The sequence below is a fragment of the Lolium perenne genome, chromosome 5 (genome assembly GCF_019359855.2).
Source record: "Lolium perenne isolate Kyuss_39 chromosome 5, Kyuss_2.0, whole genome shotgun sequence".
Classification (NCBI taxonomy): domain Eukaryota; kingdom Viridiplantae; phylum Streptophyta; class Magnoliopsida; order Poales; family Poaceae; genus Lolium; species Lolium perenne.
In genome coordinates, this window is record NC_067248.2 from 218,111,566 (window position 1) to 218,183,654 (window position 72,089).

Below are 72,089 nucleotides of genomic sequence, written 5' to 3' on the forward strand. Positions count from 1 at the left end.
TCTCAACATTGATCACATAACAGAATAGATAAATGCATACTCTACACTTTTGTTGGATGATGAACGCATTGCGTAGGATTACACGAACCCTCAATGCCGGAGTTAACAAGCTCCACAATTTGTTCATATTTAAGTAACCTTATAGTGTAAGATAGATCAAAAGACTAAACCAAGTACTAACATAGCATGCACACTGTCACCTTCATGCATATGTAGGAGGAATAGATCACATCAATATTATCATAGCAATAGTTAACTTCGCAATCTACAAGAGATCATGATCATAGCATAAACCAAGTACTAACACGGTGCACACACTGTCACCTTTACACACGTGCAGGAGGAATAGAACTACTTTAATAACTTTGCTAGAGTAGCACATAGATAAATTATGATACAAACTCATATGAATCTCAATCATGTAAAGCAGCTCATGAGATTATTGTATTGAGGTACATGGGAGAGAGATGAACCACATAGCTACCGGTACAGCCCCGAGCCTCGATGGATAACTACTCCCTCCTCATGGGAGCAGCAGCGGTGATGAAGATGGCGGTGGAGATGGCAGCGGTGTCGATGGAGAAGCCTTCCGGGGGCACTTCCCCGTTCCGGCGGCGTGCCGGAACAGAGACTCCTGTCCCCCAGATCTTGGCTTCGCGATGGCGGCGGCTCTGGAAGGTTTCTGTGGGTTTCGTCGAACGCATCAGGGTTTTCGCGACGGAGGCTTTATATAGGCGAAGAGGCGGCGCAGGAGGGCTTCTGGGGGGCCCACACCATAGGGCGGCGCGGCCCCCTGCCGCGCCAGGGTGTGGTGTGGGGCCCCCAGGGCTCCCCTCTGGCGGCTCTCGGGTGTTCTGGATGGTTCCGGGAAAAATAGGAACCTGGGAGTTGATTTCGTCCGATTCCGAGAATATTTCGTTACTAGGATTTCTGAAACCAAAAACAGCAGAAAACAGGAACTGGCACTTCGGCATCTTGTTAATAGGTTAGTTCCAGAAAATGCACGAATATGACATAAAGTGTGCATAAAACATGTAGATAACATCAATAATGTGGCATGGAACATAAGAAATTATCGATACGTCGGAGACGTATCAGCAGCTCAGAAAAATATGCCAATTTACGTGCGTGATCCTCAGATATGTACGCAACTTTCATTCAATTTGGGCATTTTCATTTGAGCAAGTCTGGTGCCATTTTAAAATTCGTCAATACGAACTGTTCTGTTTTGACAGATTCTGCCTTTTATTTCGCATTGCCTCTTTTGCTATGTTGGATGAATTTCTTTGATCCATTAATGTCCAGTAGCTTTATGCAATGTCCAGAAGTGTTAAGAATGATTGTGTCACCTCTGAACATGTTAATTTTTGTTGTGCACTAACCCTCTAATGAGTTGTTTCGAGTTTGGTGTGGAGGAAGTTTTCAAGGATCAAGAGAGGAGTATGATGCAACATGATCAAGGAGAGTGAAAGCTCTAAGCTTGGGGATGCCCCGGTGGTTCACCCCTGCATATTCTAAGAAGACTCAAGCGTCTAAGCTTGGGGATGCCCAAGGCATCCCCTTCTTCATCGACAACATTATCAGGTTCCTCCCCTGAAACTATATTTTTATTCCATCACATCTCATGTGCTTTGCTTGGAGCGTCGGTTTGTTTTTGTTTTTGTTTTGTTTGAATAAAATGGATCCTAGCATTCACTTTGTGGGAGAGAGACACGCTCCGCTGTAGCATATGGACAAGTATGTCCTTAGTTTCTACTCATAGTATTCATGGCGAAGTTTCTTCTTCGTTATATTGTTATATGGTTGGAATTGGAAAATGATACATGTAGTAATTGCTATAAATGTCTTGGGTAATGTGATACTTGGCAATTGTTGTGCTCATGTTTAAGCTCTTGCATCATATACTTTGCACCCATTAATGAATAAATACATAGAGCATGCTAAAATTTGGTTTGCATATTTGGTCTCTCTAAGGTCTAGATAATTTCTAGTATTGAGTTTTGAACAACAAGGAAGACGATGTAGATTCTTATAATGTTTACAATATGTCTTTTATGTGAGTTTTGCTGCACCGGTTCATCCTTGTGTTTGTTTCAAATAACCTTGCTAGCCTAAACCTTGTATCGAGAGGGAATACTTCTCATGCATCCAAAATACTTGAGCCAACCACCATGCCATTTGTGTCCACCATACCTACCTACTACATGGTATTTCTCGCCATTCCAAAGTAAATTGCTTGAGTGCTACCTTTAAAATTCCATTCTTCACCTTTGCAATATATAGCTCATGGGACAAATAGCTTAAAAACTATTGTGATATTGAATATGTACTTATGCACTTTATCTCTTATTAAGTTGCTTGTTGTGCGATAACCATGTTTCTGGGGACGCCATCAACTATTCTTTGTTGAATATCATGTGAGTTGCTATGCATGTCCGTCTTGTTTGAAGTAAGAGCGATCTACCACCTTATGGTTAAGCATGCATATTGTTAGAGAAGAACATTGGGCCGCTAACTAAAGCCATGATCCATGGTGGAAGTTTCAGTTTTGGACATATATCCTCAATCTCATATGAGAATAATAATTGTTGCCACATGCTTATGCATAAAAGAGGAGTCCATTATCTGTTGTCTATGTTGTCCCGGTATGGATGTCTAAGTTGAGAATAATCAATAGCGAGAAATCCAATGCGAGCTTTCTCCTTAGACCTTTGTACAGGCGGCATAGAGGTACCCCTTTGTGACACTTGGTTAAAACATGTGCATTGTGATGATCCGGTAGTCCAAGCTAATTAGGACAAGGTGCGGGCACTATTAGTATACTATGCATGAGGCTTGCAACTTGTAAGATATAATTTACATGATACATATGCTTTATTACTACCGTTGACAAAATTGTTTCATGTTTTCAAAATCAAAGCTCTAGCACAAATATAGCAATCGATGCTTTTCCTCTATGGAGGACCATTCTTTTACTTTCATTGTTGAGTCAGTTCACCTATTTCTCTCCACCTCAAGAAGCAAACACTTGTGTGAACTGTGCATTGATTCCTACATACTTGCATATTGCACTTATTATATTACTCTATGTTGACAATATCCATGAGATATACATGTTACAAGTTGAAAGCAACCGCTGAAACTTAATCTTCCTTTGTGTTGCTTCAACACCTTTACTTTGAATTTTTGCTTTATGAGTTAACTCTTATGCAAGACTTATTGATGCTTGTCTTGAAGTACTATTCATGAAAAGTCTTTGCTTTATGATTCACTTGTTTACTCATGTCATTACCATTGTTTTGATCGCTGCATTCACTACATATGCTTTACAAATAGTATGATCAAGGTTATGATGGCATGTCACTCCAGAAATTATCTTTGTTATCGTTTTACCTGCTCGGGACGAGCAGAACTAAGCTTGGGGATGCTGATACGTCTCCAACGTATCGATAATTTCTTATGTTCCATGCCACATTATTGATGTTATCTACATGTTTTATGCACACTTTATGTCATATTCGTGCATTTTCTGGAACTAACCTATTAACAAGATGCCGAAGTGCCGATTCTTTGTTTCTGCTGTTTTTGGTTTCAGAAATCCTAGTAACGAAATATTCTCGGAATTGGACGAAATCAACGCCCAGGGTCCTATTTTGCCACGAAGCTTCCAGAAGACCGAAGAGGAGACGAAGTGGGGCCACAAGGTGGCCACACCCTAGGGCGGCGCGCCCCCCCCCCCCTTGGCCGCGCGGCCCTGTGGTGTGGGCCCCTCGTGCCGCCTCCTGACCTGCCCTTCCGCCTACTTAAAGCCTCCCTCGCGAAACCCCCAGTACCGAGAGCCACGATACGGAAAACCTTACTGAGACGCCGCCGCCGCCAATCCCATCTCGGGGGATTCTGGAGATCTCCTCCGGCACCCTACCGGAGAGGGGATTCATCTCCCGGAGGACTCTACACCGCCATGGTCGCCTCCGGAGTGATGAGTGAGTAGTTCACCCCTGGACTATGGGTCCATAGCAGTAGCTAGATGGTTGTCTTCTCCTCATTGTGCTTCATTGTTGGATCTTGTGAGCTGCCTAACATGATCAAGATCATCTATCTGTAATTCTATATGTTGCGTTTGTTGGGATCCGATGAATAGAGAATACTTGTTATGTTGATTATCAATCTATTACCTATGTGTTGTTTATGATCTTGCATGCTCTCCGTTATTAGTAGAGGCTCTGGCCAAGTTGATGCTAGTAACTCCAAGAGGGAGTATTTATGCTCGATAGTGGGTTCATGTCTCCGTGAATCTGGGACAGTGACAGAAAGTTCTAAGATTATGGATGTGCTGTTGCCACTAGGGATAAAACATTGATGCTATGTCTAAGGATGTAGTTATTGATTACATTACGCGCAATACTTAATGCAATTGTCTGTTGTTAGCAACTTAATACTGGAGGGGGTTCGGATGATAACCTGAAGGTGGACTTTTTAGGCATAGATGCATGCTGGATAGCGGTCTATGTATTTTGTCGTAATGCCCAATTAAATCTCACAATACTCATCATAATATGTATGTGCATGGTCATGCCCTCTCTATTTGTCAATTGCCCAACTGTAATTTGTTCACCCAACATGCTGTTTATCTTATGGGAGAGACACCTCTAGTGAACTGGACCCGGTCCAATTCTCTTTCTTGAAATACAATCTACTGCAATCTTGTTCTCTTGTTTTTCTGCAAACAATCATCATCCACACTATACATCTAATCCTTTGTTACAGCAAGCCGGTGAGATTGACAACCTCACTGTTTCGTTGGGGCAAAGTACTTTGGTTGTGTTGTGCAGGTTCCACGTTGGCGCCGGAATCTCTGGTGTTGCGCCGCACTACATCCCGCCGCCATCAACCTTCAACGTGCTTCTTGGCTCCTACTGGTTCGATAAACCTTGGTTTCATACTGAGGGAAAACTTGCCGCTGTACGCATCACACCTTCCTCTTGGGGTTCCCAACGGACGCGTGTTGTACGCGTATCAACCGGCCGCTAACTGGATTTTCCGATAGGTAACCAAGTCCTGGTTTAAACATAGTGTAGGCCAGGCTTATAGAGAAACTTAGCGGTCTTGAATCAGTTGAAAGCAGGACACCACATACATAAATAATCATAGATAACATGAGAGTAATGCTCATGGCAGTGCTAAAAATTTACATGTTTACCACGGTAGATCGAGTCTGAAAGCCAAAGCATACAGATGGTATATTTGCATATTGCAAAAATATATAAAACCATACATTACTGAAAATTGTTTATATAATAGCAAAGGAATAAGGAAGGTACATATAACAATTAATAATCTCCTTTTTAAAAAAGAAGAAGAAACAATGTATAGTGTGATTACTTAGCGACCTGATTGCATAGCATTAATAGCTTTCTTCTCAATGCTGAAATATTCAGCACTCCCAATCGCCGAGTTCGCCATGGGCTCGGAAAGCAAGCCTTCCATCTCTTCAGGGTCCTGTTGCATCCATGGATGCTGCATCACCTTCATTAGTCCGTCAAGCTTATCTGTAACCTCCTTCATCGAGGGTCTATTATCACCACACATATCCAAGCACTGCTTTGCTAGTTCTGCGATCTCTTCAAGAATCTCCATGTTGTCTTCACCCTTGACCTGGTCATCCAATATGCCAGCTAGTCTATTCTCCTTCATTGCGGACATAAACATCATTGCTAAACTCTTCTCTTTCTCTGGGGCATCAAGATTGAACGGAATTTTCCCCGTGAGCAGCTCCACAAGAACAACCCCAAAGCTGTACACGTCGCTCTTATCTGTCAAATAACATGTTTGCATGTACTCCGGGTCGAGGTACCCACATGTCCCTTGTACAAGTGTGACAAACTGTGACTCATCAGTTGGTGCCAGGATTGAGGCGCCAAAGTCAGAGACCTTAGCACTATGGTTGCTATCGAGGAGGATGTTGGGGGACTTGACGTCTCCATGTATAATCGGCGTTGAAGCCGAAGAGTGGAGGTAGGTGAGAGCGTCGGCGGACTCGATGGCGATCCTCAAGCGAGTAGCCAACGAGATAGACCGGCCATGGTTGCCGTGGATGAGATGGAAGAGCGTACCGTTTGGGACGAACTCGTACACCAGCATGGGGACTTCCACTTCGAGGCAACACCCGAGGAGCTTCACGATGTTTCTGTGGTTGATCTGGGATAGGATTACCATCTCTTTACCAAACTCTTTCTTGTGTTGCTCGTCGATCGTCATGCATTTCTTGACTGCCACCTCCACGTTGCCCCTGAGAAGTCCCTTGTAAACGGTTCCATGGCCTCCGTGGCCCAGGACTTGTTTTTCGCTGAAGTTGTTTGTCCCCAGCTGCAGTTCTTCCTCAGTGAATATTTTGAATGCATTGCCCTCTTTTGACTTCATCTCGTTAAATAGTATCAGGCCACCGTGCTGACGAAAGTAGCTCTGTTTCATTTTCCGTAGCTTCCTTCTCTCTTGGATCAAGCATGCACAAGCTACAACAATCACAAGGACAACAAAACCAATACTTGCACCTGCGGCGAGGATTTGTTCAATTGAATGAAATTTCCATTAGTAGCAACCACATAAAAGTACTGTTTTTTTTCTTTCCAGAAGGATCACAGTATATCTTCTATTAAAAAAAAAGACTACTGATGAGTAAGAGAAAAATACCAATTACTCCCGCTGATGACTCATGTATATCGTTTTGAATATCGACATAGACTATACTCTTCGAAAATATCGACGTAGTCTCCCAATGCAAATATTTGACAGATGTTTTTTTTTGAATTAACATATTTTGTTTCACAAATTTATGCATTCTAAATTGTATGTTTCATATTAAATCAAATAATGCAAATTTTAAATTTGCAAACGTATATTTATAATAAATTTAATAATATCAATCTTATGTTGTTGGTGTCAATACAATTTTCATAGTGGTGGTCAAACTTAAAACGTACTGTTTGTCTGGTAAAACAACGAACACATTTGTGATCACAGGAGGTACATATTCAGCCAACCAGGCAAACCACGACTTACTTTTACCGAAAACAAACTTCGTATTTACTTTCCGTGTGGTATCCAATAAATTTTCTACAAGTGAAGTCACTTTAGTGCTCACTGAACAGAGGAACTTACTACTGTCTTAAAAAAAATTACTGTCTTAACAGAGGAACTTACCAACGACAGGCATGGGCTGAAAACGGGAACGCTTTTGAATTGGCACGCAAACGCCATTAGTCATATAATATCCTTTGCGGCATGAGCAGCTGAAATTCCCCGGCGTGTTCTGGCAGATCTCATGGCCGCAGGGATTGTCATTCGCGTGGCACTCATCGATATCTGAAACAAAACAATAGTTTTCAGAGTTGCTAAACTGTGCACACAAATGATTCGTGACAGATGTATGTAAAATGTACAAGGTAGCAAAAGGGGAGGAACCTTGGCATCCACCCATGATGTAAGGGTTGCCTTTGTATCCGTGGGAGCAATTGCAGCGGTAACCTTTCTCTTTGCCGTGGGTGATATCAACGCATTCGCTATCCTTGCTGATACATGCATAGGAACTCATGTTCTTCCGAGCTACCTCGCAAGACCACGGCTGTATTTGCCAGTTCAAGGCTATTGGAACTTTACCCTGGTATGTATCATAAAACACTGTCGAATTGGCATAGCTGGTGTTGAAACTGAAAGCAGCCTTTTCCATTACTACCATGTAGTTGCAAGGACTGTCTTGCCATATGTTTGTGGTGTTGTATTCTTCGTTGAAATAGACACGATAATACGAAATGTCTTTCGGGACATCGGCTTGGCAGCACCCGGCACCAGAGCATATGCCATTCTCTAGGGTGACGTCGGTGCATGTTGTAGAGCAACCTATTACATACTGCACGTGAACAAATGTATATATGAGATATCTTACACCAAACCAGGATAAAGTAAATGAATAGGGTAGATATATTTCCTAATGATTCATTGGTCTCTTGTATGTACTTACACTCCAACCGTTATTACCAAACTGTAACTATATACAAAAACCTAACGTTTATTTAAGGTATAAGCGTTTCTCCGTGGGAATTCCAATTTTTGTTAGTGACATAAGGCAGTTCAATGCCAAAATAGGCAATATGTTTTAAATTTTGAATGTCTAAATATGTCTAAAGCTTCAAAAAAGTCATTAGGGTTTTGGGTTTGTGGAAAGCAAACTGAAATTTTAAACGTGCATGAATGTACGTGATGAATTTAAATGATTTTTTACAATATTATTTTGTATTGTAAATGGTTCCATTATATATAAAGTACTTGTTTTAACTTTTAGGTATTTTTTGCCTTTTTTAAAAATATGTATTGAGCCATTTTGGGGACTAAACTAAAACCTGAAAATAGAAAATTGTTTTAACAAAAATAAATAAGAGCCAACAGCCCAACTAGTCCGACCCAGACAACCGAGATGGCCTAGCACCTCCTCTCTCTCTCTCTCTCTCTCCCTCCCTCAGTCCCTCTCTCAGTCCCTCTCTCAGTCCTCTCTCTCTCTCTCTCTCTCTCTCTCTCTCTCTATCTATCTCTCTCTCTCCAACTCAGTGGCCGATGAACCCCATCCGTCAGGGGTTATTCCTAACCACCCGTCCATTCAGCGCGCCCATGAACCAACACCCATGTTGCCCACTCCCCTCGTTGCTCCCAATTCTCCTCAACCCCTCCTTTATAACTTTGTGGCCTTATATACTCTCCTAACCCCTTGCTCGAAACTACACCGCAGGGCTACAAAAATTTCTCATCGGATCGTCGCGCCACCGTCATCGATTTCCTACCCTGCCCTTTCTTTCTTTCTTTCTTTCTTTATTCCTCCCTTGTACTTGCACACATCCTTGCACATTCAATTTGCATATGCCGCAGCCAAACATCATCCGCGATGATTTCCATAAATTGTCGTCGTCTAGATATCCTCCAGTCACCCACCACCGTCGCTAGAAGCCTTGCCAATCCTTTGCACGATGTCTTTGACTTCCCAGAGCCAAGACACACTCGTACCCTACTTCTCCAACCCTAGGAGCCCCTACTACAATGAAATTGTCACTTCCCGAGTTGTCTGACAACAAAGTCATCATCGTCGGCGACCCTTCTCCCCCTTTTCTTGTCACCCATTGGATCTGGTCTGGACCACCATGATTAGATCACTTAATCCCGCCAGTTGGATCATGCCATGTGTCAGATTTAAATCTAAATGTGTTCAGAATGTGTTTAAATAGACATAAACCTATAAATCCATAACTCGAGTGTGTAAGTCCAAAAATCATAAATTTTATGTCGAGACCTTGAAACAAGAGAAACACATTAGAATCAGAAAATTTAAGTTTTGATAAAGTTTTATTTACTCAATTGGAATGCATTTTTTTGGAGTATATTTGGCATAATTTTAAATCTACATTTCCAAATTGAATGAAACCTTTTGCATTACTTTTGTAATTATCATTAGAGTATAGAGAAGTCTATGAAATACCATATCAAAGATTCTAACTGTCAATTGATAATATATGTATTTATGCCATTTGAAAGCCTTATACAATAATGTTTAAACCCTAGTTAGTGTTTTCTTTTGCACCAAAGCGTTCATAATTATATCTTGGATGCTGAAAGCTTTTAGTCAGACATTTTCAATATAAAAATAAAACCTTGTTCATTCAAGCCATGTTTGGCATACAACGCATGTGTGTTGTTTGTGTTTGGCTTTTATTGCTATATTGTTTTAATGTGTAGATTCCCCATAGTGTACCACTGTTGTTGTGAGGATTGTGATACGAGAAACCTCAACCAAGGCAAGTTCACTTTGGTCATGATCCCAAATATTTTCATATGAATTTAGATGTCTCGTAGAATGCATGTGTATGTCTATTTATATTATTAAGCCATGCTATGAAACCCAGGTAGGATAACCATATGAATTCTTGACTTGTTCTTCTTTGTCACCCACGGTTGCTTGATGATTGCTTAGCTATGCATATAGATGGGGTGGGGATTAATGTTAGCTTATGTGAGAATGGAAAATTTTGTTTTTATATTACAAAACAACCTAAATTAATGAACCAACTGAGTGGAATGGAAATGACATTTTTTTCATAATGAGTGGCAATGTCGGGACCATCTCTATTTGTCCATTTTATGGTCGCACTAGCATGTATACGGGGATATCTCTATGGTTTGCTACTGCAAGAACACATACTTTCCCCCTATAGGGTATGGTTGACTCGCGAACTTTTTGGTTAGAGTATTGCACTTATGGGATGTACAAACTACACATACAAGACATAAAATAAACTAGACAGCCATACCTCTCGAGAAATAAAAAAAATATTTTCATTATGTACATATGTTGGGAAGAAAGCATTGCAAAAAATATTTTTTCTCGCAAACATATGAAAAAATTGGTTTAAAATTTATTTCACTAAAAATCTGGCTTCATGAAAAAAAAAAAACACATCTAGCCCTTCTACACCAGGGAAGTCTCTAAGATAAATGCCCTTTCGAATGAACTCGTTGGGGAAGAACTAACCCCAACCAAGACACTTTAAAATAAAAAAGGTAGACATTGCCTCTATAGGCTATCTCGGAGCAATTCCACCACAACATTACACCAATATCGTTGATACGATGCTCTGTTGATAATTCACGAGTCGACATAGGACTACATGTTTGTACTAGTATGTATGTGTCTCTGTCTCTCTATGTGCGCGTCTGTGTACATTAGTACGATCATCTATTTACTTTGTGATGACATATCTACTATTGTTTTTGTGATGAATCATCTTATGATTTGATATTATGTTACTTTAAGTATTATGTATAGACCTAGCTAGTTTGTGATGAGGGGACAATAGTGGAACCATATGCACCAGATGGAGTGACATGGGGTGATATTAGCCTAGCAGCATAAAATGTAAATGCACTTTTACCCATTAGTACTTTGTTGAATCACGACATTAATTATACGAAAGGGAGTTGTCTATTTCCTCAATGCTCTGAGTATAATTAATTCCCAAGTTCATGTCACCGTAGTTAATACAATTCTTTGTGGTCCTCCAATTAATTCATAGGTGTATTACATGGTCTTGGAAAACATAAGTGGAGTATTAGTCATATAATTTCATGGCTATTGAGTTATATAGATTTGTGAGTATGCCGACTATATAGCTTGTTCTACAATGATGACATATGCTACTAGTGAACGTTGAACCCTAGCCATACGACAAGCATGAGTAAACGCCTAAAAATAATTTTAGATGCATTTTAATTTTATGTTCTTTGTTGATCTAAATACAAAAATACCTTTATTACCATCTTCACTAATACCCAAACTAAACCAATCATACTATTGACAACTATGCTAGATGTTGAGGGCACAAGTACAAAATTTGTATCTTGTATTTGTGATAGTTTTCTTGGGAGTGGGATATCCTAGCTTCCAGTATTAACTTTTGTGGATTGTTAACCTTAGGTCACTCACTTAAGGGTAAACTTATATTGTCCTAACAACCTTTGCACTTGGTGACCAAAAATAATATCTACAAAAAAAACAGATTTATGATACATTAGTTATTGCATGAAGAGGTACTCATAAGTGACCTCTAGGGTGCCATTTTTTTTGTCGCCAAACGTCATTTTTCTAAGCCAATAAGATTTGCTAGTGCATGGATGGATTTGCAAAATACCACTGTTACAATATATATCAAAAAATCTTTCCACATAAACATTGACCTATTTTTTATGGATAATTGGTACTTAGTGAGATGGAATGATTATGATATGATTATAACTATCTTGTTTCTTTGTATTGTGTTGTTAGTACATCTATTGCATTAGATGTCATGACATCATGTGAGTGTTTTTCTGGTAACTCACAGTTAATTTGTGGAGTGATAGGTCTTTGGGGGTTTGAACCGAACGTGTAATAGCCATCTTTGTCGGTGCACTACCACTAGGCTCTAAAGTATTTAAAGTACATAGAGAAATTTCTCTATTTGTATTTGCATGGAATTTGGTTAGTCGTTTGTCACCTACAAAAATTGTGTCTATTTTTCATTTTTTATTAGTTCGTTGATCAATCAAAAAAATCAAACTACAATTTTTAATGTTTAGTTGCACTTTTCTACAATTTGATATTTTTGTGGAAGTGAAAATTTTAATTTTTGTGCCTTCAACAAAATGAAATGTGGTTAGTCACTTCATACCACCTTTCCCCCTCCCCCACACCATACATGTGGGATTTTTCTCACATCTGAGTCAAGTCAAGGAAGAAATCTTATTTTCTAAAACAAAAAATTATTCATGCCGTAGTATAGATCGAAAGTTGCACGCATGGTAATGAATATCTATTTCGGTTTTTTGTTACTTTAAAAAAAGTCTTGAACTTTCATATGATGGGGTAGGCCACTTAGGTGCCAATTTAGTCAACAGAGGGGAAAAAGCTATTTAAATGGTGCAAAATAATAATATTTCCTTTTAAAAACATCCTAACATGCTACGGAAGAAGCCTGGTGACCGGGTGTATACGTGAGCACGCATCCATTGGTTGACATATGTCACATCTAGCAATCCCCTGTTACCATCATTGTTGAGTTAGCAAACCACATCAGCACTAACAACAATTTCAAAGCACGTAGGACCCACCTTTTTGAATTCAAATAGTGGGCCAGATGCACTTTCAAATCACGTAGGACCCACGCCAAGTACGCTTAGCGATGGATAAGACAACGTCAAGGCAACAGATCCAATTGACAAGAACCGGATCTCAACGCACATCGTGTGACATCTACATGGTGCTCACGTATACACCTAGTCGCCAAATCCCCTCTCTAACATGCTAATGGTGGGAAAATCATGGCAATGATCAATATATATATAACATATGTGTTCATAAGGTTTTTCTTGTATATGCTTTGTTGGATGGAAAGAACACTGTTTCATTTGTGTTATTCTCATTTTTATAGTTTATCTGCTAAAAATGATGAACCTTTAATTTTGCTATATATGTTGTAGACTTGATTCTCATTGTATTAACCATAAATAGGTAAATAACCATTAATTATACTCCATTTTGAATCTTCATAAATATTGCTAGCTGAATAAATATCATTATTTTCTCATACAAGTACGTTTTCTATCTAAATATTGCATGTTTATTTTATTTTTTCTGATTTCGTGGCATATAGAGGGAAATAGGGATAGAAAACAAGTGGTTTGTACTGTCATAGCCAAACATCACACCTAGCTCCACAAACATTCACAAATAGAAAATCAAGTTAAACAATGACTCCCTGCATAATTTAGTTATTATCCAGGAGCAACACATTTGTATTAAGCTAATTTAGATAATAGTGATTTATCTGTAGATCAAACGTCACAATCTATCTATTATATTATATTATATACTAAAAGCATAATCTAACGGTGCAAAATAGAAACACCACGTTAATCCACATGATTAAAATTATTTTGAATTGTTAGATATGTAATATGCACCTAAGATTCAGTGAACGATTACTTCATAATATTGTGGAGTGTGTCACATATAAGGGCTTTCTAAAAAAAACTTGATGATTGAATTTTGTTTTTCATCTTTAGACATGGAAATTGAAATAAACGTAATAAAGATATATTACAGTATAAACAAGTTCATTGTTTTTTGTGGTGTTTCCCACATCATCTTTATGCACGAAATATTTAAAATTAACATATATGACATTTAATTAGTAAAGGAATGCATCGTCTCTTAACGTAACCAGACTTGCATGTTATAATAATCCAAATTAGTTGTGTTCGTATATTAGAAAAAAAAAACTACCAAATAGTAGCAGCGGTAACACGTGTATACTGGACTGCTTAATCAAGTAACCAGATGTAGATACATACGGGCATCAACCGTCTGAGTCTTATGGTCTCCATGGTTCAACCTCACAACCCCAGTCGCTGGCGCGGCTACCACCACGGTAGTTTCTTGGGGCGTGAGGGTCACGAACGCCAGTAGACACCCCAGAAGGAGGATGTAAAACTAGACTATATGGACTTGATTGACAAGATTACCAAGCGACTGCCAGTCGAACGCTTGGTCTACTTAAAACAGCGGACAAGTACCAAGCCAAGACGATGGCTGAAAATTTGAAAGAAGGAACATCTGCTTACTTGGGCTTCATAGTTATATAACACATGAATTTGTACGGTGACTAATCTAGGACTTGTAGACTAATGAGACAATTATCTATGAACATGAGGCAAATACTGACAAAAGCATACATGCTTGATTTGTTTAGGGGGGGACGAAGCATTAATTAGGGGGAGTCTGACCCTGCTCGCCCCTCCCGGTCTCCGGCCCTGGTGAAGCTAAATCCAACACTGATCAGTGATCAACCAATGGAAAGAAAATGGAAAGTTTGTCGATCAATATCTACTCTTAACCCTTTTTACTATTTTTTATAAATTATCGTATTTTTTTAATTCTGATGAATTTCATATATCGACTATAGATTTTAATTTTTTTTTAGTACTACATTGAGTCAGAAATTAAAAAGTTCTTTTAGAATAAACTTTTGAAAAAAATATTGACAGTCCATGAGTTTGTGGTTCTCATATGATTTGATCGAACACATTATATGTTAGTTCATATAAATTAATATCATTAACTATCACATCCTATGAATATCCATTAATTTGGAAACCCATTTCATGGTCAATTTGAACATACCAAAGGTGATGCTATTTCCTCTTAGAAACTTAACACCATGCCCTCGCATTTGCGAGGGCTACTGTGCTAGTTCTACTAACAATATTTAATGAATACTGTTTGTGGAAATTTGAATAAATCAAGAGGATGATTTCTAGTTGGAGGAAACAAAATAAATTGTGCCCTATGTTTTAGATTTAGATGTAATTAATGTATTTAATCCAATTATGAACTTAAAATCTTGCCTAGAGTTCGTTTCTTTCTGTTGATGGTGCCTCAAAATAAAATGGTCAGAGACAACTAGGGACAACTCGTTGCAGTCATGTTCTATTTGGTTCTGTTTTGGGTCAAACTTGTGGAGGATGCATAACTTTGAATATTTATCAAAAAATATTGGTTGCATGGGATGTATATTAAGTTACTGTTGGTACAGTAATTGATATTGTCATATAAGGATTGTGGAATAACATGACAAGAAAGCGGACACATGATTATGACCAACAAGAGGATCTGGAAGTCCTCACAAACAGACATAAATAGAATATACTACCTCCATCACAAAACTTAAGGCTTATATATTTGAAAAGTCAAATCAAGTAAAGTTTGACCAAACTTTTAAAATAATCTATCAACAAATATAATACTTTGTAGATACCATACGAAAATATATTTCATTATATATTTAACGATATTAATTTTGTATTTTGCATGTTAATGTTTTTTGGTAAAATTAGTCAAACTTGACATAGTTTGATTTTCTAAAAATAATATAAGCCTTAATCTTTGGAATGAAGGTAGTATAACTAAACAATTAATTTGAGAGAAGGAAAATCAAGGGTTGATCTGTTGAGGGTGAGAGAAGATCTAGGGGTTGGTGGGTAGAAGTACATAACGTTTCTTTCAAGTCGAAGGTCAGCACAACCTTGATGTCTCTATTGAGAACAACTCGTGAAAAGTTAATGTCTAGCTTGTTTCTTTTTTGTTAGGGTCGATGCTGTGGTAAAGGGGCTACTCCCTCTATATCGGTTTATAGGTCTTGTGCGTATCTCTAGATTATCAATTTAACCAATTAATATAAATTATATAATAAAAAATTTATCATTAGAAAGTATAACATATTCTAGGTTTGTAATGATAATTTTTTTTAGTAATATACCAAATTTACGATTTAAGGATAAGTGTAAAGGTAGTAGTTCTCTGTAACAACGGACATTAATTGAACTTAAGAAACTTGATGTGGTTTCATGTAAATTAATAAAGTGAACGGATTTCCTTACGGATTTGCACCCGCATCAGTTCAGTATTACTTCCGGTCTAAAATATAAGCGTTTTTAGAAGGGTAATTTAGCTTTGTAAAAAAAGCTTATATATTTTAGAATAAAGGTAGAACATAATACTAGAAAAAATGGCGAAATACTTACAGAAGAGCTTATTTTTTGAAACAAGGCAAAAGATTTGCCATTTTCCATTGATTAAGGAGAAGTTTAGAAAGGTCTTACAAACCAACTCGGCATAAGCCAAGCCCGAGAACCAAAGCCTACTCTCGTGGCATTAAAATACACAAGGCCTTAGCCCCGGCGTGGCACCACATTGCCATCTCGTCCTTAATTTTCGCGATCAACATGAAAGATGTTGTTGCACTATTTTGAAAGACACGAGCGTTCCTCTCTTTCCAAATCTCCCAAGAAACCAACATAGCTAAGGAGGCCATCGCTTTCCTTGATTGACCTCTTTGTAGGATACTTTTTGTCCACCATTCCTTCACCGTCCTCCTATTGTGCCACGCCCTTGGGTCCACGTCATGAAGGCCAAGCCACTCCTTCAACTCAATCCATATTCTAGTGGTGAACCGGCATTTGTAGAGAAGATGATCGGCGGACTCTTGAACTTGGTTACATAACTTGCAAAGCACGCAACTTGGCCAACCCCTCTTTTGTAGTCTATCCGCCGTCCACACCCGGTTTTGGATAATCAACCAAGCAAAAAGTTTACATTTTGGAGGCGCCCATGGCCTCCACACCATGTCGGGCATGGTGGAAATGATGTGCCCCTCAAATTGCATCTTGTAGGCCGATTTGGCCGAATAGCATCCGTCATTTGACAACTTCCAAGAGATGACATCGTTGTTGTTATCCACCAAATGGACGTTTTGGAGCATCTCCCAAAGTTGGGTAAATTGTGCAATATGCTCGAAGGAAAGCCCCCCTTGAATATCGATTTGTGTGACCCAAAACTCATTTGCCATAGCCTTCTTGACCGAAGAGTTTCTCTTTTTGGACCGCTCAAAGATGAGAGGGGCAATATCCTTCGGCCTTGTCCCATTTAACCAAGGAGCCTCCCAAAATAAAGCCTTTTCTCCATTTCCTATTGTAACTTTTGTAGCCGCCGCAAATAACTCTCGATCATTGTTATTGCATGGTGATCCTAGGCCGACCCAAGGTTTTGGGTCATCGCTCCACTCGTTCCAAAGCCAACGCAAGCGCAAAGCCGCCGCAAACTTCCCAAGGTTGAGGATTCCGAGCCCCCCAAAGATTTTAGGCTTGCAAACCGCCTCCCAATTGACTTTACATTTTCCACCGGTGATTTTCTCACAAGCCGCCCAAAGAAAGGCCCTTCTAATACTATCAATCTTCATGAGCACCTCCACGGGGATGTCGAGGACGGTTGCGGAATAGGTGACAACGCTTGTAAGAACGGATTTAACTAGGGAAGCACGGCCGGCCATTGTGACATGTTTCCCCATCCATGGGATAAGCTTGCCGGCAACTTTGTCTTCAAGCGGTTGGAAGTGGATTCTCCTAAGACGAGTGACCGTCAACGGTAGCCCGAGATATCGCATAGGGAAAGTAGTGGGCGTTGCCGGAAAGGCTTGGAGGATATCATCAAGGTCAAGGCCTTCACAACGAATGGGGGCAACTTGGCTCTTCGCACAATTAGTAACAAGCCCGGTAGCTTCTCCAAATTTCTCGAGCATGGAAGCAAGGAAACAAATGTCACTCTTGATAGGCTTCATGAAAATGGCGGCATCATCGGCATATAGCGATGTGCGAACCGTAGGGGCGCGACCTCTAAGGCGGTGCAAGAGCCCTTGATCGGTGGCCTTTTGTAGAAGATGATGAAGCGAATCAATGGCTATCACAAAAAGAAGAGGCGACAAAGGATCTCCTTGTCGGAGGCCTCTACCATGCTTTATTGGGTCACCGGCAATTCCATTTAGGAGCACTCTTGAGGAGGAAGTGGAGAGGAGGGCGGATATCCAATCACGGAATTTACTTGGGAAGCCCATATGGCACAAGAGGTCCATTAAGTAATCCCATCTCACCGAGTCAAATGCTTTTTTGATGTCAAGCTTGAATAGAAGAGTCGCCTTTTTTGACTTGTGGAGTTTTCTAGCAAGATTTTTTACATATAAGAAATTGTCATGGATGCTCCTCTTTTGGATGAAAGCACTTTGAGCATTGGAAACAAGCTTGTTCATATGAGGGGCTAGGCGGGCAGCCATCATCTTCGCAATGAGTTTAGCAATTGCATGGATAAGACTTATGGGACGGAAATCGGAGACTTCCTCGGCTCCTTCCTTCTTGGACAGAAGAGCTTATCATATAAGCAAGAGCATTGCACCCGATGACGATAATTTTGTTATCCACCTCAGATATCCAGAAAGGTGTATTGTTGAGGTCCAACCAGTCATCAAAGTAGTTCGTCCCATTAGACGGGGAATAGCACTGCCAGGAGACCCATCTGGACATCCAGGCCTTGCTTTCTGGCACGGAGATCTTGGTCACCTCGACAGAACCCGCAAGAGGCTTCGTGGCGCCATCCACGGTCGTGCAGTTGATGTTAAAGCCACTGTGCAACGCACACCCCAGGCCGATGCCAAATGGGAACGGGATGTCGACGTCGCCGCACTTTGCCGGGCAGCCGGGACGCTGGCCGGCCGCTACATCGGCAGTGGCCAGCACCCAAATCGCCGCAAGGCAAAGAAGATGACCAGAGAGAAGAAGCGGAGAACGCCCCAGCTTCATAATTGACGGTGACGGGTGCGTGAAGCGTGCGTATTGTGTTCCTCTGAGCTCCTAGCTGACAATTAATGGTGCAATTTTGGGCCATAAATAGACGAATGAACAAAGCACAGTACGCTCGGCAATTCACGAGAACTAGTCTCTTCGTTACGCGAAGGTGACATTCTGGATTTTTTTTTTTTTGAGAGGCGTGACATTCTGGATATTGACAAGGTCTTTGAAACTATAATATCCTACGAATATTTCAGTTGCAGTATATGTGTATTGACCACCAGTTTCTGTTGGTCATAGTAAAGATAATTATTAGGTGAACCAACTGGACACAAGACTGTCCACCTATCTCACAAGGTCCCCGATTGTATTCTTCGGAAATTCAGAAATGGTGAAAAATTACTCCGCGTCGCCAACCTACGAAGCGTAATCCAAAGGCACTAGTTTAAGAGCATCTCCAGCTGCGTCCCCCAAAGCGGCCCCGAAACGGCGTCGGATTTATCATTTGAGGGACATGTTTCCTTCGTGCCGCGTTTGGGAGACGTTGCTCCCTAGCCGTGTCCTCCAAACGCGCCCTCAAAACTTTAAAATATTGTATTTTTATTTTAATAGATAGAAGAAATTTGTAGGTACGGTGTAGGTAATGATGTACTAATATTCCAAGCGGTGCAACATGAGCAAATTACATATAAAAACTTCGAAAAAACATAAAAAAATGCATATAAAAACTTTGAATCTTTTTTTAAAATACTTCTTCTTTGATGGTCCCGCCTCATCGTCCTCACGGTGGCGCCTTCTGCTCGTCACCTCTTCCGAAGAGGCTGTGTTGTTCGACGCGTCGACGGAACTTGTGTCCTCCTCGTCGTCGACGGTGCTCGCCGGCTTCGCCTTCGCTTTCGCCTCCGCCTCCGCTTCCGCCTTCGCCCGGGCTGCCGCCTCCTTAGCCTCTTCCTCCTCCTCCCCCTCCTCCTCGTCGGCCTCCCATTCCTCCTCGTTGTCCGGCGGCGGGGAACCATCGCTGCTAGACGTTGCAACTTTGTCCCACCAATGGCGCCATTCCGGCGGCTTACCCCTGTTGGTGTCTGATGGTAGCTGAGAGAGGTCGCTCATTGTGAGAGATGAGAGGAGAGATGAATGGCGCTGGCCGGTTGTAGATCGGAAAGCGCATACGCATGGGTCTTATTGAGCGCGGATGAATGTCGGCGCAGATATCGAAGAGAGCGGCGGTTGCTCTTCCGCGGAGTTCACGCTCAATTCCGGCGGTTCGTGCGTCCATCGACGCGGTTGCCACTGCGATGGTTCCCCTTTCCGGTAACTGCACCGTCGCTAGGTAGGCGGCGATTGAGCGTCCGTTCGTGAGTCGCTGACGCGTCAGGCCCGCGCATCCTCACCTCGCTTCTCGTTGTGTCTGACGTGCCCGGAACGTTTCCTGTGTAGCGGAGACGGGCTCGGGGCGCCGGATACCGTATTGGACCGCGTTGGACCGAAAAGGCCTTTGGGACGCGCGGCTGCAAACAACTTTTTGTCCGACGCGTCCCAAATCCCTTTAAAGGCCGCTTTGAGAGACGTGGCTAGAGATGCTCTAACATCCTTGAACGCCAGTACGCCACAATGTGGCAAACTTGTGCTCCCTCAAAATGATTGTTTTTGATTGGATGGTCATGCAAAATAGTATACGTGGCCCATCTGTGGGATTGTGGGAATTGCCTTCTACACAACCAAGTCCGAAAATTGGCTGCACACCTTCTCTTGAAATGTCGTTTCCGCAATCCCTATTCGCCGCTTATTGCGGGAGCGATTCGCTCCCGCTCAAGCGACGGATTGGGTGGGCCGGCCCATTAGCGCTTAGGACGTACTGTTTTAGTTTGTTTTTTCGTTTTTTTTCAGGGTTTCTCAGGTTTTTTGAGTTTTTGGATGATTTCTTTTATGGTTTTTTGCTATTTTGGTTTTACTGATTCCAAAATTTGTTCAGATTTAAAAAATGTTCATGTTTGAAATTTGTTCGAATTTGAAATTTGTTAGAATTTGAAATTTGTTCAAATTCAAAATTTGTTCAAAAATAAATTTTTTTCAAATATATTTTTTGTTCGATGTAAAATTCTTTTTGTTTTAAACTTTTTGGTTTTTAATTTTTTCGATTTTGAATTTTGTTCCGTTTTTGTTCAGATTTAAAAAATGTTCATGTTTGAAATTTGTTCGAATTTGAAATTTGTTAGAATTTGAAATTTGCAAGAATTCAAAATTTGTTCAAAAATAAATTTTGTTCAAATATATGTTTTGTTCGAAAAATATGTTCAAATAAATTTTGTTCAAAAATAAATTCAGTTCTCTAAAACTTCAGATTTAAAATGCCTTAGAACAAAAAACAGATAACAGAAAAAAGAAAAAGAAAATGAAAAAAGAGAGACTACCTTTTATTGGGCCGCAGCAGGGAGGCCCACAAACGAGCTGCTTCAGGCGGGAGGGAGGCTCGCTCCCGCTTAAAGCGGCGCATAGGAGCTCCCTGTCGTTTCACCACAAGAATTTTGGCCTAAATTAGTCCTATCCTGGTGTGGTGCGCATACATGTTTTTTGCGCAATGGGCCCATGAGATTTCTGTAGAAGAGTGGTGCACAGCGATCTACGATCTGCGAGGAAAGCAACGGCCTCAAGATTGTTATAAACGTGACAACCAAATAATAAAGAATAAAAAGGAAACGTAGCAAAGACACGAGGTTTTAACGTGGAAAACCCCTCCAACACGGAGGGGAAAAAACCACAAGTGTCAGCCAGCAAAACTTTACTATATCGGAGAGTGTTTACAAACAGCGTGGATTATCTTATAGTCTGATAAACTGTAGTCGGCTTACAAGAAGTATATATAGGCGGTGGCATCGGTCCAAGTCTACCGACAACGGGCCTCGCTCCGCTTGTCAAAAGTTAGCCTCCCTTTAGAATAAATTTGAATCGCAATATAACAAAGATTGTGATTATGTAATGAGAAATTTGGAAAGAACCCAACCCGTGGGTCTTCCGGCAGCAATCCTCAACCACATACATTATCATCTGTAAGATCAAAGACGGGGGCAAGGAATCGGAGGTCAGTTGGTGCAAAATTCTTGAGTAATGTAATTTCACAAGAACATGCTTATGGGCAAAGTTCTAGAACTTGTCCTAGGCAAATGTTCCAAAAACTTCTAAATTAATGAAAATGGCTATTCTCTTACTTTGTTTAAAAAACTAGTCTTGGCTGTTCACGCTATTAATCTTTTGATTTTGCCGGGCATAAGAAATTCCACCCTTTTCCACCAACTCTAGGACAAGAGGGTGCAGCACGAGATTAGAACCAATATTGTTGCTTATTTGAATTCTTCCATTATCTATTAAAATAGGTTTCTTGAATTGCTCAAGTTCCTGCTCAACGCTTCTTGTCTAGCTTCAGTCTAGCACTACTAGATCACGGCTTTGCTCCAATTCTAGCAGTCTCTCCAATTATGCAATCCACTCCAAAATTAGGGCTTTCTTTCCCCTTGTTTTATTTTTTATGTAATATGATACCTAATCAAGGCAAACAATTATTAGCTTCTAAAAAATATTCATGGTTTTTTTTATCTTTCACACATGTTCGCCCTTTGGATTATTTGAAGAGACATTAAGACTTGGATTTGGCCCTATAACCTAACCAATGATACTAGCAGATGCTATAAGCACCATAGAAAAGAGTCACCAGGCATAGTTCTACACTACATTTTATCTATATCTCTTATAAAATAAAAACCACCATGATTTATTTATGACAATCTATGTACACATGTAGCCTATCCATATTATTACGTAATCATGGCCATCCGATTCTCACCATCTATCCGTCTATTTATGTTGTCCCGGCCATCACGAATCACGATGCCTCGGCATTCTCACAAAGCTTCACCATTAAAATTTCTCCCTACAATCTTAATTATTTCACTAGCACAAAAACAACAGTTAGATACGGTTCCCCACAATGAGTTAGGGATGGGTTTTCAATCCGGCTCTAGTAGATAGTTGCTAATAATACAAATTTGTCCCTTAAAGACTCTATGAAAAGCAACATAGCGTTCTCCTGTAAAAGAATTCTTCTACTGATGTGTAGTTTCTTTTCTCAACTATACATGCCCTTGTTATTTACGAAATGCACATCTTTTCTTATACGGGAAACAAAATGATGCATCAAATAAAAATTCTATCCTCATCACATCATTCTTCGAGAGAAGCTCGTATAAATTGCATGGAGGTTGCTGCAAAGATGAGCAGCACTATGAAATCACAGTAGTGTATCACTTTCAAAGGCAACATCACATGTAAAGACAACACCACACAACTATCCGAGGATCATCCATTAGGGGGCGCCAAGTATATCTTTGAGTTTGGCAGCCCTACATTCAAATTGTTCTTTCACCCGGCAACTCCATGTAAATTTAACAAATAGTTACTTATATCCAGTTAATGTTTTACAGTACTATAGTAACCAATAGAGTATACCATAGATATTTTTTGTTTAAGTTCTCATACTATTCATTCATATATTTATCTCCCATACAACCTAATATAATTAAATATAATGCAACAAATCTCCGCAGCAACACACGGGTATCCTTCTATTGTTTTATAAGAAAAATACCACTATACTATTTTTAATTGATTGTGAATAATAATTACAAGGTTTACCGGATTTTTCAAAAGAAATCTAATAGGCCCGTCGAATGACACGAAATATTATGACGACAACAAGCTATCTCATACGCAGCGTTGTTCATCTCTATCGGAATAATGCTCGACTTCAACCTTTCCGATGAGATAAACCATCTCCACACAATCAAATGATGTGATTTTTACATGTCATTGACAACATAATTTCCGTATAGCCATAAGAATCAACGTAGAGCGGCACCCAGATTAGTATCTGGGATCATCTCAGCTTTGTATCAATACCGTGTGCCCAGTAGTGAAAATATATTTATAACACTCTTAGATAGATACAAGGTGGATGGCATGTGGATGTTTTGACCATACAACTATGTATATAGTCCTGTCATCGTCAAAGAACAAAACAAAAAAATACCCCTTGCGATTGTTTTTCTAGAAAGTTATCTTTTGTCACAATTACAGACCAGAGAAAGCATGAAGGAAAATATTACCTCTTATGGAGATTTTTAGTTGATTGGAACGTTGCTAGGCACTTGATTGGCAAACAAAATCCTACTGCTGTCATTTTTGGAGTAGGTCACATGGAAGTTCATCACACACGACATGCATGCCAATAAGTCGAGGTACCAATCATTCCGGTCCACTAACATAGATCTCTACTTAGTACAAAGTATAAAAGTTCTACAGGGAGTGGTGTTTTGGACATGTATCTTACACATATTTTCAAATTTAAAAAAAGATAAACAAAAAGTTCACACATACATCTTCACCTGCTACACCTCACAAAGTCATTTCGAGATAATTTGACTTGTCACGTGGCGTGTGCAAAAAAAAAATTTAGTGCGGAGAATAAGGCTGACTTCTTTTAGGCTTCCTACGTGGCTTCGGGGTCGGGAACAGCCGAAGCTAAAAAGAAGTGTCTGGCTTCCTGCCAGCTTATTTTCACCGGGAAGCTACTTTGTAGTGCAATCGCAGAAACTGTCCGACACCAGTTTCCCGAGCTTCTGGGTTAGCAAAGCGAAACAGTATAGGAAATTGCCCCTGTTTGCAATTCTATTTACAGCAGAATGCCCCTCCACCGGATAACGATTCAGCCATCTCAAATCAATCAAAGAAAAAAAAAGAGAAATAACGCTACGAGGAAAACTGCTCCTGCATCGCACTGGCACAGAGCGACTCCCGCATCGAAGACCTAGACATGGCAAGGTAGGGTTCCTCGCTCCCGCCGCCGGATCTCCGCCGCTCCCCCTCGGCCGCCGCCGGATCTCCTCCGCCGCCACTCACCCATAGCCGCGGCTTCCCTGCAGCCGCCGCTCCTCCGCATCTCCACCCGCCAGCGCCCAAGCTCTCCGCTCCCACTGGAAGAACTCCGACCTCTATCTCGTCTTCACCGACCGGCGACATCCAGCTTGTCCCCGACCTACCTCATCCCCAAGCTACATACCCCGATCTTGACTTCACCGACCGTCAACATCTCATATTCTCATTACAACTGCAATTCATCTTTTTTAGAGCAGTTTAGGGGTATTATAGACTTTGCACGACTGAACCTAGAAAATAAGCCCATATTCCATAAGCTGAAAAGAATAGGACAAACAGTTTCTCATAGCTTCACCCCACTGGAGTTTCTCCCCACCAAATTCTATAAGCTAGCTTCTTCATAAGCTTAAGCCCAAAAGAAGTGTCCCTAAGGCTATTCACAAGATAAGTTTTCTCCTTTTTACATAGGCCACAAAAATATTAGTTTTTGAAGAATTTTTGTGAAATCACATATATTATGGAGATGCAGATGTAGAATTTTTTGTAGTTTTTTTGACAATTCGAAATATAGTTTTTTTTTTTGTAGAGAGAGCATATGCACCCAAAAGTCGAATTAAAATTTTAGTACCTTTTATGGATCGGAGAGAGCTGTAATTAAATCACGTACAAACCTGCAGACATTTGATTCGATGCATATTGTTCAAAATCTCTCGTTCGTTGTCTTCTCTAACGTACGAGATTATTCTACTCCTAGGTAACTTACAAATTAGTACAACCCGGTGAGAAGACTATCGCAACTTGCAGGCCCAATCCAACGGAACTCGGTGTTTACTCAACGCTTCTGCCCTCAGTTTGCAACGAGATTACGACTTCTGGTTTTGAAAATACGTAGGAGTAAGACTTTGCTTGTGGTGCTTCCGGCTGGTGTGACAGCCTGCCAAGTCTCCACAAGTAACAGGTACCTAGGCTGCATGTGTTGACTTTGACCAAACGTGTTACCAGCCAATCATGGCATTTTGAATTCGTCCCGCTGCATTTTTTTGCTTGCGAGTTGCAGGCATCCGGTCACGATGAACCAAGTTGGGAATGGGTTCATGTACCATGATGTACATCGGGCAATTTGTTATACTTATATAATGAGTAAAAGTACATCACCGCCACAGTTCAGCAACACCAGGCGCGCTGTTTTCTCATGCAGGGGCGGAGCTAGAGGAAAATTCGCCTAATGCATGCATTGATTAAGTTTGCAGCCTTGCAAGTTCAAATGATGCCTCCCTGATACACTTTTTAGCTTAACGTGATGCATTGGCATTATTAATCGCACAAGTACTGCTAAAAGGATTTCTTTGGACCATAATGCATCTACATCGTGTACAGCCTGTAGAGCTCCGCCCCTGGTTTACTCCTTGGGCTCATTCAGTATCTCTTAAAACCTCCTATCAGTTACACCGATGGAATTCACGCAGGGACACACCGTGAGTCCGTGAGCCTCTTTCCAATGAGTTCCATGTCTCGTGGTCATTGATAGTTTTGTTACATTACTCACGAAGATGACGGCGCTGCTGGATCTAAATGGAAGACAATTGTAGCTTCACTGAGCATGATTCAGCGGATTGGCTGCCCCTCTCAACGGCTGACTGAGCATGCAAATGTTATCCATGCAGCTCATAACTGAGTCATAGACAATTCAACCGTAAGATACAACACATCTTTTCTTCGGTGGGTTGATTATACTTATAAATTGCTAGCATCTCTTATGAGAAATATATACAGTTCTCCGGAGAATCGAGCGAGTTTCATCTCTTAAGCACTCAAAGTTTCATCTCCTTGCACCATAAACAACAAGTAAATTAATTGCAATCCTCTCTCGTAACTCCTTGGCGATAACACTAGCATCACCAATGGTGCCTCAACATCATATCAAATCCAGCCTCATGACCGTATCCAAACATAGCTCTAAAAAAAGACATTTTTCTCATAGTCATAGCTGGTAGCTACTACGTACCTATGAAATGACATCACTTCGAGCCGAGTCCGGTTTCAAAGTAATAATAAAGGCACATTGACCAAGTGAAAGCGTATTAAACAAAGGTCACCGTTAGCAGGAAATAAGATAGGGGAATATGTTATCCCAACGATGCTTACGAAGATGTCACTTGTATCCTCATCATCACCCCTTGCAACGCCTTGTCTTTCTTGCCAATGGCATTGACAGCTTCAGCATGGTTATCAATTTAAAAAGGCAATCAACTAGAAAAAAAACCATTTGACAAGTGAGGTTGTTCCTAATGATCCAGAGCACTCAACTCTGAGCTGCGAAGATACTACAAACAATACGAAATGTAAGACACAAGCACTATTGAACCAACCATATTACTACCAAGTCACAAGGTATTCCAAATGAATTTGGCTAAGATACACAAGTAGAAAATGTGGTTTATGTCTTCCAGATCACTATATTGTTGCGCATCTCCTATCACCGGCTTCGCCTTTTGTGAATTTGATTGCGTAGGATTACACTTTTATCTTGAGGAGGTGGAGGATTATACAAATCCCTAACCCACAACAGCGATGTACCATCCCAAAGCTTCCCATAACGAGATTTGTCAAGGAAGTGTCTCAATGCCTCTAAGTGCAATACAACTATGAGAGAAAGGCGGTACCAAAATAATAATTAGAGCATGACATTAGCCAAAAAATTGTACTATAACTAAAGCCATCCAAAATTAGCAATTTACGGTACTGTAGTACACTATGAGATACATGCACTCCAAATAAAACAATGACAAAGACAATTAGAGCAATGCAAATCATTAAGATTATAATATGAGATCTAGTTTTGAATATCTAGCAACAAGAAAAAAACGGTGAAAATAGTTTTGAGAAACAATTTGTATGAATCGCCAGTAAGGTGCTGCTGCTCCATCGCTGCCTATGTTTATGTCTGATCCTGTTAGTTGTGCTAGCCTCTAGGAGGCTGATAAACACTACTTTTGTGTATAGCTCACTGTTGTGCTGGCCTCTAGGAGGCGTTTGAACACTGCTTTTGGACCTGGGGAGTCTGCCCCCAGGTTTAGGCAAGCGTCTTACCACTCTGACGCTAGATTAGGACCTGTGAAGTACTTTGTTCGTTGTGTATAAGTGTTTGTTGTGAAGTATGATCGTGTTTGAGTTGTTTGTGTGCCGTTATATGATGGTAAGGTCACCATATTTGAATGTGGTGAGGAGAAGCTCTTGTCAGGGTGCCCAAAATGGCAACCAAACACATGTGTTATGGCTGAACAGAGAAAAAACGCTGTCTCCAGGCATCCAAATAATTTGCAACTCTGTTCGGGCCGGTGCAGCACATGATACCAAATGATGGGCCAAAAGTGGTCGGCGGCCCGTTCGCAATGCGCATGCGCGCCCATCTCGTTGCGCCAGTGGTGCACGATTTCGGCCCAGGCAACCAAACGCGCCCTATATAGTTGCGCATCTCCTATCACCGGCTTCGCCTTTTGTGAATTTGATTGCGTAGGATTACACTTTTATCTTGAGGAGGTGGAGGATTATACAAATCCCTAACCCACAACAGCGATGTACCATCCCAAAGCTTCCCATAACGAGATTTGTCAAGGAAGTGTCTCAATGCCTCTAAGTGCAATACAACTATGAGAGAAAGGCGGTACCAAAATAATAATTAGAGCATGACATTAGCCAAAAAATTGTAGCCATCCAAAATTAGCAATTTACGGTACTGTAGTACACTATGAGATACAGGCACTCCAAATAAAACAATGACAAAGACAATTAGAGCAATGCAAATCATTAAGATTATAATATGAGATCTAGTTTAGAATATCTAGCAACAAGAAACAAACGGTGAAAATAGTTTTGAGAAACAATTTGTATGAACAGGTGTAATTTTGAAAAACGGACCCATGAATGCTAAATGGACCCATTTCAGCCCAGACCTCTCCAGTTCGCAATGGGCCCAGCCAAAGCCCGCCTAACATTCCCCACTGCTCGCGACCTCCTAACCTTTCTTCCCCCCTCCATCGCCGCCACTCCCTAAACCCCACCACCGCCGCAGCCACCTTCCTCCGCGCCGCCACCGAGAGGCCGCAACAGCAGAAGAATCTGCGGGCCGTGTGCTAGAGGAAGAGATGGGAGGCGGCAGGAAGCGAGGGCGCTCGCAGCGCCGCCACTTCAAGGAGGAGCGCGAGAACGTCTGGAAGGACAACCCCAAGCGCCCTCCCGCCGCTGCCGGCGGCGGCGGCGAAGGAAGCGAGGGCGGCTGGCAGCCCTTCGCCACCGAGAACCCGGCTTTCGAGGATTACTACAAGGTGCAGGCCTCTTGGTTCAGATCACGTGCAGCTTCCTGTTTCTGCACTTTTTGGCTTCGTTATGCCATGGAGCTTACTCGCCTAGGTTTTTGCAAGTATATTTCAGTTTAGAATGTTATATAGTTTGTTGATTTAGGGGCGGATGTGTTATTATTTGTAAGGCGCAGCTTTATGGATGGATTGAGGTATCGAGTATTGATCTGTAGACTACCGTGCACTAATAGCAGCACAGCTGGGCTAAGCTGCCTTTGCTTCTGTTCTCAGTAGTTGTAGCTGCTGCAGTTTTTCAGCTGGGCGTAGCATTACTTGCAAAATTTTGATGTGGCTTCTGCTAAGATCCTATTGGATGTGTAAACATGTGTATGCCTTACAGGGGCAGCAAATTGTTCCAGAGGAAGAGTGGGATACCTTCATGAGCATGCTCCGGAAGCCATTGCCTGCCGCTTTCAGGATTAATGCGAGGTAATGCTACTTTCTCTGAAACGTAAGCATGCTCATATAATCAAACAACAATTGGATCGGGACCCAGTAATCAAACCTGTAGGAGAGGATGATATGCTCTGTATTCTGGTTTGCCTGCTGGTTGCTTTGGTTCATCAGATAGTTTATATACATCTGTTACCTTTTTCGTATGTGTTTGCTTTGGAAGAATATGAACAACCAACCTAATAGTTAGAGCAGAATGTACTCTTATAAAATGGCCTGTTATTTGTACCAAAAAAACCTTTTTAATTCCTTTTATGTCCGAAATAATTGCTGATAACTTAATTCGTAGTTCTGTGGTTTGATTCTTCTATCCTAATAAGCTCATGCTTTTTATTTACTTTCCAGCTCTCAGTTTTATCAAGACATACAATCACAGTTACAAAATGACTTCAGGAAGTCGTTAGAGACTGAGGTTATTTCTAAACAACTTGTTCATCAATTTAATTTATGCCCTTGATATTTTCTGTATTGTAATGCTTTTGTCATGCACAGGTCAGTGATGAGCATGAAAAAGAGGCTATTCGGCCTTTGCCTTGGTACCCTGGCAATCTCGCATGGCATTTGAACTTTTCTCGGATGCAGCTGAGGAGAAACCAGGCACTTGAGAGGTAAACCCACCTTGTACTGCTTGATGCTTATCTTGAATGAGCCTTGCCAACAAGTGCTTCTATGCTTTCTGGAAGTTCAATTGCATGAGCAAACTAACAGATGTGGTTAGTGTTACTAATCTACCTGCTTTGCTTAGTGGAAGGGTAGTTTAGTAAACTGCATACTTGTTAGAATCGTTGATGAGTCTAAACACAGCCCAGTTCTTCCCGCATATCTGGCAGCTCTGTCTCCTCCGCCTGCCTTGCCGGCAGGAGGGGCTCTGTTCTTTCGGCCTGATCTGTTGTCTCGCCGAGGCTTCTTTGTGTTGAGCTTCTACTCCATGATGCAGGCTGCAAAATACAGAAGGGATTTGTATATGTAATAATCATTCTAGTAGCGAGTACTCCACGCTGTTTGCTTCGTCCAGTTGGGCGCATAGTGGAATAAAAATCATCCAGCGCCCAGGCAGTTGATTTCCCAGGTCGTCGAATGCGCTCAATGCAAACGGTGATGCTGATATGCGTTTGCCGTTCCTGTCTTACTCCTTAATGAAGATGATCACCGGGAGGTTGGCCGGCGGCATTGGAGGAGGAGTTCTTGTGGCATTATTAGCAGAAAGTCGCCTGGGAACATACTGAAATGGATTTTGTCTATGGGCTGCGAGGGCCCTGTATGATGAGGATTACTAATCTTCCCTTAACATTAGTTGCATTAAGTGCCAACACATTGGGCTTTCTGCAATAGAACTGTCGAAAAGCAGAGGCCACAGGAGAACTCTATGCAGTATAGGGTACTTGTTAAACTGGTGTGTGATAAAAAAGGAATGAATTTTGCAATTTCCTTTTACATAAAGTTATGTATCCATGATCTGTCGAGATATTTCCTTGTCCCTTAAATGTTGTTTAATCCAAAGTGTTTAATCTGATTGGCTGAATACATTGAAATTCCCCATGAATCAACTGTCAACCAACTCACTCCTTCGATTATTTGCCTTGAATTTTTTGATCTGAAATTGAGGGCTCATTGAAACTCTTCAATTACCTCTTTGGAAACTTGTAATGTCATATTGCATCCTACATTCAATGTTCTACTTTCTTCTTGAAGTTTCTCATTATATTTTTGAGAGTGCTAACTGAATTGATAGAGTAGCTCCTAGTACCTTAGATTTGCTGAAGCATTGGCAAATAAGTAAAACCATATTATGAAAGGCAAAGAAGATCATGTTTGTCACCTGCCCCTCAATTTCTTTGGAGAATAAATTGTGTAATCTTCGCACGCTTAGTAATGTGCCGCGATTACAATTTGTAATTTGTAATGCTGGAAGTTCTCAGACTATATTCTAGTGACACATCATTTTTTATTTTAACATCCTCGTTTTCTTTACAGTTTCCATGAATTCTTGAAGCAAGAGAATGAAGTTGGCAATATAACTAGGCAAGAGGCTGTCAGCATGGTAGGTGCTTTGAGTTTACTCCTTAGATGCCCTAAATTGTTTATCTGTGATGTCTTGGTCAGATCTTATCTAAATGATGTTTATTGCTCTTGCAGGTTCCACCTTTGTTTCTGAAAGTGCAACCTGACCATCATATTCTTGACAGTACGTTTTGTCCATCATTTCACATGTTTGCGGCATGCAATTTACATAACAAAAATTCTTTCATTTGAACTGCCTCATTGCCTAACTTCGGCTACTCCAATAATCTGGTTTATAATGTCCATAGCCAAAATGCCCGATAAAACAAGTTGATGCTAAAAAAGGGTTTAAGTACTAGTATGAAGATTTTTTCTAACTGCAATAAGAGCATTCACATCCGTATGTATTAGACGCTAAAGTAGGCGAATCAGAGTTCTCTGTCCATTGAACTCTCTTATTTTCATCCCTGAGCACCATATATGGGTTCTAAGGAGTACGATAACAATTTAAAAACATGTCTTATTTAGCTTAGCGTTGGGTGATAAGCTTGGTGGTGGTACAAAACTTATTTATCTTCACACCTACCTCACATCCCTTAGCAACTGTTAAGCCTGTGCAAACACGGTTTGGTTTGTTTGACCGGTTTGGGCTAGTTCAAAAATTTGTACTAGCTTCGGAGTTGAGATTCAAACTGTGAATGAAAATGAAATACTAACTGGACAGTTTCCACTGTTTGAGCTGGTTTCAGTTTTGCACACCCTCAGCACCGATGCTAGTCAGTTTCTCTCATCTCCAGTGTCTCCTTATCTTCTAGGGATGGAATTCTCTAACAAGTGAAAAAAACATAACACCTAGCAATTGTAGCTACACAACTCTCCATGAGGTAGTTGAATCTCTATTCAAGCCAGGTCTTTTTTGGTTGATTTTGGATTAAACTTATTTACGCAGAACTCTAGCTTAAAGGGAGAACAGTATTTGAGTACAGTGTTATTTTTATTGCGAGGGAAGACTTGTTTAATAAACTAATATATCTCATGAATTTTGTGACCTTATGCAGTGTGTGCCGCTCCAGGGTCTAAAACTTTCCAGTTACTTGAGATGATCCACCAGTCAACAAAGCCTGGGATGCTTCCAAATGCCATGGTGGATTTATCTATCTACAGCTATAGTTATTATTATATTATTTCTGCCAATTCTAAAATACGTTGATTATATCATGTGTTATTAATACTTTGCACTTCTTACTCTGTAACTTAGGTGGTAGCTAATGATCTCGATGTGCAAAGATGCAACCTTCTAATACATCAGACAAAAAGAATGTGCACAGCCAATCTGATAGTGACAAATCATGAAGCCCAAAATTTTCCTGGCTGTAGTCTTGCAAAGTTCTGTCCGGAAACATGTGTAGATGAGTCGAAGCCGCAGAGGTTGGAATTTGATTGTGTATTGTGTGATGTGCCATGCAGTGGCGATGGAACTGTCCGTAAGGCTCCTGATATGTGGAGAACGTGGTAAGCACTGTATCGTTTAGCTTGTTTGCTGCTTCCATTTTCTTTGTAATTCCTTATCGACTGAATTGGCTACCCAGGAATATTGGCATGGGTAATGGACTTCATCGTCTCCAAGTGGAAATAGCTATGCGTGGTAAGGATTAAAAGATACACCATTCAAATTATCTGCTCCACGAAATTGTCAAGTTGGTTCTCTAAGTTAGGGTCTTATTTTTTGAAACATATTTAAGCATTTTATGTCACCTTTAAGGTGGTCTCTCCCTTGCACAATTGATTTTTTTTTTTGATATTTGATTATATGCTACTTGCCCTGTTAATGATTTACTACTCCAGGGAGTTAGGCTTATATATTCGTTGTTTCAGGTATCGCTTTGCTTAAAGTGGGTGGAAGGATGGTCTACTCAACATGTTCATTGAATCCTGTTGAAAATGAAGCTGTTGTTGGCGAGGTAATATATTTTTATATATCTGAATAGGTTCATTAAATCTTAAAGTGGTGTTCACCGTTCAGTGCACGGCAAATTGATGTCAGAGAAATGCATTGTGATTTGTCCAAACATGACACCTCATCTTTTAGCATATTGCTTTCTGAGGTTCTTGTATAGTTGTTGATTTGTATGTCTTGTGCCTTTCGCAACATTGACCATTTTTTTCAATTATGTAGATTCTGCGAAGATGTGGGGATTCTGTTGAACTCCTGGATGTTTCTAACGAGCTACCTGAATTGGTCCGCCGTCCTGGACTTAGCACCTGGAAGGTTAGTGTACATGTTTCTATATCATGCATATTTTCTTGTTTACAGTACCTCATCTTGCCCACCAGGTGTTTCTTTTCCTAATAAGTCGTGGCTTCTTGTAAACTTGTAACGTGCCATCCTATGTGGAGGATAGTACAAACAAATCATGTAAGATGAGACAGAACATATTCCATCTATTTCCGAATAGCATCACCTGTAATGTTCTACATCTTTTTCGTGGTCTAATTAGACACCTTATGCACTAACAATAATCAAAGCTTAGTGCGCTGGATAAAGTGGAAACTGGACTTGCACTTCCATGTCACATTATACAACTATATCTCAAACATTTTCTATTCATATGTTTTATTGAATGTAATTCTTTTCTTCGTAATATAATTTCTGTAAAGAGATGTAGAAGAAGTTCTGTAAGGAGAGGATGTTCCCATTCGTGTAAATATTCTACTAGGAAGAATAATTCCTTTCTAGTGTATCATGCACTTAAAAGACAAAAGAAGCTTGCCACACCCAGCTGCTGTTATTTCAGATCCTAGTTTATTCTTTGTTCTTGGTATCCTCTGACACAATTATTCTACCGCCGTTAGCCTCTATACATCTAATAATTCTTCGCACTCTGCTCCTTTCCGTGATTGTTTCTGTATATTACAGGTACGGGATCGTGGTTCTTGGGTGGGCACTTATGAAGATGTACTTCACTACAGGAAGAAGGTAATATCACCAAGTATGTTCCCCTCAGGTAAAGGTGCCACAGACAGCTGTACAGTGGGTGGCAGTGATGTGGTCAACATAGATGTGGTCGATGCAGAAATGAACGAGTCAGGGGATATGGTAGAAGGAAAACAAGAAACAAAGATAGCGACCAATGGCAGCAATAATGGTGACAATGCCAATACTGAAGAGATAAAACAAGATGAATCTGAGTCTGGTAAAGTTCCAAGGCGCTCTGATGAAAAGTCAGATTCAACCTCCATCCGTACAGAGCATTCAAGTTTACCACTACATCGTTGTATGAGAATTGTTCCCCATGACCAAAACAGTGGAGGATTTTTTATTGCCGTACTGCAGAAACTCTCTCCTCTGAATGGTACTTTTTTCATCCATCTATTCCATATGTTTAAATCATAATTGCATCATATCTCATAGTGGATGCTGGTTCTTAGTACTCAAGTACCCTATACATTGGACATAATTTCAGAGAGCCAGGTGGTAGAAGCGATTAAAGGTGAGCACGGTATCTTGAAAGACGGTGCTTTGAATCGTCTGAATGGTCAAGGATCTGATAAGGTGCTCTCTGAAGAAACTTCTATTAACCAGCAAGGGGTTGATGACAGCCATGTTCTGAATGAACAAAAAAACAAAGACATGGATAATGAAATTTCAGAAGATAGAAGTTCCGAGGAAGCTAAGGTGATTGTTGCTGAGGTACAAAATGATCAAGCATCAAAGAGAGATAAGAGAAAGAACCAAAACCAAACCAGATGGAGAGGGGTTGATCCTGTGATATTTTTTAAAGATGAAGCGACAATCAGAAGCATAGTATCTTACTACGGCATCAAGGATTCATTTAAACTTGAAGGTCATCTTGTGACTAGGAACCCTGATACTAGTCATGTTAAAAGAATATACTATGTCTCAAAATCAGTTCAAGAAGTGTTGGAGCTCAATGTAAAAGTTGGGGAGCGGCTGAAGATTACCTCGCTTGGCCTGAAGATATTTGTAAGTGTCCCACTAATTTGTGATGTTTATTTATTCAAGCTTTTCTCAGAACGCAAACCTTACATTTAACACTGCAACTCGTTCATCCATCCCCTATCTTTCAGGAAAGGCAGTCGACAAAGGAGGATTCACCATGCACATTTAGGTTGTCATCCGAGGGATTGCCTCTGCTGCTTCCTTACATCACCAAGCAGATTCTATATGCATCGGCAATAGACTTCCAGCACCTTCTACAGTACAGAATCATTAAATTTCCTGATTTTGTGGATGCAAAATTCGGCGAGGAAGCTTCAGCTCTACTACGAGGCTGTTGTGTCGTAATACTGCGAGAAGGTACATTACACTCCTTTTCATTTTGGCCCTTAAAAATGATGAATATCACGATTTACTGAAAACTGAACGTTCGTTGTTAATATTCCAGGGCATCAGGATGTAGAATCCATAGGCATGGATCCCAATGCAATCGCCATAGTTTGTTGGAAAGGAAAGACCAATCTGTGTGTCATGCTTACTCCCATGGACGGGAAGGAGCTTCTTGACAGGATATCATTTCGTTTTGGGCTCAAAATCCCAAAAGTTGATGATGGGAAACCCAGCCTGAAGAGTGGTGGATCAGACGAGCAACCCGATGGTGGGAATGAGACGGTAGACCCAGAATGTGTGCCTGAAAGCAAAGCATCAGACATGGAGATTTCAGATGTTAAGGAGGCTGAGTAGCTTGGTTGACATTATACAAGGTGGCATGTTACTTCTGGATGATGTAGCAGAGCCCTGCTACTTGGCTTTTGATACAAGTTGATGACTACTCTGGTGAGTGGGGTTTGTCAATCCTTCGTTCTGCCTTTTACACCGTTCCTCTGTCAAGGCATTCTGTTCTGCTACTATGCCATGAAAACCACAGCGCATACATGGTGCTAGACTGCTAGTTGCTCCCCTGTAACGTATCAGTTTACTTTTAAGAAAAGGAACGTCAGTTTTTTTTTTCCTTGAGAGGATGTAATGTGGGGCAAACAGTGTCATGCTAAGCTCTGAACTTGAAAATTGATAGTTCTTTACAAAACTATCTTGAGACATTTTGATCTTATGTGCTTGTGATGGGGTAGTCATTTGTGGGTGATGATCATTACTACCCCCCTCTGATACATAATAAGTGTTGGGGGCTTAGTCCAAATTTGAACTAAAGCCCTGGCGAGATCTGAGGGAGTAGTATTTTGCCGTATCCAGCATGTCCAATCTCAGTGGTCTGTATTCTCTATGCTGTCAAATAAGAAGTTCATGCCTACTAACCTTTTGATGAGAAACATTGATAGACCCTTGGTAAGAAGGAAGAAGGATAAATTGACAGACGGAGTAGCTAAAAGAGGACGTTGACACGTGATTTGGGCCCGGTGTGGTCATGCGTCGTCGCTCCGACCTGACCACTTTCCAGTTTCCACGACCGCGTGCACCGCCGGTGGACCGCTGATTTCCGTGTTGCCATCAGCTAGTTAGCTACTCGCTCGTGCTAACTCAGCTGGGTTCTCCGGAGTCCGGAGAGAGAGAGAGAGGGGCGTGGACATAGACTTCGTCAGATCGATCGCGCCGTACCACTCCACCGTTGCCTGAAATCTTACTTCCGGTCCATGGCAAAGGGTGCCTAGCTAGCTTTTCTTTTTGCAAAATTACTTGTATTACTCAAATACTCAGACAACAAAAGTTTTTTTTTTTTTTTTGAGAGAATCAGACTACAAAAGTTATTGCAAATGTCCGCTAAACCCTACGGACCGGAGGATAGCCACACTGCCGTATGGTTTCTAGTTCTAGCATAGTTAGCCATAAAATGGCTACTAGTATTCTAAGATCTACTAACATGAGTAACACAAGTTTGTCTGATCTTAAGCAAGGTTTTCATTTCCTCTATAATAGTAGAATGGAATGATCTATCCAGGTCCCCTTTCTTCAGCAGACTTGTCAACTCCAGACAATCTATTTCAGTTACCAGTGACTGATTGCACTAATGTAAGGCTAGAGATAAGCCTTCCAGCACTGCATATAACTCAGCTTCTAAAGCATCACGGCAGGACGAAAGCTGTCTACAAGCAAACAACCAAATTGTACCATCATGGTCCGTTACAACAACGCCACAACCTGCATCTCCATTAGCTCCAAACGAACCATCAATATTTACCTTGCACCACTCTATCGCAAGCGTAATCTTGTTAAGCGGAATTGGCATGGAAGTACACGGTGTGTTTTTTGTCATCAGGACGAAACAATCAAACACTTATTCTTCCAGTGCCAGTTCGCGAGATCTATATGGTCTGTCATCCAAGTAGCGTCTACCTTGTATCCTCCGACTAGTGTCGCTAATGTCTTTGGCAATTGGCTTCATGGTATAGATTCAAGGTTTAAGATGCTTCTTAGGGTGGGGGCGCTAGCAGTTATCTGGGCGCTTTGGCTATGTAGAAATGACAAGATCTTTAATGACAAAAATTGTTCTTTGTTGCAGGTCATCTACAGATGTACAAGTATTCTCCGTTCATGGTTACCTCTACAGCGAGTGGAGAACCGACAGCTATGTACGGAGGTCTGTACACGGTTGGAGGCTACGGCGAGGGATACTTTTTCCCTACATGGGTGGCAGCATAGTATACGGATAGATGCCCCACCTACACTTTAGGCGTTATATGATTCATCGTTCCGATATGTATCTCGCCTAGTTTTTATTATTTATCCTTTTGGACTTGAGACAACAAAACGGCTGTGTGCATCCTGGTTATGTAGAGGCTGGATGTAATTGCTTATTAAAGTAATAAAGCATCCTTTATCGAAAAAAAACTCTATCGCAAGCAGGACCCATTGCAGATTTTGGTTTTTCCGTTTGTTCTTCTGGTCATGCTCACTCATCGCAGGATTTGAAAAGTACTTGCCCTTGATTATTTCCTCCCAGAATGATATTTAATTTGGATCAACGAATCAAGATAATTTACTAGAAATCTCTTGGAGGCTTCAACTGGAGGAGGTGGTTTATCATGGAAAATCTCATTCCAAACATGCCAGGATCTCCACAAGGTCATCAACACAATATTTATACTACACCTTGTAGTATTAGATAACAAAGCTGAGAAGCCACTCAATGCACGTGTTCTGAACTGAGTCAATATCAGGGAGATGCCAAACCTCAGACATAGTAATCCACAGATTCTTAGCAATGGAACATCGAATAAAGGGGTGGAAACTGTCCTCAGCTTCCACTTCACATACAGGTCACCGATCAGAAACCTCGAGATTCCATCTCTGTTTGTTACACCATGTTGGGAGAGAATTTATTGCAAGCTTCCATGCAAAATGCTGCACTTTGGGTGGCACGTCTGATTTCCAAATTAAATCCCACACTGTTATGTTCCCATACTTGAAGAAAAAACCAATGATGAAACCCATGTATCCTCCATGGCGAACCAGTAGGCACTACGAACCGTAAATAAGCCATGTTTGTCTGGGGCCAAGCAAGAAGTTTTGATTTTGAAGATTTTACTAATATATGCTGGAACGAAATATTTCTGCAGAAGATCCATTTTCCATCTGCCGTGCTGATCAAGCAGCTCTAAAACAAAGCGTAATCTACACCTGCCTTTCCTTGATATTGGCTTATAAGATGTAGGTCTAGGTATCCATTGATCTCTCCAAATTCGGACACTCTAACCATTACCGAGCTAGCTAGCTGGCCCAACTCACTTTGAGAAAGTGCGAGTATTAAGTGTTCGTAGACATGAATTCAGGTCCTTCTATCCTTTCTGTTAATGGAACATGTAGAGCTCATCTGACAGCCATCATTTCGTGCCAGAATTGTGAAATTCAATCGAGGTTCCATACATAACATGTTTGGCTGCCATGGAATTGGAACCATCATTTCAGTTGTAAATTTCACGAATTGGTATCGTATGGTAAATCAATTCATGTGCTTAACTCTGTTATTCCTCTGGAAATCGTTCCATAAATCATTGTGGCAGCCAAACTTGATTTTTTCAGCTTAGAATTTCAAATTTAAAAAATGAAATGAAATATCAATGTCATTCCATTTTTGCCAAAGTAAGATGAAATGAGGGGTGCGAAACGAGTTTGCAGTTCTTTTTTTTGTTTCCCCGTAAAAAAGAAGCTTCTCTTGTTTCTCTAAAAAAAGCCCAGGCCAGGGTTCTGAGAGCATCTCCAGTCGCGTCCCCCAAACCGTCCCCCAAACCGCGCCGGATCGAGCGTTTGGGGGACGTGTTTTGTTCGTGCCGCGTTTGGGGGACGTCGCTCCCCAGCCGCGTCCCCCAAACGCCGCCCCCAAACATTAAAAGTATTTTTTTTGGCTAGAAAGAAACTATTTAATAATATTCAAATCGGTTGAACATAAACAAATTATATATAAAACTTCGAAAAAATATAATTAAATACATATAAACTATCTACTTCTTCTTCTTCGCTGATGGCCCCGCCTCGTCGTCGTCATCGCGGTGGCGCTTCCTGCTCGCCACCTCTTCCGAAGAGGCGGTGTCGGCGCTCGACGCGTCGTCGTCGCCGGTGCTCGTCGGCTGCGCCTTGGCCTTGGCCTTGGCCTTGGCCTTGGCCTTGGCGGCCTTGGCCTTGGCAGCCTTCGCCTTGGCCGCCTTCGCCTTCGCACGGGCCACCGCCGCCGCCGCGGCCTCGCTCTCTTCTTCCTCCTCCTCCCAGCCCAGCCATTCCTCCTCGCTGTCAACTGGCGGCGGGGAATCGTCGCCGCTGCTCGGCGTCCTGGCTTTGTCCCACCAATGGCGCCAGCCAGCAGGCTTTCCCTCGCTGGAGGTGTCGGACGGGAGCTGGGAGATGTAGCTCATCGTCGCTGGAGGTGTCGGATGGAGGCTTGGATGAATGACGGCGTACGTACGGGTCTTATTGAGCGCGGATGAACGGCGGCGCAGAAGTCGAAGAGAGCAGCGGTTGCTCTTCCGAGGAGTCGGCGCTCCATTTCGGCGGGGTTGGCGCGTCGTCGACGCGGTTGCCAATGCGACGGTTCCGCTTCCTGTCAACTGCACCGTCGCTACGTATGTGGCGGTTGAGCGTCCGAGCCGCTGACGGGTCGGCCCCGCGCCTCCTCGCCTCTCATTTCGTTGTGTCCGGCGTCCCCGGTGCGTCCCCTGTGGGACGGGGACGGACTCGGGGCGCCGGACACCGTATCGGGCCGCGCCGGACAAAAAAGGGCTTTGGGGGACGCGGCTGGAACTCTTTTTTTGTCCGGCGCGCCCCAAATCCCTTTGGGGGACGGTTTGGGGGACGCGACTGGAGATGCTCTGAAAGCCCTGAATTAAACGGTTTGTGCTCACATGGCAATGCATGTATGGACGGTTATAGGTGGGCACGAACGAGGTGGTTAATTACTTGGACTGATCTGAATATCTGGTTGCATTGATACGGCACCCAGCAGGCATGATGTGGAGCTGATTAATTATAACTACCCAGGTTATCTCCGATGACAAAAGTGTACTCTCCTAGACCAAATCTGTAATGCCAGTCCATGGAGAAGAGGTAAACTGACAATGGAGAAACGGTACACAAGTCCATGGTAGCACAAGACGATCAATTAATCGGGAAAATATTGCTGATACGACTCTTGTGTTGGATCCGTTGTTGCAGACGTAATTATGATTTTTTAAGTGCTTGTGACACCGTCTGGTCTGAAAATGCTAGGCAGATAACCGTTTTTTAGACGTCGATCATGGACACGGCGTGACGGTTGATGTGCTCGCGCTAGAAATCGTCGGTCGTGGACCTTAGCAATTGCATGACGATTGTGCTTTGAAAATGGAAATGGCCGGGAGCTCTGTCGTCAATGTCAGTCTAAGGTCTATGCTACTGACTTTTTCCTGAATACTCCGTACTAGATAAACAAGAAATTTTGGCCGAATGCAGAATTATAAATATGAAGGCACGTTCCCATCTGAGAGATGTGCTGAATTTTTTCATGAATCAAGGATAAATATGATATTGATTATTTAAACTTCTACTACTCCCTCCATACCGGTTTATAGGATAATTACATATTTCGAGAAAAAGTTTAGACTACAAATTTAATTAACAAAATATAAGATATATGTTACAAAAATTATACCATTGGACTCATATTCAAAAGAAGTTTCTAGTAGTATAATTTTTGTGATATATATCTTATATGCTGATCAAATTAGTGGTCAAAGTTTTTTCTCCAAATACGTAATTGCTTTGTAAACCGGTATGGAGGGAGTAGCTAGAGAATCAGATAGGTTTAGTCGATGACCAACATATGGTGTCATGATGACTTAGCACACGTGTTGTTGGCAATCTAGTGACGAATATATCTGGTTGCATCTCAGTCTACTGAACATAAAAAATATCTAAATGACGATAATTTAGAGAGAAGGAGATATGTAGAAATGGAAATGATAAATTATAAACATCCTTTCTTTTATGAGTTTGACTAGTTTCCAGAATCCACTTAACATCATCAACTCATTACTCATGACTAGCAAGAATAATAAATCAATATCAAGGTCCGAGCATTTTACTAGGTGCATTCTCACTTGCAATTAAAAAAAAAAGAGAGAATTCCATTTTTTACCCTATAGTTGCGTATTTGTGACACATATTACTCCATTTAGTGCAACTTTTACAAAACTATCCCATCCAGGAGTTTTTAGACATGGTTTTACCTCAATTTAGAGTTTTGTTTGTTTTTGTCAGATAGGGCCGACGTATTTCGTCGATGTGGTGCGACAAAATGTGTAAATATCGGAAGCCCTCGTCTATGATTATGTCCAGACTTCTCTTATCCAATTGTTTCATTCATTGTTCCCGTATTGATATTTTTGAACTTAGGTAATCACCTTATAGCTTTCCCAATGAATACGCACCAGAAATCGAGGGTCCAAATAGTCTAAAATGCATAATCTAGATGATTTTTTTTATTAAACGGAGCAATTAGTGTCACAACTGCAGAACTACGAGGTAAAAAATAGAATTCACTCAAAAATAAACTCAGTTACAACCCCACTTACAACTTATATGCATGAATCAGGATACAATCGAATGGTGTATAACTTGAACCAACGCTAACTTAACAAAATTGTTCTTTTATATAGGATTGAAATCATATTAAAAAAACTTCAGGGAAAAAATACCTTACTTATTGGGGAGTAGCGATGCACCCAACTTAACTTTTTTATATGTAGCCAGGTACGTATTAAAGTATGTATAGTTATACAAGAATTATTGCTGTATTATTATGTACAAACTAGCTGGAACGCGTCAGTCCAATTCTAATCAACTAGTGTAATATCGTAGCGAACGGTTTCTAACGTGTGGTCCGTGTGTATTTCAGCTGAAGAATATTATTGATGGATGTATATGCGCATATGATTCACACTGTCTCTTTGCGCCACACTGCATGATGTTAGCTAGTTGTCATATCATTGTCACTATCAGCATTTATGCATGCATGCAAGGACAGGACGGACTGCTATTAATCTGTACTTACTTCCCTTTCCATTGATAGATCAAGTAGGCGCATGTCATGCCATGCTAACTAAACACGGTGTCAAACTAAGAATTCCGCGTCTACTTATATTATTTGCGCCTACGCAAACACAGACAACAATTCTTAGCTACCTCTAGCGGCACTCTGTCCGAATAAATCCACGACTGCGAGTAGAACAAAATAGCAGTCTCGACCGTCGTCCTAATTTTTGCGACGGTCCGTGACTAAATTTTGCGGTGAATTTCGCGTTCTTTCCCCTCGGCGATGCGCATGTGTATGTCTGAACTCTCAAGCAGCTAAACCAGCAACGGTACAAGCTGCAAATTTGTGCTTATATGAAAGGTCAAATTCGTCGTATCGATCGTTCCATGGTTAGCTACGAATCGCAGGTTCTCTCACGGAACCTTAGAAAATTGACACCGGAGGTTCAAATGTCAAAATGAATCTGCTCGATCGCTTGAGTTACTATTCTACCTACGTACTCACTCAGCTGTCCATTCTTCACCTGGTTCTATTTCAAAGAGAGAATAACGATTCTTCAAATCAAAGATAGGACTGAAGGCGCGTTCATATCTCCATTTGGGTGTACGGTACACCACTTGATGACTGACCCCACGTGTTACACGGGTGTTAAGTAAACGAAGAACGAACTGGGATGAGAGACCGTTCGTAGGATGCTAATCATTTTGGGCACGAATTAAATCCACCCCCTGCAGAAAAAGGAGAGCAAAAAAACCCAAATACGCTACGTGAACATGTAACTAGTTGTCCTAATGGGGGAGAATATCCAGCGCACCCTCGCGGCACTACACATATTTGCGGTGTCATGTAGGGACGTAAATGGACCAGATCAGAGTTTTCTGTTACATATTATATATATACTATGTTTTTACGTTAGATTCGGAGCGGGTCAGATAATAACCGGTTATGGATTTTCATATGAAAATATAAGATTGCAAACTTGATACCCACGTGTTACACATGTGTAAAGTAAACGAAGAACGAACTACGGTAGTCATTTGGCCACAAATTAAATCAACTTGCTATAGAAGAAAAGAGCAAAAAACCCAAGTACGTGACATGGACATGTAACTACTTGTCCCAATGGGCGAGAATATCTCATGCACCAGGACATGTGGCGCATCCTAGTAGCCACCCTAAACACATATTTGCGGTTGTCATGTAGGGACGTAAATTGATCGGATCGGATCCGAGTTATCTGTTACCATATGATATACCATGTTTTCGGTGAATTCAGAGCGGATAGGATAATGACTGGTTACGGATTTGAATCCGGAAATATGAGATCGTAGACTTGATGACCCCACGTGTTACACACGTGTTAAGTAAACGAAGAACGAAATAGGCTGATCATTTTGCCACGAATTAAATCCACTCCCTGTGGGGAAAAAAGAGAGCAAAATAACCCAAATACGTTATGTGGATATGTAACTACTTGTCCCAATGGGGGAGAATATCTCGTGCACCGGGACATGTGGCGCACCCTAGTGGCGGTACTACACACATATTTGTCGTGTCAAGTAGGGAGCGGATCTGATCGGATTTTCCTATTATCATATCATAAACCATGTTTTCACGAGGATTCAGAGCGGGTCGGATAATGACCGGCTATGGATTCGAATCCGGAAATATGTGACCGACTCGGGATAGAAACAAAATTAATCAAACATGTACACACATAAGTAAGTCTGCAGACTATACAACCAAAAATAATTGATAAAACGATTCAACAAAACATTCATATTCGATAGAGTGACTATATAGGTAAGCTATTGTTTAATGGACGAACTCAACAACTCACTTATGTCCTTATCTCTCAGATTCCTTCAAACATGATATGGATCCTCTGAAATGGACATGGAAAGGAATTCTTTGTGAAAATTATCCTATCCGTTTAGACCCCTAGTGTCAAGTGACATCAAAGGTTTTTCAAATTAGTCCTATTTTTGTGAAGAAATATAGTGGATTGACATGACATGTTACCAACTCTAGCTCATCATCACATATGCACCCGACTCGATTATCAAACCCACACATTTTAGAATATATGACAGTAGCTAGGACATCGACACAACTCACATAAAACATGCCACACAAATTTGAACAAAGAGTCAGAAACAAAGATCTAGAAATAAGCCATATGCTCAACATCAATAGTAGCTAATGCAATTTGGTGTTAGAATTTGGTCCAATATTATTAACAACGGTACATTACTCTTCTTTGTGGGGCTGTGTTTTATACCTAGACTTGGATTACTGTGACAATATAGATATGTTGGTTTCCTTTCCTAATTAATTTCCCCCTTAATTTATCAAGAAAATATGCCGACTTTTTCAGGTGCACCAAGTGCACCACAAAACTACACATTTTTTTTCCTTTTGCAATGCCCAGTATAATATTTTTAAGTCGCTGATAAATATTAGTTTCAGAGTCAATTAAGTTGCAGATAAAGTTTACAATTAGAAAGATGTGTGCATATATTTTTGAAGGCAATTTTCCAAATAACAATAATTAAATTAAGAATGAATTTCACTTGTGCGTTTATGACATCATTTATGTCATGTAGTACAAAATTCCTTAGATTACTCCACATGATCGTCGATTACACCCTCCATGATTGACACATATTTTTATGCCGATCCTATCTAATAGAACGGGAAAATTGCTAAAATATGGCAATGCATGCATGGTCATGACATGATGTGAAGCTGGTCATGCCGATCCTATCTGAAAGTCCTGAATTAGCCGGTTTGTGCTCATATAGCAATGCATGCACGGTCGTAGACAGGTACAAACAAGGCCGTTGAGTACTTGGAGTGATCTGAATATCTGGTTGCTTTGATACGGCACACAACATGACATGATGTGAAGCTGGTTAATTATGGTTCCGTAGGTTATCATCGATGACAAAAGTGTGCCACTCCACAAGACCAAATCAGTAAATACCTTACGAACCTGTAATACCAGTTCATGCATAAAAAACGGTACGACTCTTGTGTTGGCCGGATCCCTACGTTGCTGACGTAATTATGAGTTTTTTTTTTAAAGCGCTCGTTACACCGTCTGCTCTGAAAATGCTGGGCATATACCGTTTTTTAGACGTCGAGCGTGGACACGGTGTGACGGTTTCACGCGGTCGCGCTAGAAACCGTCGATCGTGGACGGCAGCAATTGCATGACGATTGTGCTTGGAAATATGAACGCTCTCGTAAATGACAGGTCAAAGTTAAGGTCTATTCATTACTTCACCAGTGACCACGCCAATGATTTGTTTGCGCCAGAAATGAAAATTCAAGCAACTGAAGCGTGCCCAGTTTTTTTCCCCTGATTCTTGGGGAAACATGATATCCATTATTTATGAAGAACTCTATTCACCAGCCGGCTGTAACTACGTACAGGCGGTTACATCCATCACAAGATGCAGTTGTGCAGAGCGGCCTTTTCTCTTCTCTGTGTTATTCTGCTTGATGTTGCTGGTGTGATTCTGCTTGATGTTGCTCTCGCTGGCTGGGCAATTTTGTGCTGCTCGTCAGCAGCGTCTCCTCCTGCTTGCCGACAGACTCTCCGACTGCTCCCCAATGTGCCAACTGCCGGTCCTTCGCTGGAGCTCCTCCACACGCTGCCGACGGCCAAAGCTCACCGGCCATGCTCTACTGCTGCTCATCAAACACCTCTCATCGCCTCACGCTGGTGCTCTTCCGTGTGCCTCCTCCACCAGAGCTCCTTCGAGCGTCCAGATCTTGCTGCTAGACCTGGAGAAGATGACCCCAACAATGGATTGGTGCTGGGGGTCACATGATCTGTCTACGGGTAACGTCTCTACGAGCCGGATGCCTGGCCGGTGAGTGATGTGGGCACCATTTATTGGGTACCCGACATTAGTACACCTGGTGTGATTCAAAGAATGACGGGGGCCCGCACAAGCGGTGGAGCATGTGGTTTAATTCGATGCAAAGCGAAGAACCTTACCAGGGCTTGACATGCCGCGAATCCTCTTGAAAGAGGGGGGTGCCCTTGGGAACGCGGACACAGGTGGTGCATGGCTGTCGTCAGCTCGTGCCGTAAGGTGTTGGGTTAAGTCTCGCAACGAGCGCAACCCTCGTGTTTAGTTGCCACTATGAGTTTGGAACCCTGAACAGACCGCCGGTGTTAAGCCGGAGGAAGGAGAGGCTTCTTCCAGCCATCAAACTTGTTCAATTCGTTTTCTTGAGATCTGTGGAATAGTGATATCAAAAAAAGTGGGCATACGACGTACAAAAAGCTCACGTCCTTCTTTATCTCTAAAGACAGGATGTCCTAACCATCCAACAGCTATTCCATCCCCATTGTCCATTGAACCTGCTCTGAATAATCCCCCTTTTGCCGGATTATTACCAATATAATCATAAAAGGCTAATTTTTCGGGAATTTTAGACCAAGCTTCTGATAAACTAAGATTTTCAGCTAAACCATTGCTAACTCTTCGAGAGCAGGCTACCATGAGACAAAAGATCCTCTTTCTAAAGAGATTCGATTCGGAACTCTTATATGTCCAAGGTCAATATGGAAATTCTTTCAGAGGTTTTCCCTTACTTTGTCCGTGTCAACAAACAATTCGAAATATATGATGGGCCTTGAAGCCCAAGAGAGAAATCATCACTTGCAAGGCGCGCGAAGCCCAGATGCTGGACGTATCGACCAGGGAAAGCTCATTGAAGGAACAAAATTTGCCTACGGAGAAGATGACCCCAGGAATGGATTAGTCATGAGGGTCACGGGATCTGCCTACAGGGAATCTCTCTACGAGCCAGATGTCTGGCCGGTGAGCTCAGTCCAGGACCTCCGACATGGATGGGGAATTCCCCCACTGGCCACCAGACTCGAAGAAGACGATGCCTAGCGAACGTCCTTTTTTTGTTCTGGAAATGTTGTTGATGTTACATATGGCGTGGCATTTTGGTTCACGTGTCCATCATTTTTGTTGTGCCAGTATGAGAAAACTGCTACAATAACTTTTGTATGTGCGTTGTCGATGGATTGGACCAATGTTACATACGTGTTCCTGGAATGTTGGATGAGTTTAGACAAAAATGTTTGATGTGCTGGTTTCTTTTGTTGAAGATAGTAACATAATTTTCTGTTTTTTCTCTAAAAAATAGGGATTCGCTACATAGTGTACCATTTTTACATGATGTTTAAAGTGCTACAAATGTTTTGACATATGTCACAAGTTTTGCAGTTTTCAGGAAAAAGTGCTACAGATGGATGATACAAACACATAAATATTTGGTTAAATAGGAAACGGTTTTGTTACATAATCGAATGCGCATGATCTGATCACTTACGGATGACTCGGGAGGAGGCTGCTGATGTGCGTTTTTACAGCCGGCTGTAGCCTAGCGTGAGCAATTATTTTTTCCATAAATTTTAAATAATATTTTAGTTCTATTGAAAAATAAGTTGCCTGTTTGTTTTATTAATTTATAGTTTATATTCTCCCCCTCTCCCAAAATTTTCTGTTTATTATATTTTTTTCCTGCAAAGTGCCAATCCACACCTCCTGCTAAGTCATCATGGCACCATATATTGGCCATCAAGTAGATGTTTAAGTCTCCCAAGACTAGTTATACTGCGATTAACATATGTAGTATTCCCTCCGTCCCAATAAATGATGCCTATATTTTTTTAAAAAAAGTCAAGCCAAGTTAACTTTGACTAAAAATTTAGAAAAGACAACCAAGAATTATGATATTATATTGATATTTAATGATGTTGATTTCAGATTGTACTTGTTAATGAGTTTTTAAAAAAGTTAGTCAAAATTTATGAAGTTTGACTTTTAATAAAATGTATAATTTTTTTTTATTGGAACAGAGGTAGTACTAACATACAACCACACGAGTCCGATATTATGATAGCATATTATGTTACTATAGCAGCACGTCCTATGATAAAGTAAGTTTACGATATAATAATTGAGCCTTTCATAGAAATTCAATTCGGCTCCCGGATGCGTATGCTCCCTCTATAAAAAAAATCACATTTTGTAGTATTGAACTATTTTTGACAAAACATTCTACATGTACATCTCCATAGTATATGTGTGTTCGTCAAGTTTCACGAAAAATTAATATTTTTTATAAACTATATAAAAAAGAGAAAAAATATCTTGTGAAAAGCATTATATTTAGCATTGAATTTTGTGTTTTTTACACACATCACATGACAAGTTGATTTTTTGTGAAACGACTTTGTGAGCGCGTAGCACGTGAAAATGTACGTGTGAATTTTTTGTTTCAATTTTTTTTAATTCAAGATGTGTGTAACATGCATTTCAAAATAGAGGAAGCATATGCTCCCATGTTCCAAAACACCAACGAAAAATCAATTCGGCTCCAGGTGCATATGCTTCCGCTACCGAAAAGGCACATTTCGAAGTGTCAAAAAATTTTGACGAAAATTTCTACATATACATCTCCACAATATATGTGCGTTAGTCAAGTTTCGTGAAAAACAGATATTTTTGTGGTCTATGTAAAATAAGAAAATTTATCTTCTGAAAAGTCTTCTTTCCAGCACCAGATTTTGTCTTTTTTACACGCGCCACACGGCAAGTCGATTTTTCATGAAACAACTTTGTGAGCGTGTAGCATCTAAAGATGTACGTACGAATTTTTTGTTTCAATTTTTTTGATAGTTCAAAATATGTCGAAGACATATTTCAATGTTATAATATCTATGATTTTTCTAATATGAAGATAGTAGTATAGATTAGTAACATGTCGATATTATTCTCCGCTATGACTAGCCTAATTATTTACGCAGCGATGCACATATTTTGCCTACGTATGATACCCTTGGCTACGTAGGTGGTACGTATGCTAGTTATTCACGAATTGTTGATGTATTGTTTGTGTACAAATTAACTGGAACGCGTCAGTCCAATTCCAATCAACTAGTGTAGTATCGTACCATACAGTTTCTAGTGTGTGGTTCATATGTATTTCAGTTGAAGAATACTATAGAAGAATGTATATTCACATATGATTCACACAGTCTCTTTGCACACACTGCATGAAGTTAGCTGTCTTATCATTGTCACTACCATCATTTATGCATGCATGCAAGTACAAGACGTACAGCTATTAATCTAGTACTTACTTCCCTTTCCATTGATAAATCAATTTGGTGCGTGTCATGTCATATGCTAAGAAAACACGGTGTCAAACTAAGAAATCCTCGTCAAGTCTCGCTTACTTACATTATTTGCACCTAGGCAAACATGGATAACAATTCTTAGCTACTTCCAGCGACACTTTCTCCTGAATACATCCAAATCTGCGAGCAGAACAAAATAGCACTCTTGTTCGTCGTTTGTATTATTGTTGGGACGGTTTGTACCTGAAATTTGCGGTGAATTACCCGTGGTTTTCCTAAGCGAGATGCGTATGGGTATGTCTGAACTCTCAAGCAGCTAACCAGCAATGTTCGAATTTGTGCGTATATGCCAGGGTCAAATTTGTCGTATCGATCGTTCCCTGGCTAGCTAGCTACGAATCACAGGTTCTCACGTAACCTTTGAAATTTTACACGAGAGGCGCAAATGTCAAAATGAATCTGCTCGATCCCTTGAGTTACTATTCTACCTACGTACTCACTCATGAGCTGTCCATTCTTCACTTGGTTCTATTTCAAAGAAAGAACTATTTTTAGATAACGATTCTCTTCAAATCAAAGATAGGATTGAACGCGCGTTGCTATCTCGATTTGGGTGTGTGTACGGTACACGACTTGATGACACCACGTGTTTCACATGTCTTAAGTAAACGAAGAACGAACTGGAATAAGAGACCGTTTGTACGAAGTCAAATAAATGCTGATCATTTGGCCACGAACTAAATCCATTCCCTACAGAGAAAAAGGAGATCAAAAAACCAAGTACGTTATGGGGGTAACTACTCCTCCCAATGGGGGAGGATATCTCGTGCACCCGGACATGTGGCTCATCCTAATCGCGGCACTACACACATATTTGTGGTGTTCCCTAGGGATGTAAACGGAATCAGATCGATTTTTCTATCATTATATAATATATCTAGTTTTCACGTTGGATTCAGAGCGGATCGGATAATGATCAATTCAGAATTCCGAATTCGGAAATATGAGACCGCAAATTCGGAAGAGAGCAGACTCAAGATAGAAACAAAATTAATCGGATATATAGGCGCATTAACATGTCCGCAAACTGTACAACTGAAAATTATTGATAAAATGATTCAACAAAACACTCATATTCAACATAGTGGCAATATATGTGAGCTATTGTTTAATGGACGAAGTTGGCAACCCACTAACTATTACATACTATTAGCTTTGAAGATTCAGATCAAAATTGGATTATTCGGATAAAAACCATTGGGTAATCCTAAATAATTTTTAGATACAGGTATGCGGGTGCTATTTGACATACCATATCCTATACCTTATTCAGTGACACGTTCAGTATTAGATATCTTTATCTATCATATTCCTTCAAACCGGATATGAATTCTCTAAAACGGATAAGAAAACAAATTTGGTGCGGAAATTATCCTATCCGTTTACACCCCTAGTGTCAAGTGACATCAAAGATTGTGCATATTAGTCTTATTTTTGTGAAGAAATATAAACTCTAGCTCATCATCACAGATACACCGACCTTTATCAAACCCAAAAAATTTAGAATACTATGACAATAGCTAGGACATAGACACAACTCACATATAATATGGCACAAAAATTTGAAGAATAGTCACAAACGGGAGTGGTGTTTTGGCACCCGGAGCGTGTGCTCCCGGTTTTTAAATTTCGTTTTAAATACACTTTTAAAATATTAAAATTCATAAATAAAATTTAATGAGTACATCTCAAAATTCTACACGCACACAAAGTCGTTCCACGGAAAACCGACATTTTTAGTGTCATGTGTAAAAAAGATAAATTTTGGTGTAAAAAACGTTGTCTAGGTGACGTTGTTTTTTGTCTTTTTCACACAAGTCACAAAAAATATCGTTTTTTCGCAAAACGTGATGTGCGCACATAGAATATCGATACGTAAGCGTGAAAGTTTTAGTTTGAATTTTTTTTGACATTTCAAAATGTTTTTCAAATGGCAGGAGCATATCCTCCCATGTGCCAAATTGAGATCTCGGTCAGAAACAAAGATATAGAAATAAACTTTATACACCCACGTATGGGTGTGAGTGTTTCCGTCACCGTCCATTGTGCTTTGAGATTCGGATAAAAATAGGAAATAGAAAGGAATCTTTTCATCTACCATGATGGGCACAAATCTCGAGGAATAAATTAATGGTGACGGAAACACCCACACCCATGCGTGGGTGTACAAAAGTATTTTCGATACTCAAAATCAATAGTAGCTAATGCGATTTGGTGTTATAATTTGGCCCATTATTATTATCAACAATACATTTCTCTTCTTTGTGGAGTTGTGTCTTATACTTGGACTTGGATTAAAATATAGATATACGTTACTTTCCTTTCCTAATTTAACCCCCACCCCCAATATATATATATATCAAGAAAACATGCCAATTTTACGAGTTTCACCAAGTGAACCTCAACACTACACATTTTCTCGGGCCCAATGCCGAGTATAATTTAAGTCGTTTGAGAAATATTAATTTCCGAGTCAATTAAGTTGTAGATCAAGTTTACAATTACAAAGATGTGTGCATATATTTTTCAAATGACAATAATTAAAGAGTGAATTCCACTTGTGCATTGGTGACATCATGTATGTCATCTAGTATAATTTTTTTTAGATTACCCCACATGATCGTCGATTACACCATCCAAGATTGACACATTATTTTTGTGCCACATCGACCTAACATACATGCCGGTCCTATCTAACAAAATGGGCAAAATGCTAAAATATGGTAAAACCGAGTTCAAATATTCTTAGATGAGATATTGTGGTAGTATTGTTTTCCACTGAATGGGGTAATAGGGTCACAAATGTACATTTAGGGGTAAATGTGGATTTTCACCCATAATTAAATCACTCTTTCCAATAGAAACATCACATTTACCATGTGTCTGAAGGAGATATGCCCTAGAGGCAATAATAAAGTGGTTATTATTTATATCTTTATGTTTATGATAAATGTTTATATATCATGCTAGAATTGTATTAACCGAAACATTAGTACATGTGTGATATGTAGACAAACAAGAAGTCCCTAGTATGCCTCTTAAACTAGCTTGTTGATTAATGGATGATTAGTTTCATAATCATGAACATTGGATGTTATTAATAACAAGGTTATGTCATTGTGTGAATGATATAATGGACACACCCAATTAAGCGTAGCATAAGATCTCGTCATTAAGTTATTTGCTATAAGCTTTCGATACATAGTTACCTAGTCCTTATGACCATGAGATCATGTAAATCACTTATACCGGAAAGGTACTTTGATTACACCAAACACCACTGCGTAAATGGGTGGTTATAAAGGTGGGATTAAGTATCCGGAAAGTATGAGTTGAGGCATATGGATCAACAGTGGGATTTGTCCATCCCAATGACGGATAGATATACTCTGGGCCCTCTCGGTGGAATGTCGTCTAATGTCTTGCAAGCATATGAATGAGTTCATAAGAGACCACATACCACGGTACGAGTAAAGAGTACTTGTCAGGAGACGAGGTTGAACAAGGTATAGAGTGATACCGAAGATCAAACCTCGGACAAGTAAAATATCGCGAGACAAAGGGAATTGGTAATATATGTGAATGGTTCATTCGATCACTAAAGTCATCGTTGAATATGTGGGAGCCATTATGGATCTCCAGATCCCGCTATTGGTTATTGGTCGGAGTGAGTACTCAACCATGTCCGCATAGTTCTCGAACCGTAGGGTGACACACTTAAAGTTGGATGTTGAAATGGTAGCACTTGAAATATGGAATGGAGTTCGAATATTTGTTCGAAGTCCCGGATGAGATCCCGGACATCACGAGGAGTTCTGGAATGGTCCGGAGAATAAGATTCATATATAGGAAGTCATATTCCAAGTTTGGAAATGATCCGGTGCATTTATGGCAGGTTCTAGAAGGTTCTAGAAAAGTCCGGAAAAATGGCACTATGGAAGGTGGAGTCCCGGAGGGACTCCACTAGCATGGCCGGCCAAACCCTAAAGGGGAGGAGTCCAAGGTGGACTCCACCTTGGTGGCCGGCCAGCCCCACCTCAAGGAAAGGTGGGAGTCCCACCTTGAGTAGGACTCCCCCCTTGAGTAGGTTTCCCACTTTTGGGAGGTTTTAGTGTTGGGGTCTTATTCGAAGACTTGGACTAGAACTCTTGGGGCTTCCACCTATATAATGAGGAGGAGAGGGAGGGGGGCAGCCACTCTTTGGCTCAGCCTTGGCCGCACCCCTTAGAGGGCCGGCGCCCAACCCCCCTCTCTCCCCAAACCCTAGCGGTCTCTCTCCTCCACCACATCCCGCACGCTTAAGCGAAGCTCCGCCGGATTTCTCCACCACCACCGACACCACGCCGTCGTGCTGTCGGATTCAAGAGGAGCTACTACTTCCGCTGCCCGCTGGAACGGGGAGGTGGACGTCGTCTTCATCAACAACCGAACGTGTGACCGAGTACGGAGGTGCTGCCCGTTCGTGGCGCCGGAACCGATCGTGATCAAGATCTTCTACGCGCTTTTGCAAGCGGCAAGTGATCGTCTACCGCAGCAACAAGAGCCTCATCTTGTAGGCTTTGGAATCTCTTCAAGGGTGAGACTCGATACCCCCTCGTTGCTACCGTCTTCTAGATTGCATCTTGGCTTGGATTGCGTGTTCGCCGTAGGAAAATTTTTGTTTTCTATGCAACGTTATCCTACAGTGGTATCAGAGCCGTGTCTATGCGTAGATGGTTGCACGAGTAGAACACAATGGTTTGTGGGCGTTGATGCTCTTGTTATCTTTAGTTTGAGTACTTTGCATCTTTGTGGCATAGTGGGATGAAGCGGCTCGGACTAACTTTACATGACCGCGTTCATGAGACTTGTTCCTCGTTCGACATGCAACTTGTATTGCATAAGAGGCTTTGCGGGTGTCTGTCTCTCCTACTATAGTGAAGATTCAACTTACTCTTCTATTGACAACACTAGTATCACCGTTGTGGTTCATGTTCGTAGGTAGATTAGATCTCACACGAAAACCCTAAACCACGTAAAATATGCAAACCAAATTAGAGACGTCTAACTTGTTTTTGCAGGGTTTGGTGATGTGATATGGCCATGATATGATGATGAATATGTATGAGATGATCATTATTGTATTGTGACAACCGGCAGGAGCCTTATGGTTGTCTTTAAATTTCATGTTGAGTAGTATTTCAAAGTAGTTGTAATAGTTGCTACATGAGGTGAACAACCATGAAGACGGCGCCATGAACCTTGACGCTACGCCGACGATGATGGAGATCATGCCCGTTGATGATGGAGATCATGTCCGTGCTTTAGAGATGAAGATCGAAGGCGCAAAGACAAAAGGGCCATATCATATCACATATGAACTGCATGTGATGTTAATCCTTTTATGCATCTTATTTTGCTTAGATCGCGACGGTAGCATTATAAGATGATCCCTCACATTAATATCAAGATAATAAAGTGTTCTTCCCTCGTATGCACCGTTGCATTGTTCGACGTTTTGAAGCATCTCGTGATGATCGGGTGTGATAAACTCGACATACAACGGGTGTAAGCCATGTTGCACACGCGGAATACTTGGGTTTGCTTGACGAGCCTAGCATGTACAGACATGGCCTCGGGACAACGGAAACCGAAAGGTTGAACACGAGTCATATGGATGATATGATCAACATGTTGATGTTCACCATTGAAGCTACATCATCTCACGTGATGATCGGTTTTTGGTGTAGTGAATTTGGATCGTGTACCACTTAACAACTATGAGGGATGTTGTATTAAGTGGGAGTTCATTAGTAATTAGATTAAAACATGAACTAATTATCATAAACATAGTCTGAGTAGTATTTTGAATTAATTTTGTAGTATTGGCATCCGTTTTCTACCATGCGCTAGTCTTGTAATTGAGATAGAAATACTGTTAAAATCTGACAAGAAACTTTACGGATTGGTACCGTATTGTTAAAGAATCAAGAATTGATTAAGTCCTATTGCAAACTTTTAGTAAACCTCACATTGTTGATTCAAAGAGCTATGGTTTCAATTAGTACCTAAAGTTATCTTGTCTCCGTGAAACTTGAAGTTCAAATCTGTTTGAAAAGTAAGGAGCTGAAAATTTAGTTTTCAGAAATAATCAAGGTATGAGATATATGTGATATCTAAGACCTTATTGCAAGATGATAGAATAAAGTTTGGTGAGACTACATAAACTCATAAGTTTTATGGGAATGTACGAAGGTTGAAGACGCAAGGCGTCACAATCCTCCAACTATTGGGGCACTAACGATATTCGCATATCCATGAAGTGACCATCCTTAAATATGCACCGTTACTAAGACTCGTCGTTTCGAAGCATCACGTGATGATCGGGTGTGATAGATTCTACGTGTGCATAAAACGGGTGCAAGCTAGATTTGCACATGCAAATACCAAGGTTAAAACTTTACGAGCCTAGCATGTACAGACATGGTCTCGGAAAGTCGTCATGATATGATAGATAAAATTATGAGTGAAATTGTTCATCATATTACAAAGTTACTAATAGTGAAATCTGGAACACTTGTCATATGATGATCAACTTCAAAGTAAGAACCTCAAGGTTATTGGTATTTGACCAACAAACCTAGAAGTTATTAATGTTGAAGTGTTTTTCTGAATAATGAGGAAAGCTAAAAGAGAAACTGCAAAAGATATTTTGGCAAAAAGAAAAGAAAAGACTAGAAAGTCTAGCTCAGGTGTATATAAATGATATACATGTTATGGTTGTATTCCTAGTTAAGTCACACTATGAAATTCTTGGGTATTAGTACTATATTGGTTGGTATGAAGTGTCATACTAAACAACGCAATACAAGAATACAATGGCCTAAGTGACTGACAAGGAATATGATAAGGATACACGTCTGGAACAAAATAAAGTGTTATTATGTTCGTCGTTAGCATTCTATCTAGCCCTTAGAATTTATAATAAAGAACTAAATAATTGTTATTTTGCTCTGGTCAAATGAAAACAATGGGTTGTTCAAATTATGACATTACTCCATGTACGATGGATAAGTTATTATAAATCTTAATGGTGAAACACACATACATAACACTGACGCTAAAATGCCATAAGGCAAATGATTTGAATTCCACTTATTTGTGGAACCGCCATTTAGGTCATGTTAGAAAGGAATGCATGAAGGAACTCCATGAAAATGGATTTTGGAGTCATTTGATTTTTGAATCATTTGGCAATTGCAAAATCTTTTCTAAAAGGTAATGACTGAAATACCGTTCATAGGCCGAAGAGTTGAACGGGCAACAAACTTAGTGGAAAAATACATGATGATGTATGTGGTTCACTGGGCATAGTTGTGTGCGGGAGATTCTTCTACTTCATGAAAACTTTCAACAATAAATTGAGTATATATATGTGGATATATTCAATAAGAAAGAAGTTTGAAACATTTGAATGGTTTCAAATAAATTTCAGCATGAAGTGAAAATCATCGTAATAGAAAAGTCAAATATCTATGATTGGATCATGGTGAAAATATTTGAATTACGAGTTTTAGCGAACATCTAAGAGAGTTATGAAATTGTTCTACAACTTACGTTTCTTGGAGTATCATAGTGATGATGAAGTATCCAAGAGATATATCCAAACTTTGTTGGATCAATGATGAGATAAAATATTGATGCCATTATATTTTTGTGGATTATGCTTTAGTGACTACCGCTTTTACACTGAATAGAGCATCATCATGATCCGTTGAAATGACACCATACGAGTTATGGCATGGGTATGAAACCTGATAGTCTTTTCTTAAATTTTGGTATGCATAGCATAAGTAAATAAGTTTACAACCAAAAATCGGATGAATGTCTTTTTTGGTTATCCCAGAGAATTGATTGGGAATTCTTCCCACTATGGAGACAAAGACAAAAGTGTTTGTCAATGTTTCTTATTTCCAAGAAATTGTTTCTAGTGAAGTTTTTGAGTGGGAGGACAATATAGTTTGATAAGGTTTATGAACCTGAGCATAATGATCAGAGTAGCGCAGCATCGGAATTTGTTTCGGAAGCGGCCACGACGATCATGGCTCCCATGACTACAAAGTGTTTTAGCCATGGAGATCGAAGTACATATTGAACCTTGTAGGTATGGTTTACTTTGTGATCAAATAAATGATTTGTGAACAAAGGATTGATTTTGAACAATGATAAACCAACTACAAACAAAGAAGTTATGATGGGCCCTGACTCCGTTAAAATGGCTATACGCCATGAAATCCAAGATAGATGAATACTTTATGAAAGTAAATAGATCTATGAAATTGATAGACTTGGATGAAATATCCTTGAAGAAAGCTTGACTTGTCGAAAAATTGTTTACGACAAAATTCAAAGAGTTGAATACGATAAGATTAGATCTTCCGTAGCAATGCTTATAGTCTATGTGGATTATTCTAGTAATCACTACATATTTCTTTTATGAGATATGCTAGTAGGATGGCAAAATACACTACTTAACAGAAGTATGTATACAAGATACAACCAAGAGTTTTGCTGGTCCGTGGAATACTAGATAGCTATACAAGCTTCAATTGGATGAAGTAAGTATCACGGAGTTGGAATCTTCACCAGATGAAATAGTCAAGGAGTTTTTGATTTCATCAGAGACGATGAGGAGGCTTGCATTTGCAAGAAATTAAGTGGGAGCGCTAAGACACATTTATAATACTTTATGTAGGTGACATATAGTTGGTTATAAATGATGTAATTATATACTTGATTAAAAGGTTTCATTGAGAATTAACTTCAATGAAAGGATATGGACTGAAACAAATTTAGTGTCAAGATCTATGAAGATAGATTGAAACACATAAATAAGTTTAAGTCAAAGTACATATGATGGATATTGAAGTAGTTCAATATAGAAATATTAAGAAAATGTTCTTGTCATGTGAAGGTTTAACAAGACTTGAGTGTATCTGACACTCAATGAGTAAAAACACATGAGTGATTATAGATCACGAATAATATGTACACAATCAGATATCATGTGCTATAAAGTGTTATGAGCATATACCAGAATGATTCATATGATGATCATTGGACGACAGTAAGAATATCCTTGAGTACTTTAGAAGAACTAAGGATATATATATATTTTTGTATGAAGAAATGACAAACAAATCGCTGTAAGGTGTTACACCGATATTGGTTTTGTCACATATAAAATATAATTTCAATCTCAAATTAGACTAAGTGTTGTTTAAAAGGTAGCATAATGAGCTAGAAGTTGTCTATGCTAGATTTAGAAGAGTTCTAAATATTGTGATGGATTCTACAAAAGAAGGCAGAGTATGTCATTGTTTTGACAATGACAAAGGATGTTAAGTCAAGAGGTTCTTTGAGAACATGGTGTAGTTCCGACGGAATCAGAACTTTGAAGCTATATTGTATATGACAATATTAGTGACATATTTCAGACCGCGGAATTAAGGTTCCACCAGAAGACCAAACATATTTAATGCCGACTCATTTGGAAATGAGTGATGCGTTGAGACGCAAATGAATTACAAAATACATACGTTTCTGAGCGTGTCAGATCCGTTGACTAAAAACCTCTCCCGTGAGCAATACATGATAAAACACCGGAAGGCCAAGGTGTTATATCTTTACAAATGTAAACTAGATTATTGACTCTAGTGCAAGTGGGAGACTGAAGGAGATATGCCCTAGAGGCAATAATAAAGTGGTTATTATTTATATCTTTATGTTTATGATAAATGTTTATATATCATGCTAGAATTGTATTAACCGAAACATTAGTACATGTGTGATATGTAGACAAACAAGAAGTCCCTAGTATGCCTCTTAAACTAGCTTGTTGATTAATGGATGATTAGTTTCATAATCATGAACATTGGATGTTATTAATAACAAGGTTATGTCATTGTGTGAATGATATAATGGACACACCCAATTAAGCGTAGCATAAGATCTCGTCATTAAGTTATTTGCTATAAGCTTTCGATACATAGTTACCTAGTCCTTATGACCATGAGATCATGTAAATCACTTATACCGGAAAGGTACTTTGATTACACCAAACACCACTGCGTAAATGGGTGGTTATAAAGGTGGGATTAAGTATCCGGAAAGTATGAGTTGAGGCATATGGATCAACAGTGGGATTTGTCCATCCCAATGACGGATAGATATACTCTGGGCCCTCTCGGTGGAATGTCGTCTAATGTCTTGCAAGCATATGAATGAGTTCATAAGAGACCACATACCACGGTACGAGTAAAGAGTACTTGTCAGGAGACGAGGTTGAACAAGGTATAGAGTGATACCGAAGATCAAACCTCGGACAAGTAAAATATCGCGAGACAAAGGGAATTGGTAATATATGTGAATGGTTCATTCGATCACTAAAGTCATCGTTGAATATGTGGGAGCCATTATGGATCTCCAGATCCCGCTATTGGTTATTGGTCGGAGTGAGTACTCAACCATGTCCGCATAGTTCTCGAACCGTAGGGTGACACACTTAAAGTTGGATGTTGAAATGGTAGCACTTGAAATATGGAATGGAGTTCGAATATTTGTTCGAAGTCCCGGATGAGATCCCGGACATCACGAGGAGTTCTGGAATGGTCCGGAGAATAAGATTCATATATAGGAAGTCATATTCCAAGTTTGGAAATGATCCGGTGCATTTATGGCAGGTTCTAGAAGGTTCTAGAAAAGTCCGGAAAAATGGCACTATGGAAGGTGGAGTCCCGGAGGGACTCCACTAGCATGGCCGGCCAAACCCTAAAGGGGAGGAGTCCAAGGTGGACTCCACCTTGGTGGCCGGCCAGCCCCACCTCAAGGAAAGGTGGGAGTCCCACCTTGAGTAGGACTCCCCCCTTGAGTAGGTTTCCCACTTTTGGGAGGTTTTAGTGTTGGGGTCTTATTCGAAGACTTGGACTAGAACTCTTGGGGCTTCCACCTATATAATGAGGAGGAGAGGGAGGGGGGCAGCCACTCTTTGGCTCAGCCTTGGCCGCACCCCTTAGAGGGCCGGCGCCCAACCCCCCTCTCTCCCCAAACCCTAGCGGTCTCTCTCCTCCACCACATCCCGCACGCTTAAGCGAAGCTCCGCCGGATTTCTCCACCACCACCGACACCACGCCGTCGTGCTGTCGGATTCAAGAGGAGCTACTACTTCCGCTGCCCGCTGGAACGGGGAGGTGGACGTCGTCTTCATCAACAACCGAACGTGTGACCGAGTACGGAGGTGCTGCCCGTTCGTGGCGCCGGAACCGATCGTGATCAAGATCTTCTACGCGCTTTTGCAAGCGGCAAGTGATCGTCTACCGCAGCAACAAGAGCCTCATCTTGTAGGCTTTGGAATCTCTTCAAGGGTGAGACTCGATACCCCCTCGTTGCTACCGTCTTCTAGATTGCATCTTGGCTTGGATTGCGTGTTCGCCGTAGGAAAATTTTTGTTTTCTATGCAACGTTATCCTACAGTGTCAACACCCGGATTTTTAAGTCCAGATGCCTATTATGTCATTTATCGCAATCCCAGGAATATTATTGTTGCGAGGCATAATAGTCGAATATCATAGTCATCATTCATTACAAACCATATTGTCTTACAAATTCAGATCACATGATCCATATTACACAAATAGTTGATCTATTGATCAACGAACAAACATAAGTTAATAGCGGAAGCGTAAATAAAATGGACTCTCTAGTCCACAGGCCAACGCTTGACGTCGGAAGACTCCTAGTTGTCGTAGGCGTCCTGCTGGTTATCACCTTGGTAGTTCTGTTCATCTTCATACTCTGGCCATTTGAATAGCCAGGGACACAGCCGTGAGTACTTTAAGTACTCGCAAACTAATACTAGTGTAAGTGCTAACAATTCTAGTAAGGGGTACTAAGCTCTAGTTTATTTGCATAAAGCCAATTTTAGTTCACACGTATTTGATAAAGACTCTTTAATGTGCTAACTAACTCAAGTGGGAACATTAGTGTCATTCCCACAACCCAGTTGTGATTCAAAAACAAGTCACCATTCACCATTCACTTCACCAATATTTTCAAAAATCTGACACCGGAAACTGTATGGTCTTTCCAACCATCTGTAACCGTGGACACGGCTATTCGAATAGGTTTACACTCTGCAGAGGTTGCACACTTGTGCCACAACATTTGATTTCATCCGTCGAGGATAACCCCGAATCATCGTAACACAGTACGCGGATCATCAACCATAACCTTTCACTTACAAACCCTAGTATAGGTACCTCTCCCCATGAGCTTGGCCTTCCAGTGAAGACCAACAGTCAACCTGGGAACTGCACAGGGTTTGGCCGTACAATTCACCTCATTTCACATCATTTCTCATACAACGGAGGCAGCCTCGGCATAACCCCTATGATGCTTGTTTAGAGGGAACCCATACTAAGATTTATAAACTTCCAGTTAAGCCCTACCCATAATCAGGTATTGTGGGGGTACTCAAAAATTGGAAAGGTATCGCATCCAAACCAATATCAGTTTTAGTCAAAATTCACCATCTCCTTCAAGTCATATTCACCTTCAAAAATCATTCAATGGAATGACTCATCATTCCAAGGTTTCAAATTCAATTCCAAAATCAAAAGTTCCCATCTAGAGTAGTCAGTTTTAGTATTAGCACTGGCACTAATCATGAGGGGTGCTATCTTGCTTGGCTAGCTTTGAGACTAACTTTGCTACTCTAGTAACACACTAAACTTAGACCAAAGTTAACTATAAAAGTAACTTCTTCATAAAACAAAAAACTTGTAAGGTAAAAACTTGGGATAGGATTGTTGTAAGTAAGGTAAGACTAATGGTGCCTTGCCCCAAAGGGCTTTGCACTTTGCAAGAATATTAGCTTGCCTTGGTAGTGGTCAAAGTTCTCCTCTTCCTCCTCTTGGTAGAATCCTTCCTCTTCCTGGTATTCTCCGGTGCTAACGTCTAAATTCGAATACGAGATACAATCACTCAACAAGGTTCAAGAGCTATACTAAGCACAACATGACTTCACACAAACTATTCTAATCACACACATAACACAATTAGGTGCATTGGTTTTCTTTCTTGAGGAAAAATAATTTCCTCTCATTACATATGTAAATGATAGTTTCCATTTAGTTCTTGAGGAAATAATTTACTCTCATTGAATCTTCTTAAGATTTAACTTCCTCAAACAATTATGCATGAAATCATGTTGACCTAGGTCAACCATTCATCATCATCATTTGGGAAAATGATTTAATGAGGTAGAATACCTCATACTATTTAACAATGCTAATTATAATTTAATATCACCAAGTATTTCATGTGAGAGTAATTTGACCAGGGTCCAAACTTCATATGAAAGTAAATGGGGACAAGATTTAAATGAAGCAAAACACTTCATATGATTTACATAATAGTTTTGGACAATATCAATTGACTAAACTAGCCATATAGTCCTTTATTTAAACTAGGCCATGATCACTCAAAGTGACCACACCATATTTTCGCAGAAACAATTAGTGTAAGTGAAATGTGAGCTATGAGAGTTGAAATCAACTTAATAGAACTTTTGGTTGATTTTTAAGAATTGTTTGAATGTGCAAAAGTCCCTGAATTGTTCTTTTTGTCAAATTATTTCTACAAAGAATCTCCCAGTGAGACCAGTGTAATTTTGTAGATCTTTTTGCTAGCTTTCCAACAATATAAAGTTTGCTAAATTTGGCCAAGCCAAATTGAATCTATTTAATTTCAAACACAGGGCCCGTATTGAATTCAAACTAAATCTGGAAAATCGAATTTGAATCAATGGGCCTGGCGGGAAAAACTACTGGGCCGAAATGAATTAAACGGGCAGAGTCCAGCCCACCACGGTCCACAGACGCGTGGGCTGTCTGACGGTGGGCTCCACCAGTCAGTCACTCATCAAACCCGAAACGGTACGGTGAACGTGGAGCGTAGGATTAGATCAAGCTCTAACGGTCGAGGGTCATCGTCGTCGCCGGCGAGAAGCTCGCACTGGCGCAGTGGCAGTAGGGGGTCGGAGGGCTCACCGGGGCTCCAGCGATGGTGGGCAGTGTGCTCGGTGAAGCGGTGGACGACGGCGATCCTCCTGGTAGCAGCGGCACGTCCTGGGGAGGCTCCAATCGGCGGCGAGCTTCCGCGGCGGCGTGCGGCAGTGAGGTGGTGATTGGTAAGCTACGACGACTAATCGGAGCAGTGAGGTGGTCGAGGAGCTTGAGGGAGAAGAGGGGAGTGCTGCGGTGTGCTCAGATCGTCGAATGGGCGCTTCTATTTATAGGCGCGCAAGGGCACCGTGGTGCTGCGGCGAACTCGACAAGGGCGCGGCGTCTCCGGCGGTCTAGAGAGCTAGGCGAGGGCGCGGCGGTGTTCGGTGCATCACGGTGGTCCTCTGGGTGGCGACAGGTAGGCTAGGCGGTGCCTAACGCGGTCGGGGCGCGGCGAGGTCTGGCAGCGTCTCTGGCGGGATTCCTTCTCCGTCTCCGGCGGCGGCGGTCACGGGTCCCGGTCGTCTCCATGTCTGGCGGGTTCGTGGTCGTGCGGTGATGCTCAACCTGTCGAGAGAGGGTCCAGGCGGGGCACAAGATGGCGAGGCGACAGGTGGCCAGTGGTGTCCGTGGCGCGCGCAGGTGCGACGTCGTCGGCATGCCTGGGCCGTTCTGGGCGCGCGCGTTCCGGCGAGTGGCGGCGTTCTCTCCGACGATGGGGGGCATAGGCAGGTGCAGGTGGTTGAGGTGGAGTGAAATGGCACCAGGGCCAGGGTTGGGGAAGAAGGAGAAGAGAGGAGAAGGGACAAGGTGGAACATGGCCGGCATGGCCATGTCCATGCATGCTAGGGCTTCTCCTTAGGGTTGCTATGCAGGTAAGAGAGAGGGGACCAGGGGACAAGTAGGTGTCAAGTGGTGGAGTTTTAGAGTTAGGCAATCACTATTTCAAATAGTGTTGGGATTTGATCTAATTGAAAAAAATTCAAATTCTTGCCAAATTTGGTTTAGGTCAAGTGGTCCCAAAATTTGAAAATGGTTGGATTGGATGAGTTTCAAATGACCAGAAACAAACATAGGTGGTGGTGGAATTTTAAAAATAGAAGAAATGCAAAAATGCAAAGTGTGAGATTGTTGCACTTGTTAAAAAGTCTCAACTTTGCATGAGCATAGATTTTGATCCAAGATGATTTTGATATGGTGGTCTTTACAAAAGTTGTTCACCTTGATGTGTACTTGGATGTGGTGCAAAGAATTGGGAAAGTTTAGTTTGAAAATCTTGAAATCCAGGGGCTCAAAGTAGTGACCAGAATATAAATGGCAGATTTGACCATTATTCTATGTGAGCACAATTCGAGTTTGGATTTGATTTGATTTGTGTTTCTTTGATTCCAAAAGTTGTAATAAGTGTTTAGTAACATATTACAACTAATGGTGAAGGTCAAATTGGTCTAGGGTAAAGATTTGCAAAAATGGTATAAACCATATGTGAGGGTTTTAGGGTTTTTCTTATTTGATTTCTTTCTCTGTTTTATTTGATTTGATTTGTGATCATCTCTTGATCACTTTAGGGTTTTAGGGTTTATCATATAAGCACTATAACAATCATCATGGCATATCACTCAAAATGCACAAGTCCTATGCATAGCTCTATATGCAAATAAAAGTTTTTGTTGGTTCTAAATTTTGGATCTCTTGAATTCTTCTTCCTTTTATTGAAATTTGGGATGTTACAAACCCTTCCCCCTTACAAAAGATCTTGTCCCGAGATCTAAAAGAAAATTAGGTACTAAAGAGATCTGGGTAATCCTTCATATAGTCTTCGCGTTCCCAAGTGGCTTCGTCTTCAGTATGGTTGCTCCACTGAATCTTCAGAAACTTGATGCTTCGGGTACGGGTGGTTCTGTAAGCTTCCTCCAGGATGCGAATCGGCACTTCGCGGTACGTCAAGTCCTTGTTGATGTCCACCGAGCGGTGATCGATGTTCTTGAACACTTCGGTCTTCTCGGGGACTTCTAGGAACTTCCGGAGGAGTGAGATGTGAAACACGTCGTGCACAGCCGACATTTCTTCTGGTAGCTCCAGTTGGTAAGATACTTCGCCTCAGCGACTCAGAACTTTGAAGGGTCCGACATATCAGGGTGGAAGCTTTCCTTTCAGCTGGAATCTCTGCATTCGTTTCAGGGGGATACTTTGAGATAGACAAAATCTCCGATCTCGAAGGTCATCTCTCGGCGTCTCTTGTCGATGTAGCTCTTCTGTCTTGATTGCGCCGTCTTGAGGTATTCGCGGATCTTGTGAACTTTCTATTCGGCTTCACGAAGAACATCTGGTCCAAAGACTTGGCTTTCTCCGACTTCTGACCAATTCAGAGGGGTACGGCATTTCCTTCCGTACAAGGCTTCAAAGGGGGCCATCTGTAAGCTGGCTTGGTAGCTGTTGTTGTAAGAGAATTCTGCGTAAGGCAGGCAGTCTTCCCATTTGGATCCATATTCCAGTACACATGCTCTCAGCATGTCCTCCAGTATCTGGTTGACTCTTTCCGTCTGTCCATCGGTCTGCGGGTGGTAGGCGGTGCTGAAATTCAGCCGGGTTCCTAGTCCTTCGTGCACTTTCTGCCAGAATCTTGAGGTAAATTGAGATCCTCTATCTAACGCTATCGACTTCGGGGTTCCGTGCAGGGCGACTATTCTGGAGATATACAATTCAGCTAACTTTGGGCCTTGGTATGTGGTCTTGACGGGGATGAAATGGGCTACCTTGGTTAATCTATCCACAACTACCCATATAGAATCATTTCCTTTGCTGGATTTGGGCATACCTGTGATAAAGTCCATTCCTACCGAGTCCCACTTCCATTCTGGAATCTGCAGTGGCTGCAGCAATCCTGCGGGTCGTTGATGTTCTGCCTTGACTCGTTGACATATGTCACACTTGGCGATGTAGCTTCTGATTTCTCTCTTCATTCCATGCCACCAAAATTGCTCCTTCAGATCTTGATACATCTTGGTAACTCCGGGATGAATTGAGTAAAGGGTGTCATGGGCTTCTTTCAGGATGACTTGCTTCAGTTCAGAATCTGCTGGCACACATAGGCGTCCTTGATACGTCTCCAACGTATCCATAATTTCTGACGTTCCATGCTTGTTTTATGACAATACCTACATGTTTTGCTCACACTTTATAATGTTTTTATGCATTTTCCGGAACTAACCTATTAACAAGATGCCACAGTGCTAGTTCCTGTTTTCTGCTGTTTTTGGTTCCAGAAAGGCTGTTCGGGCAATATTCTCGGAATTCGACGAAACAAAGACCCAACATCTTATTTTTCCCGGAACCTTCCAGAAAGTCAAAGGGGGACCAGAGGAGGGCCACAGGGGGCCCACACATGTGGCTGGCGCGGCCCAGGAGGGGGGCGCGCCGCCCTGTTGTGTGGCACCTCCGTAACCCCTCCGACTCCGCCTCTTCGCCTATATAAGCCCTTTCAACCTAAAAACTCGATACCAATTGACGAAACTCCAGAAAGACTCCAGGGGCGCCGCCGCCATCGCGAAACTCCAATTCGGGGGACAGAAGTCTCTGTTCCGGCACCCTGCCGGGATGGGGAAGTGCCCCCGGAAGCCATCTCCATCGACGCCACCACCTCCATCATGCTCCGTGAGTAGTTCCCCCATGGACTACGGGTTCTAGCTGTAGCTAGTTGGTACTCTCTATCCCATGTACTTCAATACAATGATCTCATGAGCTGCCTTACATGATTGAGATCCATCTGATGTAATCGGTGTTGTGTTTGTTGGGATCCGATGGATGATACATTATGATTAGTCTATCTATAAAGTTTGTGAAGTTATTGTTGCTGCAATCTTGTTATGCTTAATGCTTGTCACTAGGGCCCGAGTGGCATGATCTTAGATTTAAGCTCTATAATTATTGCTTAGATTGTATCTACAAGTTGTATGCACATGTCTATGTCCGGAACCAAAGGCCCCAGAGTGACAGCAACTGGGACAACTGGAGGGGAAGGCGTAGATATGAGGATCACATGTTTTCACCAAGTGTTAATGCTTTGCTCCAGTGCTCTATTAAAAGGAGTACCTTAATAGCCAGTAGATTCCCTTGAGGCCCGGCTGCCACCGGCTGGTAGGACAAAAGATGTTGTGCAAGTTTCTCATTGCGAGCACGTACGACTATATATAGAAAACATGCCTACATGATTAATAATCTTGATGTTCTGTATTAATGCTTTCAATCCTATCAATTGCCCAACTGTAGTTTGTTCACCCAACACTTGTCATTTGTTATTGGAGAGTTACCACTAGTGTAGATCGCTGGGAACCCCGATCCATCTCTCATCATCATATACTCGTTTCTATATGACATTGGAAGTAGTATCAACTATTTTCTAGTGCCATTGCCTCTGTGTTACTGATACTGCTGCTGTGTTACTGTTACTATTGCTCTCATATTACTGTTGCTTTCACATCACCCCTGTTACTAGTGCTTTTCCAGGTGCAGCTGAATTGACAACTCAGTTGTTAAGGCTTATAAGTATTGTTTACCTCCCCTTGTGTCGAATCAATAAATTTGGGTTTTACTTCCCTCGAAGACTGTTGCGATCCCCTATACTTGTGGGTTATCAAGACTATTTTCTGGCGCCGTTGCCGGGGAGGCATAGCTCTACTCATAAGTTCACCTGGGGAGTACACTCTACCGCTCTCTCTGTTTTTATTTTATTTTATTTTGTTTTGCTTAGTTTAATTTTGTCTAGTTTATTTGTGCTTAGTTTATTTCTGTTTAGTATTATTTTGCTTAGTTTACTTTTGTCTAGTTTGTTTTTGTCTTGTTTTATTTTTCTCATATACCCAAAAATCCATAAAAATTTGAAAAACCTAAAAATTAAAAACTGTTGTTATGGGAGAACCCACAACCTATTTGGAGCTCATAGAATTATATAATAATTATAGAGAATCAAGAACGGGTAAAGTCATGAGTGCTGTGATAGAAAAATTGAATACAATTGCTAAAATCTTGCTTAAACGCCATGATATAAATTGTTGCTCTAAAGAGGATACTAAACACCTGAAATTCCAATGTGGCTTTAGTGAGGAAGCTTTAATTAAGAACTACAATTGGAATAACTATATTCATCTTGGGTTCGAAGAGGTAGAACAATTTGTTTTATTTATGGGAGCCTCTGAGATCGAATCCTTCATTGTTAAGAATTATGAAACTTGTGTTGTTTGTAAGGACCTTAAAGATTATGTCTCTTCTATCCTTAATTTTTGCATAGAAAGTTACAGTGATAATCCTTATATCATTGATTATAAAGAGAGACTCATTAATGCACGAGAATGCACTCACAATTTGCAGGAACCTGTGAAAGAAGAAATTGATGAACCTAAAAGCTCATTGGATGAAAAAGAAGAGGAGAGTGATGAACAAAAGGAGGAAGAATGGATTAGCTACCCATGCCAACCTTCTAATGAGAGTAACTCTTTATCTCTTACACTATTTGATTGTCCTCCATGCTTACCGAAGAAGGATGAATGTTATGTTCCTGTGGATTCTCTTGAAATATTACCTGTATGTAAAACTTGTGAGAATAATTATGCTACTCTTATCTATGATAATCCATGCTATTTTGATAAATCTTATGATAATGCTTTGTTTGTGCCTGATGTCGAAATGCATGGTACTAAAGAATTTTTGTTGGCAAATGTTTATTGTAAAGCTCTAGATGATGGTCCTATGTTTCTTGATAATATTAATTGTACTACTAATGAAAATGGGATTGGAGAGTTCTTGACTTTATCTAGGAGTCCCATATCTCTTGAGAATGATCAAACATCTTGTTATATTATTGATAAAAGTTGGTTTGAAAGTTTTAATCCCATTATTTTTGAGATTGATAAAAATTATGTGTTTATGGATCATGAAAAACATGCTTTATGTGATAGTTATATTGTTGAGTTTGTTCATGAAGCTACTGAAAATTATTATGAGAGAGGAAAATATGGTTGTAGAAATTTGTATGGTACTAAAACACCTCTCTATATGCTGAAAATTTTGAAGTTACTCTTGTTTTATCTTCCTATTCTTGTCACTTTGTTCTTCATGAATTTATTTGTGAACAAGATTCCTATGCATAGGAAGTGGGTTAGACTTAAATGTTTTTTGAATTTGCTTCTTGATGCTCCTTTTGCTTCATTTTCTATTTTCCATGTGAGCATCATTAAAATTGCAGAGCCCATCTTAATGGCTATAAAGAAAGCACTTCTTGGGAGATAACCCATGTCTTTATTTTGCTACTGTTTTGTTGTGTCTTGGAAGTTGTTACTACTGTAGAAACCTCTCCTTATCTTTATTTTATTGCATTGTTGTGCCAAGTAAAGTCTCTAATAGAAGGTTGATACTAGATTTGGATTTCTGCGCAGAAACAGATTTCTATCTGTCACGAATTTGGGCAGGGTTCTCTGTAGGTAACTCAAAAAAATCTGCCAATTTACATGCGTGTTCCTCAGATACGTATGCAAATTTTATTAGTTTTGAGTTTTCTGATTTGAGCAACGGAAGTACCTCTTAAAAATTTGTCTTTACTGGCTGTTTTGTTTTGACAGATTCTGTCTCTGTTTTTTTGCATTGTCTATCTTGTGGACTTTAAGCAAGGCTTTCTAGACGTAGAGGGCTGTAGCTAATGTTTTATTGAGTTCTTGCAATGTGTCACTACAGGACTAAGGTGAATTAAAGTTTTTTGAGTACTAACCCCTCTAATGAAGTTTATGAGAAGTTTGGTGTGAAGGAAGTTTTCAAGGGTCAAGAGAGGAGGATGATATATGATCAAGAAGAGTGAAAAATCTAAGCTTGGGGATGCCCCCGTGGTTCATCCCTGCATATTTCAAGAAGACTCAAGCGTCTAAGCTTGGGGATGCCCAAGGCATCCCCTTCTTGATCAATTTATCAGGTCACTTCTGTTGAAACTATATTTTTATTCGGTCACATCTTATGTGATTTACTTGGAGCGTCTGTGTGTTTTTTTTGTGTTTGAATAAGATTGGATCCTAGCAATCCTTGTTTGGGAGAGAGACACGCTCCGCTTTTTCATATGAACACTGGTGTTCTTCGTTTTACTTTTAATGTTCAATGATAAAAGTTGGAAGCTATTGCACTTGTTGTTATTTGGTTGGAAACAGAAAATGCCTCATATTGTCTTGAATAATTTGATACTTGGAAATTGTTTTGAGCTCTCAAGTAGATCATGATTAAGTTCTTGCATCATGTAGCTTAAACCTATTAGTGGAGAACTACCATAGAGCTTGTTGAAATTGGTTTGCATGATTGGTCTCTCTAAGGTCTAGATATTTTCTGGTAAAAGTGTTTGAGCAACAAGGAAGACAGCGTAGAGTCTTATAATGCTTGCAATATGTTCTTATGTAAGTTTTGCTGTACCGGTTCATACTTGTGTTTGCTTCAAATAACCTTGCTAGCCCAAAGCCTTGTACTGAGAGGGAATGCTTCTCGTGCATCCAAAACCTTGAGCCAAAACCTATGCCATGTGTGTCCACCATACCTACCTACTATGTGGTATTTCCTGCCATTCCAAGTAAATACTTCATGTGCTACCTTTAAACCTTCAAAATGCTCCTCAATTTGTGTCAATGTTTTATAGCTCATGAGGAAGTATGTGGTGTTTATCTTTCAACCTTGTCATTTACTCTTGACGGACTTTCATAATGGACTAGTGGCACATCCGCTTATCCAATAATTTTGCAAAAAGAGCTGGCAACGGGGTTCCCAGCCCCAATTAATCAAACTTCATTAATAATTCTCTTCACATGTTTTGCTCTGATTCATCAGT

The 72,089-nt window shown here is 40.8% G+C and overlaps 2 protein-coding genes across 2 annotated transcripts; one reads left to right on the forward strand and one right to left on the reverse strand.

Moving 5' to 3' along the window:
- Window positions 1-5,211: 5,211 nt before the first annotated feature.
- LOC127301949 (wall-associated receptor kinase 3) lies at window positions 5,212-18,833 on the reverse strand. Its single transcript, XM_051332259.2, has 4 exons — window positions 18,322-18,833; window positions 7,462-7,906; window positions 7,201-7,362; window positions 5,212-6,551 (listed from the first exon to the last, which is right to left on the reverse strand). The coding sequence occupies exons 1-4, from the start codon at window positions 18,757-18,759 to the stop codon at window positions 5,383-5,385; spliced, it is 2,214 nt and encodes a 737-aa protein (XP_051188219.1). The 5' UTR covers window positions 18,760-18,833; the 3' UTR covers window positions 5,212-5,382.
- Window positions 18,834-28,716: 9,883 nt separating this feature from the next.
- LOC127301950 (uncharacterized) lies at window positions 28,717-36,545 on the forward strand. The gene is made up of 15 exons (XM_051332260.2): window positions 28,717-28,997; window positions 29,371-29,459; window positions 29,829-29,895; window positions 29,976-30,091; window positions 31,458-31,524; window positions 31,620-31,668; window positions 32,543-32,628; window positions 32,743-32,996; window positions 33,074-33,129; window positions 33,360-33,445; window positions 33,661-33,753; window positions 34,402-34,837; window positions 34,949-35,469; window positions 35,574-35,802; window positions 35,891-36,545. The coding sequence occupies exons 1-15, from the start codon at window positions 28,818-28,820 to the stop codon at window positions 36,184-36,186; spliced, it is 2,625 nt and encodes an 874-aa protein (XP_051188220.1). The 5' UTR covers window positions 28,717-28,817; the 3' UTR covers window positions 36,187-36,545.
- Window positions 36,546-72,089: the final 35,544 nt, after the last annotated feature.

What these genes read in the sequence shown, in the direction of transcription:
- LOC127301949 (XM_051332259.2), bottom strand. Translation starts at nt 18,759, where the DNA reads ATGAAGCTGGGGCGTTCTCCGCTTCTTCTCTCTGGTCATCTTCTTTGC. An exon ending in CTTATATGATAAGCTCTTCT is followed by an intron (nt 7,907 to 18,321) that starts GTCCAAGAAGGA and finishes GTTCACGTGCAG; the next exon opens with TATGTAATAGGTTGCTCTAC. An exon ending in CATCATGGGTGGATGCCAAG is followed by an intron (nt 7,363 to 7,461) that starts GTTCCTCCCCTT and finishes GTTTTGTTTCAG; the next exon opens with ATATCGATGAGTGCCACGCG.
- LOC127301950 (XM_051332260.2), top strand. Translation starts at nt 28,818, where the DNA reads ATGGGAGGCGGCAGGAAGCGAGGGCGCTCGCAGCGCCGCCACTTCAAG. An exon ending in GCTTTCAGGATTAATGCGAG is followed by an intron (nt 29,460 to 29,828) that starts GTAATGCTACTT and finishes TTTACTTTCCAG; the next exon opens with CTCTCAGTTTTATCAAGACA. An exon ending in ATGAAGCTGTTGTTGGCGAG is followed by an intron (nt 33,446 to 33,660) that starts GTAATATATTTT and finishes TCAATTATGTAG; the next exon opens with ATTCTGCGAAGATGTGGGGA.